The sequence below is a fragment of the Hirundo rustica genome, unplaced genomic scaffold (genome assembly GCF_015227805.2).
Source record: "Hirundo rustica isolate bHirRus1 unplaced genomic scaffold, bHirRus1.pri.v3 unplaced_BUSCO_341187at7742, whole genome shotgun sequence".
Taxonomy (NCBI): domain Eukaryota; kingdom Metazoa; phylum Chordata; class Aves; order Passeriformes; family Hirundinidae; genus Hirundo; species Hirundo rustica.
In genome coordinates, this window is record NW_026690725.1 from 1 (window position 1) to 69197 (window position 69197).

The 69197-nt window shown below is 58.9% G+C and overlaps 5 protein-coding genes and 1 pseudogene across 5 annotated transcripts; 4 read left to right on the plus strand and 2 right to left on the minus strand.

Annotated features, from left to right (window-relative positions):
* Positions 1 to 6: 6 nt before the first annotated feature.
* LOC120748284 (sphingosine 1-phosphate receptor 2-like) lies at positions 7 to 568 on the minus strand (the record flags this gene model as incomplete). Its single annotated transcript, XM_040054409.2, is given in 2 exon segments — positions 7 to 264; positions 266 to 568. Coding segments are annotated over 2 exon segments (435 nt in total), but the record flags the coding sequence as incomplete, so codon positions are not given.
* An 8965-nt stretch (positions 569 to 9533) lies between these two features.
* MRPL4 (mitochondrial ribosomal protein L4) lies at positions 9534 to 17795 on the plus strand. Its single transcript, XM_040054405.2, is given in 8 exon segments — positions 9534 to 9856; positions 9858 to 9886; positions 11408 to 11459; positions 13105 to 13222; positions 14553 to 14659; positions 15669 to 15778; positions 16810 to 16880; positions 16991 to 17795. Coding segments are annotated over 8 exon segments (897 nt in total). The 5' UTR covers positions 9534 to 9613; the 3' UTR covers positions 17158 to 17795.
* A 4207-nt stretch (positions 17796 to 22002) lies between these two features.
* LOC131378477 (proline-rich protein 36-like) lies at positions 22003 to 30905 on the plus strand. Its single transcript, XM_058419151.1, has 7 exons — positions 22003 to 22928; positions 24476 to 24690; positions 26046 to 26309; positions 26573 to 26657; positions 26898 to 27187; positions 28538 to 28787; positions 29755 to 30905. The coding sequence occupies exons 1-7, from the start codon at positions 22003 to 22005 to the stop codon at positions 29963 to 29965; spliced, it is 2241 nt and encodes a 746-aa protein (XP_058275134.1). The 3' UTR covers positions 29966 to 30905.
* LOC120748281 (intercellular adhesion molecule 5-like) lies at positions 30720 to 46885 on the plus strand. The gene is given in 12 exon segments (XM_058419152.1): positions 30720 to 30783; positions 34566 to 34961; positions 37127 to 37272; positions 37338 to 37518; positions 38216 to 38497; positions 39285 to 39563; positions 39660 to 39940; positions 41137 to 42022; positions 43361 to 43485; positions 43488 to 43617; positions 44958 to 45221; positions 45323 to 46885. Coding segments are annotated over 12 exon segments (3246 nt in total). The 3' UTR covers positions 45535 to 46885.
* Positions 46886 to 47902: 1017 nt separating this feature from the next.
* On the minus strand, positions 47903 to 51967 carry ZGLP1 (zinc finger GATA like protein 1). Its single transcript, XM_040054408.1, has 4 exons — positions 51843 to 51967; positions 50101 to 50159; positions 49893 to 49986; positions 47903 to 48017 (listed from the first exon to the last, which is right to left on the minus strand). The coding sequence occupies exons 1-4, from the start codon at positions 51908 to 51910 to the stop codon at positions 47903 to 47905; spliced, it is 336 nt and encodes a 111-aa protein (XP_039910342.1). The 5' UTR covers positions 51911 to 51967.
* Positions 51968 to 56219: 4252 nt separating this feature from the next.
* Positions 56220 to 69197, plus strand: part of LOC120748283 (transcription activator BRG1-like) — a 17511-nt pseudogene continuing 4533 nt past the window's right edge.

Sequence of the window (69197 nt, forward strand, 5' to 3'; positions counted from 1 at the left end):
CATCCGGCAGCCCTTGTCGCCGCCGTACACCTTCACCTTGGTGATGGCCACGTGGCGCTCGATGGCGATGGCCAGCAGGCTGAAGACCGAGGCGGCCAGCGTGGCGAAGGCCGTGCCCTCGCGGACGAACCACTGCACCGGCGTCAGGCTGAAGGTGGTGCTGCCCGACAGCAGCGTGTTGGCCATGAAGGCGGCGCCGGCCAGCAGGTCGGAGGCGGCCAGGTTGCCGATGAAGATGTACATGGCCAGGTGCAGGCGTTTGTTTGCGGCAGATGGACACCAGCACCAGCAGGTTCTCCAGGACGATGACGCAGCACAGCAGCACGATGAGCGCCGAGCCCACCCAGCGCGAGGCCGCCGGCGGCTCCGTGTCGCCCTTGGTGAAGTTGTAGTGCTCGCGGATCTTGTCGCGGTTGAAGTACTCCTTGTAGATGCTCCCCATGGCGGTGGCGGCGGGGAGGAGGAGGAGGAGGAGGAGGAGGAGAGGGGAGGAGGAAGCTCAGCGCCGCCGGGACAATGGCTCCTGGGGGTGGGAATGGCACGGCGGTGTCACCTCGGTGCCACCATGGTGACCCTGGGGTGACTGCCCACACTGCCAGGACATGGCTCCTGAGGGTGGGAATGGCACCTCAGTGTCACCTCAGTGCCACCATAGTGACCACAAGGTGACCGCTCACACCACCAGGACATGGCTCCTGGGGGTGGGAATGTCACAGCGGTGTCACCTCGGTGCCACCAGGGTGACCACAAGGTGACCGCTCACACCACCAGGACGTGGCTCCTGGGGGTGGGAATGGCACCTCAGTGTCACCTCAGTGCCACCATGGTGACCCTGAGGTGACTGCCCATGCTGCCAGGACATGGCTCCTGAGGTGGCAGTGTCACCCTGTTGTCACCTCGGTGCCACCAGGGTGACCCGAGCCTCAGTGCCACCAGGACATGGCTCCTGGGCACAACAATGGCACCTCAGTGCCACCTCGGTGCCACCAGGGTGACCACAAGGTGACCACCCACACCACCAAGACATGGCTCCTGGGGACAGCAATGTCACAGCAGTGTCACCTCAGTGCCACCACGGTGACCCGAGGCTCAGTGCCACCAGGACCTGGCTCCTGAGGGTGGCAGTGTCACCTCGTTGTCACACCTCGGTGCCACCAGGGACACCCCGGGCTGTCACCTGTCCCCTCAGGCTGTGCTGACACCCAGCCCCGGAGCGCGGTACCGGTACCAGAGCTGCCCCGGTGCCATCCCAGAGTGGTACCGGAACCGTCCCAGAACCATCCCGGTACCAGAGCTCCCCCGAGCAGTCCCAGAGCGGTCCCAGAGTGGTCCCAGAGGGGTCCCAGAGCGGTCCCAGGGCGGTTCCGGAGCCGTTCCGGTACCAGAGCTCCCCCGGGTTTGTCCCGGATTTGTCCCGGTGCCCCCGGTACCAGAACTCTCCCCTGGATTTGTCCCAGAGCCATTCCGGTACCAGAACTCTCCTGGATTTGTCCCGGAGCAGTCCCGGAGCCATTCCGGTACCAGAGCTCCCCTGGATTTGTCCCGGAGCCATTCCGGTACCAGAACTCTCCCGGATTTGTCCCCGGAGCCATTCCGGTACCAGAACTCCCCCGGATTTGTCCCGGAGCCATTCCAGTACCAGAACTCTCCCGGATTTGTCCCGGAGCCATTCCGGTACCAGAACTCCCCCGGATTTGTCCCGGTACCGTCCCGGTGCCCCCGGTACCGTCCCGCCGCCGCCCGCTGCCTCGCGCAGCCGCGCCCGGTGCCGAGACCCCGCCCCGGTTCCCTCCGCCCCGGGACCCCCCCCGGTCAGGACCCCTTCGGAACCCCCCGGAGCCTCGTACCGGTGCCGGTGGGAGCCGCCGGTACGGGTCGGAACCGGCACCGAGCATCGGCCGCTTCCCCTTCCCCTTCCCCGCCCGCTCCCGGCTCGGGGCTGCCCCGGGCGGAGCCAGCGCGGGGGAACGGGCGGGGCCGGGGGCGGCGGGACCCCCGGGACGGCACCGGAACGGCCCCGGGATCCCGAACCGGGATCTGAAACCGGGATCCTGAACCGGGATCTGAAACCGGGATCTGAAACTGGGATCTGAAACCGGGATCCTGAACCGGGAATGGTCCCGGGATCCTGAACCGGGATTTGAAACCGTGATCCTGAACCGGGAATGGCCCCAGGATCCCAGACCGGGATCTGAAACCGGGATCCCGAACCGGGATCCTGAACCGGGATTTGAAACTGGGATCCTGAACCGGGATCCTGAACCGGGATTTGAAACCGGGATCCTGAACCGGGAATGGTCCCGGGATCCCGAACCAGGATCCCGAACCGGATCCTGAACCGCGATTTGAAACCAGGATCCTGAACCGGGAATGGCCCCAGGATCCCAGACCGGGATCTGAAACCGGGATCCTGAACCAGGATCCTGAACCAGGAACGGCACTGGGATCCCAAACAGGGAACAGCCCCGGGATTCCAGACCGGGATCCAAAACCGGGATCCAAAACCAGGAAGGGCCCCGGAATGCCTCGGGATCCCAAACCAGGATCCCAGCCCGGGATTTGAAACTGGGAACGGTCCCAGGATCCCAGACCGGGATCCAAAACCAGGATCCTAAACCAGGAACATCCCCGGGATCCTAAACCGGGATCCCAAACCGGGATCCCAAACCGGCATCCCAAACCAGGATCCAAAACCAGGATCCAAAACCAGGAACAACCCCAGGATCCTAAACCGGGATCCCAAACCGGGATCCTGCACTGGGAACTGCAGGAACTGGGATCCCAAACTGGGAATTGCCCCTGGATCCTGAACTGGGAATTTCCCCGGGATCCCAAACTGGGAATTGCCCCTGGATCCTGAACTGGGAATTCCCCCGGGATCCTGAACTGGGAATTTCCCTGGGATCCAGATCCGGGACCTGGACTGGGATCCCACCCCAGGGAATCCCACCGGGATCCCAAACCGGGGGTCCCGCACCAGGACCCCACACCTGGATCAATCCCCGGGATCCCACCCAGGATCCCGTCCCGATTTCGGGGTGGTCCCGAGGACCCCCAAACCCAGGATCCCCCCAGGATCCCGTCCCGATTTCGGGGTGATCCCGAGGATCCCCAAACCCAGGATCCCCCAGGATCCCTTCCTGATTTCAGGGTGATCCCGAGGACCCCCAAACCCAGGATCCCTTCCCGATTTTGGGGTGATCCCAAGGACGCCCAAATCCTGGATCCCCCCAGGATCCCGTCCCGATTTCGGGGTGATCCCAAGGACCCCCAAACCCAGGATCCCTTCCCGATTTTTGGGTGATCCCGAGGATCCCCCAAACCCAGGATCCCTTCCCGATTTTGGGGTGATCCCGAGGACCCCCAAACCCTGGATCCCCCCAGGATCCCGTCCCGATTTCGGGGTAATCCCAAGGACCCCCAAACCCTGAATCCCATCCCGATTTTGGGTGATCCCGAGGATCCCCCAAACCCCGGAATAAAGCGGGGAAAGGACCACGGGGGGGTCACCGGGGGCGCTCGGATCCCGAAATATCCCGGAGCAAATTGGATCAGGGCGGAGGAAGCCGAGCTTAGCTCCGGCTTTAACCGCGGGGGCGGCGCCCAGACCCCCCCCCCCCTCCTCCCCGAGAGACCCCCAAACATGGTGGGGGGACACCCCTGGGAGATTTTGGGGACCCTCCAGGATTTAGGGAAAGTTCCAGAAGTGCCCCCCCCCTCACTCAAAGACAGGACCCCCCCCCCCTCCCCGCTTCTCTCCGCCAGCTGCCAGCCAGATGTTGGCGTGGCCCAAACAGCTGGGCCGGCACCGGGATAATGAGAGGGGGGGTTTACGCTTGAAAAAAACCCCCTCCTCAAATTTTTGGGGACACCCCAAAACGTCCGTCCCCCCCCCCAACACTTTTGGGGACACCCCCGAGCTCTTCCTCGCTGTGCTCTCTCCCCCCCCCCCTCCGCCTTTCCCTCCCTCCTCCGCCACATTTTGGGGTCCCGTGAGGGGACAGAGGGATTTGGGGGGGTTAAAAAGGGGTGAAGACCCCCGGGGGGGTGGGAAATGGGGGGGTTTTGGGGGTTTTTTTTTTGGGGGGGGGGTCTTACCGGTCCCGGCAGCGCTGAGCGCCCGTCCCGAGCGGGGGTGGGAGGCGTGTCCGGGTTCGGGACACGCCCCTCGGTGGGCGTGGTCAGGCGGGACACGCCTCCTTCTCCGGAGCTGGGACACGCCTCCCTCCCGAAATGGGGAGGGGGGCAATGAAACCCCCCCCTCGATGCCCCCTCCAAAAATTTGGGGGGGTTTTCAGCGATTTTGGGGGTTTTTTTTTCACTGATTTTTTGGGGTTTTTTTAACCGATTGGGGTGGGGGGGGTCTGCGATTTTTTGGGGATTTTTTTGACCAACTTTTGGGATTTTTTTCTGCGATTTTGAGGATTTTTTCACTGATTTTTGGGGTTTTCTTACCGATTTTTAGGGATTTTTTTTCCCCTGTTTTTGCGGATCTTTTCACTGATTTTTAGGGATTTTTTTTTCACCAATTTTTGCGGATTTTTTCCACCGATTTTTGGGGATTTTCCACCAATTTTTGCGGATTTTTTTTCACCGATTTTTAGGGATTTTTTTCACCAATTTTGGGGTTTTTTCCCCCGATTTTGGGGGGATTTTTTCCCCCACATTTTGAGAATTTTTTCACCCCTATTTTGGGATTTCTTTTCCCCCCAGTTTTGGGGATTTCCCCCCCCCTTGATTTGGGGGGATTTTTTTCCCTATTTGGGGAATTTCCCCCTGTTTTTAGGATTTTTTTTCAGGATTTTTGTGGGGAGTTTCGCCTTATTTTTAGGAAAACTTTCCCCCTATTTTTGGGATTTTTTCCCCCTACTTTTGGGATTTCTCTCCCTATTTTTAGGAATTTTTTCCCCCCTTATTTTCAGGATTTCTTTCCCCAAAACTTTTCTGGAGTTTTTTCCCAATTCTGGGGATTTTTTTAAAATCGCTTTCGGAGGAGGATTTTTCACCGCTGCCAAAAAAACTTCCCGGACTTTCCACGTCTCATCCCAGGAGGAATTCGGGGGTGGGGAGGAGGAGGAGGAGGATGCGGTGAAGAATTTGGGGAGGGGGCTGTCGGGGATTGGGAAGAGCCTCCCCCTTCCACAAAAAAAACCCAAAAATTCCCCAAATTTTGCCCTCTGGGAGGGGGCTGGGGGTCCGAGGGGCCGGAGAAGGGATTTAATTAGGATTTAATTGGGATTTAATTGGAAGCAGGCGCAGGATCGGGGCGGAATTCCCGGATTCTCATCCCGGGATGAGGCGGGGCTTGGGAAAAATGAATGGAGACGGGGGGAAAAAAAAAAAAATCCGATAAAAACACCCCAAAAAAATGGGTAAAAAAGAGGAAAATTCCCAAATTCTCCGGCCCCACAAAATTCCGGCCCCTGGGAATTGGGAATTTGGGGGGAGAAACCCAGGATTGACCCCCCCAAACTGGGAAATGGGGATGGGAATGGGAAATGGGAATGGGAAAATGGGAATGGGGAAATGGGAAATGGGGATAGGAATGGGAAATGGGGATGGGGATGGGAATGGGGATGGGAATGGGAAATGGGGATGGGAATGGACACTGGGAATGGACAGAGATACTGGGAACAGACTCTGGGAATGGGAATGGACACTGGGAATAGGAATGGGAAATGGGGATGGGAATGGACACTGGGAATGGACAGAGATACTGGGAACGGACACTGGGAATGGGGATGGACACTGGGAATGGACAGGATACTGGGAATGGACACTGGGAATGGACACTGGGAATGGACAGAGATACTGGGAACGGACACTGGGAATGGGGATGGACACTGGGAATGGACAGGGATACTGGGAATGGACACTGGGAACTGGACACTGGGAATGGACAGGGATACTGGGAACGGACACTGGGAATGGGGATGGACACTGGGAATGGACAGGGATACTGGGAATGGACACTGGGAACTGGACACTGGGAATGGACAGGGATACTGGGAACGGACACTGGGAATGGGGATGGACACTGGGAATGGACAGGGATACTGGGAATGGACACTGGGAACTGGACACTGGGAATGGACAGGGATACTGGGAATGGACACTGGGAATGGGGATGGACACTGGGAATGGACAGGGATACTGGGAATGGACACTGGGAATGGGGATGGACACTGGGAATGGACAGGGATACTGGGAATGGACACTGGGAATGGGAATGGACACTGGGAATGGACACTGGGAATGGACACGGATACTGGGAATGGACACTGGGAATGGGAATGGACACTGGGAATGGACACTGGGAATGGACAGGGATACTGGGAATGGACACTGGGAATGGGGATGGACACTGGGAATGGACAGGGATACTGGGAACGGACACTGGGAATGGGGATGGACACTGGGAATGGACAGGGATACTGGGAACGGACACTGGGAATGGGGATGGACACTGGGAATGGACAGAGATACTGGGAATGGACACTGGGAATGGGGATGGACACTGGGAATGGACACTGGGAATGGACAGGGATACTGGGAACGGACACTGGGAATGGACACTGGGAATGGGAATGGACCCTGGGAACTGGACACTGGGAATGGACAAAGATACTGTGAATGGACAGGGACACTGGAATTGGACACTGGGAATGGACACTGGGAACGGATAGGGACACTGGGAATGGACACCGGGAATGGACAGGGATACTGGGAATGGACAGGGATACTGGGAATGGACAGGGACACTGGGAATGGACACCGGGAATGGACGCTAGGAACAGGGATACTGGGAAGGGATACTGGGAATGGACAGGGGGAAGGAGCAGGGACAACGGGGAATGGACGCTAGGAACGGACAGGGATACTGGGAACGGACAGGGATACTGGGAACGGACAGGGATACTGGGAAGGGGAACTGGAAAGGACAATTGGATATGGGGGGGTCACTGAGGGGGGTATTGGGGTAAGGGACGCAAAGGAGGGGGTCCCTGCCTTCCCCTCCCTTCTCTTCCTCCACCTCCTCTTCCTCCTCTTTTCCCGCCGTTCCGCCCCGCCGGAAGTGACGCCGTGCGCGGTGACGTCAGCGCGCCCCGCCCCGCCCCCTCGCGCTTTCCCGCCATGATCCGCGTGGGGGCGGCCGCGCTGAGGGCCTGGGGCCGGGGCTGGGCCGCGGTGAGAGCCCGGCTCGGAACCGGGATCGGAACCGGGATCGGAACCGGGATTGGAACCGGGATCGGAACCGGGATGGGCTGAGGGGAGAGCGGGACCGGGACCGAGCTGGGCTGAGGGGAGAGCGGGACCGGGACCGAGCTGGGCTGAGGGGAGAACAGAACCGAGATCGGAACCGGACTGGGCCGAGCGGGGATCGGCACCGGGACCCCCGAACCCCCCCGGCCCAAAAATCCCAAAGATCGGGGGGAAAAAAAACCCCAAAATCCCAACAAAAAAACCGGCACCGGAGGGAACCGGGACGAGGGGCGCGGCCAGGACCGTGAGGGCGAGAGGGGGCGTGGCCATCGAGGAGGACGGGGATTGGTTGGGCGGAACCAAGCTTGGGATGGGCCGGGGGGGGTTCGGGGGTCCCGGACGGGTCCAGGAGCGGGGCCGGGGGGGGTTCGGGGGTCGTGTCCCCCCTCTCCTCAGCCCGTGGTTGATCCTTTCTCCCCCCCCCCCCCATTCATTATTCCAGTTCTCGACGACGCCCCCGGCCCCGCCCGCGCCCGCGCCCCCGAGCCCCGCAGGGGTGAGTGCGGGGGGACAGCGCGGGGACACCGCGGGGACAGCGCGGGGACACCTTGGGGACACCTTGGGGACACCTTGGGGACACCTTGGGGACGGTGTGAGGGGCTGGGGACACGTTGGGGACAGTGTGGGGACGCCTTGGGGACAGTGTGGGGACGCCTTGGGGACAGCGCGGGGACACTTTGGGGACACCTTGGGTGGCTGGAGACATCTAAGGGACACCTTGGGGACAGTGCGAGGGGTTGAGGACACCTTAGGGACAGTGTGGGGACACCTTGGGGACACTGTGAGGGGCTGGGGACAGTATGGGGACAGTGTGGGGACAGCGCGGGGACACTTTGGGGACACCTTGGGTAGCTGGGGACATCTAGGGGACACCTTGGGGACAGTGTGAGGGGTTGAGGACACCTTAGGGACATCTTGGGGACACCCTGGGGACAGTGCAAGGGGCTGGGGACACCTTAGGGACAGTGTGGGGACACCTTGGGGACATCAGGAACCACCCCAGGAGACTCTGGGGACATCAGGGACACCTTGGGGACAGTGTGGGGACACCTTGGGGACACTGTGAGGGGCTGGGGACACGTTGGGGACAGTGTGGGGACAGCGCGGGGACACTTTGGGGACACCTTGGGTGGCTGGAGACATCTAGGGGACACCTTGGGGACAGTGTGAGGGGTTGGGGACACCTTAGGGACACCTTGGGGACAGTGTGAGGGGTTGAGGACACCTTAGGGACACCCTGGGGGACACACTGGGGACAGTGCGAGGGGCTGAGGACACCTTAGGGACACCTTGGGGACACCTTGGGGACATCAGGAACCACCCCAGGAGACTCTGGGGACATCAGGGACACCTTGGGACATCAGCCCCGCCTGTCCCCGCTTTGAGCGATGCGCCATCTCATCCCCATTCCCAGTGTCCCCAACGCTTCCCAGTGTCCCCAACGTGTCCCCCACACATCCCCAGTGTCCCCAACGCTTCCCCGTGTCCCTAGATCAACCCCTGCCACCGTCCCCATGTCCCCAACATGTCCCCAGAGTGTCCCCAACGTGTCCTGATGTCCCTAGATCCGTCCCCTCCGCTGTCCCTGTGTCCCCGACGTGTCCCCAACCCATCCCGATGTCCCCAGAGCCGCCCCCGGCACTGTCCCCAGTGTCCCAAACATGTCCCCAGCGTGTCCCCAGATCCACCCCTGCCACCAGCCCCGTGTCCCCAACGCGTCCCCAACGTGTCCCAGTGTCCCCAACATATCCCCATGTCCCCAATTCATCCCCCTGGTGTCCCCAGCGTGTGCCCAGATCTGTCCCCAACGTGTCCCCAACGTGTCCCCAGATGCATCCCCGTGTCCCCAACGTGTCCCCAATGTGTCCCCAGTGTGTCCCCAGATCCACTCCTGCCACCGTCCCCGTGTCCCCAACGTGTCCCTGGTGTCCTCAGAGCCGTCCCCGTGTCCCCAACGTGTCCCCAACGTGTCCCCATGTCCCCATCGTGTCCCGGTGTCCCCAGACCCGTCCCCATGTCCCCAACGTGTCCCCATTGTGTCCCCATCGTGTCCCCATCGTGTCCCCATCGTGTCCCTGTGTCCCCATCGTGTCCCCAGACCCATCCCCGTGTCCCCAACGTGTCCCCATTGTGTCCCCATGTCCCCATCGTGTCCCTGTGTCCCCAGAGCCGTCCCCGTGTCCCCATCGTGTCCCCATCGATGTCCCCATTGTGTCCCCAACGTGTCCCCATCGATGTCCCCAACGTGTCCCCATGTCCCCATGGTGTCCCTGTGTCCCCAGACCCGTCCCCATGTCCCCATGGTGTCCCTGTGTCCCCAGAGCCGTCCCCATGTCCCCAATGTGTCCCGATGTCCCCAGACCCATCCCTGTGTCCCCATCGTGTCCCCAATGTGTCCCCAACGTGTCCCTGTGTCCCCAACATGTCCCCATCGTGTCCCCATGGTGTCCCTGTGTCCCCAGAGCCGTCCCCGTCCCCGTCCCCGGTGCTGCGGCGCTGCTCGGTGCCGGTGCCGCCGCCGCAGCGCCCCCTGCAGGCGTGGGTCGGGTCCCTGCGGCACCCCGGGGACGCGCTGCGGGGCCTGGCCGAGCTGCCACCCCGACGTCTTCGGCGTCACGCCCAGGTGAGCGCCCCGGGGGACGCCTGGGACACACCCACGGGTGCCGTGGGGACACACACGGGTGATGTGGGGACACCCATGGGTGCCGTGGGGACACACACGGGTGCTGTGGGGACACCTCTGGGTGCCCTGGGGACACCCCTGGGTGCTGTGGGGACACCTGGGGACACCTCTGGGCACTGTGGGGACAGTGGGGACACCCCTGGGTGCTTTGGGGACACCCCTGGGTGCTGTGGGGACACCCCTGGGTGCTTTGGGGACACCCCTGGGTGCTGTGGGGACACTCCTGGGTGATGTGGGGACACCCCTGGGTGCTTTGGGGACACCTCTGGGTGCCATGGGGACACCCCTGGGTGCTGTGGGGACACCCCTGGGTGCCATGGGGACACCCCTGGGTGCTTTGGGGACACCCCTGGGTGATGTGGGGACACCCGCAGGTAATGTGGGGACACCTCTGGGTGCCATGGGGACACCTCTGGGTGCTTTGGGGACACCCCTGGGTGCTGTGGGGACACCTCTGGGTGCTCTGGTGACACCTCTGGGTGCTCTGGGGACACCTCTGGGTGCTTTGGGGACACACATGGGTGATGGGGGGACACCCCTGGGTGATGTGGGGAGACACACGGGTGATGTGGGGACACCTCTGGGTGCCATGGGGACACACACGGGTGATGTGGGGACACCTGGGGACACCTCTGGGTGCTGTGGGGACACCTGGGGACACCTCTGGGTGCCATGGGGACACACACGGGTGATGTGGGGACACCCCTGAGGACACCCGCGGGTGATGTGGGGACACCTGGGGACACCCCTGGGTGCTCTGGGGACACCTGGGGACACCTGGGGACACCCCTGGGTGCTCTGGGGACACCTGGGGACACCCTGGGTGCCATGGGACACACACGGGTGATGTGGGGTCACCCATGGGTGATGTGGGGACGCCTGGGGACACCTGTGGGTGCTCTGGGGACGCCTGGGGACACCGCTGGGTGCTTTGGGCACACCCCTGGGTGATGTGGGGACACCCCTGGGTGCTTTGGGGACACCTCTGGGTGCTGTGGGGACACCCCTGGGTGATGTGGGGACACCCCTGGGTGCTCTGGGGACACCTCTGGGTGCTCTGGTGACACCCCCTGGGCACTGTGGGGACAGTGGGGACACCCCTGGGTGCCATGGGGACACCCCTGGGTGCTGTGGGGACACCCTGGGTGTTTTGGGGACACCCCTGGGTGCTGTGGGGACACCCCTGGGTGTTTTGGGGACACCCCTGGGTGCTCTGGGGACACTCCTGGGTGATGTGGGGACACCTCTGGGTGCTCTGGGGACACCTGGGGACACCTCTGGGCACTGTGGGGACAGTGGGGACACCCCTGGGTGCCTTGGTGACACCCCTGGGTGCTTTGGGGACACCTCTGGGTCCTGTGGGGACACCTCTGGGTGCTGTGGGGACACCCCTGGGTGCTCTGGGGACACCCCCCGGTGCCGGTGTCACCCTCCCGGTGTCACCCCGCGTCCCCACCCCAGGCTGGACGTGCTGCACGCGGTGGAGACGTGGCAGAGGAACTACAAGAGGATCGTGAGGGATTTTTGGGGGGAAAAAAGAGAATTTTGGGGAAAAAAGGGGGAGCCGGGGGCAAAAAAAAAAGATTTTTTGGGGGGGAAAAAAAAGGGGATTTTGGGGGGCAAAAAAGGGGGGGATTTGGGGTACAAAAGGGGGATTTGGGGGTAAAAAGGGAGAATTTTTTGGGAAAGGAGGTGAATTTGAGGGGAAAAATTTGGGGGTTTTTGGGGGGGGGCCAAAGGGGGATTTTTTGGGGGCAAAAAGGGTTTTGGGGGGCAAAGGGAGATTTTTTTGGGGGAAAAAGATTTGGGGTGAAAAAGGGGTTTTGGGGTAAGAAAAAGGGGTTTTGGGGTAAGAAAAAGGGGTTTTGGGGTAAAAAAAGGGGGATTTGGGGTTAAAAAAAGGATTTGGGGGGGGTAAAAAGGGGGATTTGAGGGGGAAAATGGGGAATTGAGGGAAAACTTTGGGGTTTTTTTGGGGGGGCAAAGTGGGATTTTTAGGAGTAAAAAGGGTTTTTAGGGAGGGGGAAAAAAGAGGGGATTTTTGGGGGTTCCCCGGGGGATTTGGGGGGTTTAAAAGGGGGCTTTGGGGTCCCACCGGGGGATTTGGGGTAAAAAAAAAGGGAGATTTGGGGTAAAAAAAGGGATTTTGGGGGGAAAAAGACGGGATTTGAGGGTCCCTGTGTTCCCTCTGTCCCCCGTGTGCTTTGTGTCCCTCGTGTCCCTTGTGTCTCCCTTTGTCCCCGATGTCCCCGATGTCCCCCCAATGTCCGTGATGTCCCCAATGTCCCTTTGTCCCCATGTCCCCATTGTCCATGATGTCCCTAATGTCCCCCCGATGTCACTGTGTCCCCAATGTCCCAGTGTCCCCACTGTCCCCAATGTCCCCCAATGTCCGTGATGTCCCCAATGTCCCCCTGATGTCCCAAATGCCCCTGTGTCCCCAATGTCCCTTTGTCCCCATGTCCCTTTGTCCCCATATCCCCAATGTCCCCAATGTCCCTTTGTCCCCATGTCCCAATGTCCCCAATGTCCCTTTGTCCCCATGTCCCCAATGTCCCCAATGTCCCCAATGTCCCTGATGTCCCCATTGTCCCCAATGTCCCCCCTGATGTCCCCGTGTCCCCAATGTCCCCAGTGTCCCCCCAATGGCCCCAATGTCCCCAATGTCCCCTATATCCCCAGTGTCCCCCCGATGTCCCCAATGTCCCCCCGATGTCCCCCGATGTCCCAGTGTCCCTGATGTCCCCTATATCCCCAATGTCCCAATGTCCCCAATGTCCCCAGTGTCCCCAATGACCCTTTGTCCCCATGTCCCCAATGTCCCCAATGTCCCAAATGCCCCTGTGTCCCCAATGTCCCTTTGTCCCCATGTCCCCAGTGTCCCCAATGTCCCCAAATGCCCCTGTGTCCCCAATGTCCCTTTGTCCCCATGTCCCCAATGTCCCCAATGTCCCAAATGCCCCTGTGTCCCCAATGTCCCTTTGTCCCCATGTCCCCAGTGTCCCCCCAATGTCCCCAATGTCCCTGATGTCCCCTATATCCCCAATGTCCCTGATGTCCCCAGTGTCCCTGATGTCCCCTATATCCCCAACGTCCCTGATGTCCCCGTGTCCCCAATGTCCCCTCGATGTCCCCAACGTCCCCCTCGATGTCCCCAGAGCCACGCCCGTGTGCTCACCCGCGCCGAGGTCCGTGGCGGCGGCCGCAAGCCCTGGCGCCAGAAGGGATCGGGACGCGCCCGGCACGGCTCCATCCGCTCGCCGCTGTGGCGTGGGGGTGAGTGACCCCAAAAAAAAACCTCGGGGACACCCTGGGGACACCCTGGGGACACCTCAAACACCTGGGGACACCCCGGGGACACCCCAGACACCCGGGGACAGGGTTTGGGGACACCTCGGGACGCGCCCGGCACGGCTCCATCCGCTCGCCGCTGTGGCGTGGGGGTGAGTGACCCCAAAAACACCCCGGGGACACCCTGGGGACACCCTGGGGACAGGGTTTGGGGACACCTCGGGACGCGCCCGGCACGGCTCCATCCGCTCGCCGCTGTGGCGTGGGGGTGAGTGACCCCAAAAACACCCTGGGGACACCCTGGGGACACCCCAGGCACCTGGGGACAGCCTGGGGACACCCCAGACACCCGGGGACAACCTGGGGACACCCCAGACACCCGGGGACACCCCAGACACCCGGGGACAGGGTTTGGGGACACCCTGGGGTGTTCCTGGCACGGCTCCATCCGCTCGCCGCTGTGGCGTGGGGGTGAGTGACCCCAAAAGCACCCCAAAAAACACCCTGGGGACACCCTGGGGACACCTCAAACACCTGGGGGGACACCCCGGGGACACCCCAGACACCCTGGGGACAGGGTTTGGGGACACCTCGGGACGCACCAGGCACGGCTCCATCCGCTCGCCGCTGTGGCGTGGGGGTGAGTGACCCCAAAACCACCCCGGGGACACCCTGGGGACAGCCTGGGGACACCAAGGATCACCTTGGGGACACCCTGGGGCACTTTGGGGACATCCTGAGGATATCAGGAACCACCCTGGGGACATGAAGAACCACCGTAGGGACACCTTGGGGACATCAGGGACCAACCTGGGACACCTCAAACACCTGGGGACAGCCTGGGGACATCAGGGACCATCCTGGGACGCCTTGGGGACATCAGGAACCACCTTGAGGCACTTTGGGGACATCAAGAACCATCCTGGGGACATCAGACACCACCCCGGGGACATCCTGGGACACCCTGGGGACATCAGGGACCAACCTGGGGTCACCCTGGGGACACCAGGCCTGGCTCTGAGTGCTGTGTGGGGTTCTGTGGGGCTCTGGGGTGCTCTGTGGGGTCACCCTGGGGACATCAGACACCACCCCGGGGACATCCTGGACCACCCTGGGACACCCTGGGGACATCAAGAACCACTGTAGGGACACCCTGGGGACATCAGGGACCAACCTGGGGTCACCCTGGGGACAGCAGGCCTGGCTCTGGGGTGCTCTGTGGGGTCTCTGGGTGCTCTGTGGGGTCTCTGTGGGTCTGGGGGGGCTCTGTGGGGCCGTGTCCCCCCCGGGGATGTCACCCCGGCCCCGGTGGCAGGTGGCATCGCGCACGGCCCGCGGGGTCCCACCAGCTACTTCTACATGGTGCCCATGAGGCTGCGCGTGCTGGGGCTGAAGGTGGCACTCAGCGTGAAGCTGATGCAGGTACGGGGTGGCACCGGGGACACGGAGGGGACACGGAGGGGACACTGGGACAGAGGGGACACGGAGGGGACATCAGGGACATGGGACATTGGGGACACAGAGGGGACACTGGGACATCGGGGACACGGACGGGACACAGAGGGGACATCGGGGACACAGAGGGGACATCAGGGACACAGAGGGGACACTGGGACATTGGGGACACAGAGGGGACATCAGGGACATGGGGCATTGGGGACAGAGGGGACATTGGGGACACAGAGGGGACACAGAGGGGACATCAGGGACACGGGGCATTGGGGACAGGGGACACAGAGGGGACACTGGGACATTGGGGATATCAGGGACATTGGGGACGTTGAGGACATTGGGGATATCGTGGACACTGGGACATTGGGGACATCGAGGACACAGAGGGGACACTGGGGACATTGGGGACACCGAGGACACTGGGGACATTGGGGACACAGAGGGGACACAGAGGGGACATTGGGGACACTGAGGACACTGGGGCTTGGGACACAGAGGGGACATTGGGGACACTGAGGACACCGGGGGCTTGGGGACACCGCGGATACAGGGGACACCGGGGACATTGGGGACACGGAGGGGACATTGGGGACACTGAGGACACCGGGGGCTTGGGGACACCGGGGATACAGGGGACACCAGGGACATTGGGGACACGGAGGGGACATTGGGGACACTGAGGACACCGGGGACATTGGGGACACAGGTTATTTGGGATACTGGGTACACTGGGACATTGGGGACACAGAGGGGACATCGGGGACATCAGGGATACAGGGACACTGGGGACACCGGGGGCTTGGGGGCACTGGGACAACATCACTCACGGCTCTCTGTGTGTCCCCCCGTGTCCCCTCTCTGTCCCCCCTCCCCCCGTGTCCCCCCCGTGTCCCCCCCGTGTCCCCCGTGTCCCCCTGTGTCCCCCCCGTGTCCCCCCCGTGTCCCCCCCATGTCCCCCCGTGTCCCCCCGTGTCCCCAGGACGAGCTGCACGTCGTGGACAACCTGGAGGTGCCCAGCAGTGACCCCCGGTACCTGCAGGACCTGGCCCGGTTCCGGCACTGGGGCAGCTCCGTGCTGCTGGTGGACGTGTGAGAGAGGGGACTCTGGGGACATTGGGGGACACGGGGGGGACAATGGGGACATTGGGGACACAGGGACAGCACTGGGGACAGCGGTGACCCCCGGTACCTGCAGGACCTGGCCCGGTTTCCGGCGCTGGGGCAGCTCCGTGCTGCTGGTGGACGTGTGAGAGAGGGGACACTGGGGACACTGGGGACATGGGGGGGGACAATGGGGACACTGGGGGGACAATAGGGACACTGGGGACACTGGGGGGGACAATGGGGACACTGGGGACACTGGGGGACACTGGGGACAGCGGTGACCCCCGGTACCTGCAGGACCTGGCCCGGTTCCGGCGCTGGGGCAGCTCCGTGCTGCTGGTGGACGTGTGAGAGAGGGGGCTCTGGGGACATTGGGGGGGACACTGGGGACATTGGGGACAGGGCTTTGGACAGTTTGGGGACACTGGGGACAGGGCTGGGGACACTGGGGACAGCACTGGGGACATTGGGGACACTGGGGACAGGGCTTTGGACAGTTTGGGGACACAGGGACAGCACTGGGGACACAGGGGACAGCACTGGGGACAGGGCTGGGGACACAGGGACAGCACTGGGGACAGCACTGGGGACATTGGGGGGACTCTGGGGACACTGGGGACGGGGCTTTGGACAGTTTGGGGACACTGGGGACAGGGCTAGGGACACTGGGGACACAGGGACAGCACTGGGGACATTGGGGGGACACTGGGGACAGGGCTTTGGACAGTTTGGGGACACTGGGGACAGGGCTGGGGACATTGGGGGGACTCTGGGGACACCGGGGACACTGGGGACAGGGCTTTGGACAGTTTGGGGACACTGGGGACACCCTGGGGACATCACAAACAGATCCCCACCAACCTGAGGACATCAGGGCTGGCTCTCCCTGCTTCGGGGACACCTTGGGGACATTTTGGGGACACTTTAGGGACACCTTGGGGACATTTTGGGGACACTTTTGGGGACATTTCGGGGACACCCCAACCCCTTTTTTTCCTTTCCCTTCTCCCCCACAGCGACGAGTTCCCGGAGGACATCAGCGCCGCCGCCGAGGAGCTCAAATCCGTCACGCTGCTCCCGGCCCTGGGTGAGCCTGGCCCTCCCTGCAGACCCCAAAAAGCGTCCCCAAGGTGTCCCCAGGGTGTCCCCAAGGTGTCCCAAGGTGTCCCCAACGTGTCCCCGGCGTGTCCCCGGCAGGGCTCAACGTGCACAGCCTGCTGAAGCACCAGACCCTGGTGCTGACGCTGGGCGCCGTCACCTTCCTGGAGCGGCGGCTGCTGTGGCACGACCGGCGTTACTCGGCGCTGTACCCCTTCTGCCTGCCCTACCGGGACCTGCCCTGGGAACCCCGCGACGGGATCTGATCCCTGAAACTGGGATCTGATCCCCCCAGGCTGGGATTGGATCTCTCAAAGTGGGATCTGATCCCAATCCTGATCCCAGTCCCGTCAGGAAAGGATTTGGGGACACGGTGATGTTTTGTCCCTTCTGCCTGCCCTACCGGGACCTGCCCCGGGACCCCCGGGACGGGATCGGATCCCTCAAACTGGGATCTGATCCCCCAGACTGGGATTGGATCCCTCAGGCTGGGATTGGATCCCTCAAACTGGGATCTGACCCCCCAAACTGGGATCTGACCCCCCCAAACTGGGATATGACCCCCCAAACTGGGATCTGACCCCTCAAACTGGGATCTGATCCCCCCAAACTGGGATCTGACCCCTCCAAACTGGGATCTGACCCCTCCAAACTGGGATCTGACCCCTCCAAACTGGGATCTGATCCCTCAAAGTGGGATCTGACCCCCCCAAACTGGGATCTGACCCCTCCAAACTGGGATCTGACCCCCCAAACTGGGATCTGACCCCCCCAAACTGGGATCTGACCCCTCCAAACTGGGATCTGACCCCCCCAAACTGGGATCCGGCCCCGATCCCGTTGGGATTTCGGGGCTGCCGGGCGCTGCTGTGGCCATTAAAGGGATTTTCGGTTTTTTTTTCCACGGATGTTTGGGTTTGTTTCCCTCTGGGATTCCCCCCAAAATTCCCAAATCCCCCACTTACCCCAGCCCCTGCGGAATTCCAGACTGGAAAAAGAGTTTGGGATTAAGGGGAAGGGCTGGGAAAAGGACTGGAATTAAAAGGAGCTGGAAAAGGGTCTGGAATTCTGGGGGAGCTCCAAAAGGGTTTAGGATTAAAGGGGGGATGGAAAAGGGTTTGGAATTCTGGGGAGGGGGCTGGAAAAGGGTCTGGGATTAAGGGGAGGGGGCTGGGAAAAGGACTGGAATTAAAAGGAGCTGGAAAAGGGTCTGGAATTCTGGGGGGCTCCAAAAGGGTTTAGGATTAAAGGGGGGATGGAAAAGGGTTTGGAATTCTGGGGAGGGAGCTGGAAAAGGGTCTGGGATTAAGGGGGGGGGCTGGGAAAAGGACTGGAATTAAAGCTGGAAAAGGGTCTGGGATTAAACAGGAGCTGGAAAAGGGTTTGGAATTCTGGGGGGGCTCCAAAGGGTTTAGGATTAAAGGGGGGATGGAAAAGGGTTTGGAATTCTGGGGATGGGGCTGGAAAAGGGTCTGGGATTAAACAGGAGCTGGAAAAAGGTTGGAATTCTGGGATGGGGCTGGAAAAGGGTTTGGGATTAAAGGGGGGCTGGAAAAGGTTTGGAATTCTGGGGAAGGGGCTGGAAAAGGGACTGGAATATTGGGGACACTGGCAGGAGGTGACAGTGACACCAGGGGACATTGGCAGGAGGTGACACCGGCACCAGGGCCGTGTCCTGCGGAGGGGGTGGCACAGAGGGGTGACACGGAGGGGTGGCACGGAAGGGTGACACAGAGGGGGTGACACAGAGGGGTGACACAGAGGGGTGACACAGAGGGGTGACACAGAGGGGTGGTGGCACCTCCTGTGTCCTGTTGACCCCGAGCTGGCGCCGCCCTCCTGTCCCCAGTGTCCCCTCCCTTCCTGTTGTCCCTGTCCCCTCCGTCCCCATCCCGGAGCGCCGTGGCCTCCAAACCCCGAGCGAGGCCGGAGGAGGCTCCGACATTCCAGGGACAAGGACAAAACCACGGCAGGGACAAGGAGAATCCACCAGGGGACACCTTGGGGACATCCTGGGGACAAGGACAATCCACCAGACCATGGCTTGGGGACATCCTGGGGACATTCCCAGGTCCCAAACCATGGCAGGGACAAGGACAATCCACTGGGACACGGCTTGGGGACATCCTGGGGACAAGGACAATCCACCAGACCATGGCTTGGGGACATCCTGGGGACATTGCCATGTCCCAAAGCACCCCAGGGACAAGGACAATCCACCAGGAGACACCTTGGGGACACCATGGGGACAAGGCCAATCCAGCAAGGGACACCTTGGGGACATCTTGGGGACATTCCCGTGTCTCAAACCACCACGGGGACAGGGACAATCCACCTGGGGACACCTTGGGGACACCACGGGGACAGGGACAATCCACCAGGACACGCTCTGGGGACCGTCACCTCCACCACGGGGCTGTGACACCCCCGGGGGCAGAAGTGAAACCCGCGGCTGTGACAATTCTCTGTCACCGATGTCCCTGCTCTGGTGGCCCGGAGGTGACAGCTGGGGGGGGGTGACAGGGCTGGGTGGGAAAGGGAAAGGATGGGACGGTGGGGACAGCTCGGGGACATTGGGGACAGCTTGGGGACATTGGAGAGAGCTTGGGGACAGCTTGGGAACAACTTGGGGACAGCTTGGGGACATTGGGGACAGCTTGGGGACATTGGAGAGAGCTTGGGGACAGCTGGGAACAACTTGGGGACAGCTTGGGGACATTGGGGACAGCTTGGGGACAGCTTGGGGACAGCTTGGGGACATTGGGGACAGCTTGGGGACAGCTTGGGGACAGTGGGGACAGCTTGGGAACAGCTTGGGGACAGCTTGGGGACAGCTTGGGGACAGTGGGGAGAGCTTGGGGACAGCTTGGGGACAGCTTGGGGACAGCTTGGGGACAGTGGGGAGAGCTTGGGGACAGCTTGGGGACATTTGGGGACAGCTTGGGGACAGCGGGGACAGCTTGGGGACAGCTTGGGGACAGCTTGGGGACAGCTTGGGGACAGCTCGGGGACATTGGGGACAGCTTGGGGAGAGCTTGGGGACATTGGGGACAGCTCGGGGACACTGGGGACAGCTTGGGGACAGTGGGGACAGCTTGGGGACATTGGGGACAGCTTGGGGACAGCTTGGGGACAGCTTGGGGACATTGGGGACAGCTTGGGGACAGCTTGGGGACAGTGGGGACAGCTTGGGAACAGCTTGGGGACAGCTTGGGGACAGTGGGGACAGCTTGGGGACAGCTTGGGGACATTGGGGAGAGCTTGGGGACAGCTTGGGGACATTGGGGACAGCTTGGGGACATTGGGGAGAGCTTGGGGACATTGGGGAGAGCTTGGGGACAGTGGGGACAGCTTGGGGACAGCTTGGGGACATCAGGAATGGGAGGGCCTGGGGTGGAACCATCAGGGGACACCATGGGGACATCTTGGGGACATCAGAGACCACCCTGGGGACATCAGAGACCGCCTTGGACATCCTGGTGACACCCTGGGGACACCTTGGGGACATCAGGGACCACCTTGGGGACACCCTGGAAACATCAGGGACCACCCTGGTGACACCCTGGACCCCCCGGTGACACCCTGGTGACACCCTGGACCCCCCTGGTGACACCCTGGTGACACCCGGGACATTCCACGGTTCCAAAAAAATCAAAATTCCCCCGAAACGTCAAAAAGCAACAAAAATTAGAGGAAGCGACACCGGCACCCGACGAGGGCGTCCGGTGCCACCCCCGGGCGGGTGACAGGGGGGTGACAGGGCGGTGTCACCTCCTGGGGGTGGCACCCGGGTGGGTGACAGGGGGGTGACAGGGCGGTGTCACCTCCTGGGGGTGGCACCGCCGGCTGGGGGGGCTCAAAATGCCCCGGGGTGGGGCAGGAATTTGGGGAAGAGGGGCAGGAATTTATCCCTGGGATGAGAAGAGGGGCAGGAATTTTGGGAGAGGGGCAGGAATTTATCCCTGGGATGAGAAAAGGGGCAGGAATTTATCCCTGGGATGGGGCAGGAGGGCAAAGATTTGTCCCAGGAATGGATGAGGGGCAGGAAATTGGGAAGAGAAGCGGGAATTCACCCAGGGATGGGGAAGAGGGGCAGGAATTCGGGAAGAGGGGCAGGGATTCACCCAGGGATGGGGACGAGGGGCAGGGATTCGGGAAGAGGGGCAGGGATTCACCCAGGGATGGGGACGAGGGGCAGGAAAATTGTCCAAGGATGGGGAAGAGGGGCAGGAATTCCTCCCGGGATGGGGAACAGGGGCAGGAATTTGGGAAGAGGGGCAGAAATTCGGGAAGAGGAGCGGGAATTCCCCTGGGATGGGGAAGAGGGGCAGGAATTCGGGAAGAGGAGCGGGAATTCGGGAAGAGGGGCAGGAATTTGGGAACAGGGGCAGGAATTTGGGAAGAGGAGCAGGAATTCGGGAAGAGGAGCGGGAATTCCCCCTGGGATGGGGAAGAGGGGCAGGAATTCGGGAAGAGGAGCGGGAATTCGGGAAGAGGGGCAGGAATTGGGGAAGAGGAGCAGGAATTCGGAAAGAGGGGCAGGAATTGGGGAAGAGGAGCGGGAATTCCCCCCGGGATGGGGAAGAGGGGCAGGAATTTGGGAGAGGAGCAGGAATGGGGAAGAGGAGCGGGAATTCCCCCCGGGATGGGGAACAGGGGCAGGAATTTGGGAAGAGGGGCAGAAATTCGGGAAGAGGAGCGGGAATTCGGGAAGAGGGGCAGGAATTGGGGAAGAGGAGCAGGAATTCGGAAAGAGGGGCAGGAATTGGGGAAGAGGAGCGGGAATTCCCCCCGGGATGGGGAAGAGGGGCAGGAATTCGGGAAGAGGAGCAGGAATTCGGGAAGAGGGGCAGGAATTTGGGAAACAGGGGCAGGAATTTGGGAAGAGGGGCAGGAATTCCCCCCGGGATGGGGAAGAGGGGCAGGAATTTGGGAAGAGGAGCGGGAATTGGGGAAGAGGAGCGGGAATTCCCCCCGGGATGGGGAACAGGGGCAGGAATTCGGGAAGAGGAGCGGGAATTCGGGAAGAGGGGCAGGAATTTGGGAAGAGGGGCAGGAATTTGGGAACAGGGGCAGAAAATTCGGGAAGAGGAGCGGGAATTCCCCCCGGGATGGGGCGGGAGAGGCCCCCGCAGCCCCCCCCCAGCCCCGGCAGGTCCCGGCCCGGAGGCCCCGGAAATCCCGGGGGCGGGACGGGCTCGGGGTTACAAAAACATCGCCCGGAGCCGGAGCGGGGAACGGACACGAGGAGGGACGGACAGAGGGACACGGGGACAGGGGGACAGACGGACGGACAGACGGACAGGGGGGGTTCGGCGTCCTCAGCCCACCCCGACGGCCCCGCACTGACAGACCCGGAAGAGCCCCAGGGGATCCGAACCGGGAGAAACCGAACCGGAGAGACCGAACCGATCCGAACCGGAGAATTTGAACCGATCCGAACGGGAGGAGAAAGCGAACCGGAAAATCTGGAACCGATCCCGATCGGAGAAACCGAACCGATCCGAACCGGAGAATTTGAACTGATCCAAACGGGAGAAAACCGAAGTGGAGAGACCGAACCGATCCGAGCGGGAGAGAAACCGAACCGATCCAACGGGAGAAACCGGACCGATCCCAACCGGAGAGACCGAACCGATTCAAAGCGGAGAAAACGGAACCGACTCATCCCGGAGAGCCGGAACCGATCCAAATCGGACAAAGGGAACCGAACAAAACCGGAGAAACCGAACCGACTTTTCCCGGCGCTCCCGAACCGACTTTTCCCGGCGCTCCCCATCCCAAATCCCGCAGATCCCCAGCGGGTTTTTCCCGGGAACTCCGAGCGGATTATTCCCCGGCGTTTCCCGAACCGACCTTTCCCGAGCTCCAAAACCCCGGGGCGGGGGAGGACACCGCGGACCCCGAATTTAAAACCCCGAGCCCACCGGACCCTCCCCGCTGTCGCCGCTGTCGCCGCTGTCGCCGCTGTCGCCCCCCCCGATGGAGCCCCCCGCGCTGCTGGCGCTGGCCCTGGGCACCCTGGGTGTCATCGCAGGTGAGGAGGGGAGGGAGGGGGTGACACCTCGGGTGACACCGGGGAGGGGGTGGCAGTGACCCCTCGGTGACCCCCCCCCCCCCCCGAGCACGCGCTGTCCCCTCCTGTCGCCATCCCCGGAGCTGTCACGTTGTAGGGGGGGTCAGGATGCGGCCGAACCTCCCCAAAATCGGGGGAAAAATTTTGCGTTTTTTGTCGTTTTCTCCTTGCGAAATCCCTAAAAAAAAAAAACCCCAAATCTGAACCCAGCGGGATTATTTTTTTTTTTTTTTCCCCCCACTCCCTCCCCTCCTCTCTCTCCCCCCCTTCCTGGCTCGGGCATTCCGGGAAAAGGGGGGGACGGTTCCGTTGGAGGAGGATCGGAAACCGCGGCCCTGCCGGGGAATCCCCCCGGCCTCGGGAGGGGGCTCAGCCCGGGGGGGCTTCCGAGGGGGCTTCCTCAAAGCTCCGGGAGTTTTTCTTCTCCTCCTCCCGAGGGTTTTCCTCGAGTTTTGGGGCGCTTCCCGCTCAGCTCCGGGAGGTTCCGAGGTTCCTCTGCTGGTTTTTCCCCCCGATTTTCCCGGTTTTTTTCCCGCTCGTTTTTCTGCCCCGTTTTCCCACTTCTTTTCCCAATTTTCCCGCTGTTCCCCCCGTTTCCTGCTGGTTCGCCTCTTTATCCCCATTTCTCCCCCCCATTTTCCTCCATTATCCCCCCATTTCCCCCATTTTTTCCCCATTTTCTCTCCATTATTTTTCCCCATTTTCCCAATTTTACCCCGTTTACCCGTTTTCCCCCATTTTTGTGCTGTTTTCCCCAGTTTCCCCCATTATTTACTAATTTTTTCCCCATTTTCCCCATTATTTTCCCCATTTCCCCCTTTTTCCCCCTTTTTTTTCCCCCCCATTTCTTCCCCATTTTTTTTCCTCATTTTTCCCCATTTCCCCCCCATTTTTCCCCATTCCTTTTCCTCCCGCATTATTTCCCCATTTCCTCCCCCTTTTTTTATTTTTTTACCCTTTTTTCCCCCATTTTTCCCCATTATTCCCCCATTTTTCCCCCTTTTCTTCCCCAATTTTTCCCCCATTTTTCCCCCATTTCCCCCCCATTTTCCCCCCCATTTTCCCCCCATTTTCCCCCAATTTCATCCCCATTATTCCCCATTTTTCCCCCCATTTTCCCCCCATTTCCCCAATTATTCCCCATTATTTCCCCCATTTTTCCCCATTCCCCCCCCCATTATTTTCCCCATTTTTCCTCAATTATTCCCATTATTTCCCCATTTTTCCCCAACTTTCCCCATTTTTTCCCCCATTTTTTTCCCATTTTCCCCCATTATTTCCCCCAATTTTTCCCCCATTATTTCCCCATTATTCCCCCCATTTTTTCCGCATTCCCCCCATTATTTTTTCCCCATTTTTCCCCAATTTTTCCCCCATTATTTCCCCATTTTTCCCCAATTATTCCCATTATTTTCCCCATTATTCCCTCATTATTTCCCCATTTTTCCCCCATATTCCCCATTTTCTTCCCCCATTTCCCCCCACTCACCTCATTTCTCCCCTTCCAGCTCTCCCGCCCGCTCCGTCCCCGTCCCCGTTCCCGCCCCCGTCCCTGTCCTGGTTCTCCCACCCGGAGCTGGGGACGCCGTTCAACGTCACCTGCATCTCCGGCGTCCGCGCCCGACGCCTTCTCCCTCCGCGCCGACGGCGCCGCGCTGGCGCCGAGCCTCAGCCGGGACGGGCGCCGCGCCGCCGCCACGCTCACCGTCAACCGGACGGCGCCGTGCGGCTGAGCTGCGCCGTGCGCGCCCGCGGCGCCGAGGCCTCGGTCAGCAGGACGGCCCACGTCTACTGTGAGTCAACGGCGCGGGCGCGGCGCGGCGGCGGCACCGAAGGGTGGTGGCACCGAAGGGTTGTGGCACCAAAGGGTGGTGGCACCAAAGGGTGGTGGCGTCAAATGGTGGTGGCACCGAAGGGTGGTGGCACCAAATGGTGGTGGCACCAAAGGGTGTTGTCAAAGTGTGGTGGTACCAAGGGGTGGTGGCGTCAAATGGTGGCACCAAACTGAGTCATCAAATTGTGGTGGCGTCAAATGATGGCACCAAATTGTGTTGTCAAAGTGTGGTGGCACCGAAGGGTGGTGGCGTCAAAGTGTGGTGGCGTCAAACGCCGGTGTCACCAAATTGTGGTGGCGTCAAACGCCGGTGTCACCAAATTGTGGTGGCAGCAAATGGTGGCACCAAATTGAGTCATCAAATTGTGGCGGCACCAAAGGGTGGTGGCGTCAAACGCTGGTGGCGTCAAATTGAGTCATCAAATTGTGGTGGCGTCAAATGGTGGCACCAAATTGTGGTGGCAGCAAATTGTGGTAGCACCAAGGGTGGTGGCGTCAAATGGTGGTGTCACCAAATTCTGTCATCAAATTGTGGTGTGGCTGAATTGTGGTGGCGCCAAATTGTGGCGCCAGATTGTGGTGGCACCAAAGTGTGGTGTCACCAAACCCCAGTGTCACCAAATTGAGCAATCAAATTGTGGTGGTGTCAAATTGCGGTGGCACCAAACCCCGGTGCCACCAAACCTCGTCACCAACCCTGTCACCACACTCCTGGGTGCCGCCAAACCCCAATGTCACCAAACCTTTCCACCAAACTCTTCTGCCACCAAATCCTCTGTCACCAAACCCCACAGCCACCAAACCCCAATGACACCAAGCCCCAGTGCCACCAAGCCTCATCACCAAACCCCGGTGCCACCAAACCCCAGTGCCACCAAACCTCAGTGCCACCAAACCTCAGTACCACCAAACTTTGTCACCAAACCCCAATGTCACCAAACCCCAATGTCACCAAACCCCAATGTCACCAAACCTCATCACCAAACCTTCTCACAAAACCCCAATATCACCAAACCTTGTCACCAAACCTCATCACCAAAACCCCAGTGACACCAAACCTCAGAGCCACCAAACTTTGTCACCAAACCTCATCACCAAACCCCTCGGCCACCAAACTTTGTCACCAAACCCCAATACCACCAAACCCCAACGTCGCCAAACCCCGGTGTCACCAAACCCCAGTGTCACCAACCCTCATCACCAAACCCCAGCGTCGCCGACCCTCCCCTCTTGTCCCCCCGCAGACGTCCCCGAGCCCGTGCTGAACGTCACCGGCGCGGCGCCGGCGGCGGGCGCGGAGCTCCGCGGTCTCTGCTGGCTGCCGCCCGGCGCCACCAAGGACGCGCAGGTGCGCGTGGTGTCCGGGCGCGCCGTGGTGCACGAGTGGGCGCGGCCGCCGCTGCGCTTCGCGCTGCCGCTGCCGGAGGAGCAGGAGGAGCTGGAGCTCGGCTGCCAGGCCGAGCTGGGCCCGCTCACACGCAGCAGCTCGCTGCGCATCCCGCTGCTGGGTGAGGATTCCCGGGAATCACGGGGCCTGGGGCGGGGTTTTCCTCATCCTTGTCCTGGATTTTCCCTGTCCCTGTCCCGTATTTTCCTGGTTCGTTGTGGATTTTCCTCATCCTTGTCACAGATTTTCCTTGTCCTTGTCATGGGTTTTCCTTGTCGCAGCTTTTCCTCTTCCTTATCCCACCTTTTCCTTGTCCCTGTCATGGATTTCCTTGTCCCTGTCACCGATTTTCCTTGTCCTTGTTGTGGATTTCCCTTGTCCCAGCTTCTTCTCTTCCTTATCCCACCTTGTCCTTTTTCCTTGTCATGGCTTTTCCTCATCTTGTCGCGGATTTCCCTGTCCCTGCTGGGTGAGGATTCCCGGGAATTACGGGACCTGGAGCGGGTTTTTGTCGTCTCTGTCACGGATTTTCCTGTCTCTGTCACGGATTTTCCTCGTCCTTGTCCTGGCTCCTTCCTGTCCCTGTCATGGATTTTCCTGTTCCTGTCACCAATTTTCCTGTCATCGTCACCAACTTTCCTTTCCCTTGTCGTGGATTTTCCTCGTCCTTGTCACCGATTTTCCCTGTCCCGGATTTTCCTTGTCCCAGCTTTTCCTCTTCCTTATCCCGGCTTTTCCTCGTCCTTGTCCTGGCTTCTTCCCGTCCCTGTCACCAATTTTCCTTGTCCCTGTCATGGATTTCCCTTGTCCCAGCTTTTTCTCTTCCTTATCCCACCTTTCCCTCATCCCCATCCTGGCTTTTTCCTCGTCCTTGTCCCAGCTTTTCCCTGTCCCTGTCACGGATTTTCCTGCCGGAGGAGCAGGAGGAGCTGGAGCTCGGCTGCCAGGCCGAGCTGGGCCCGCTCACACGCAGCAGCTCGCTGCGCATCCCGCTGCTGGGTGAGGCTTCCCGGGAATTACGGGGCCTGGGGCGGGTTTTCCTCATCCTTGTCCTGAATTTTGCTGTCCCTGTCCCGTATTTTCCTGGTTCGTTGTGGATTTTCCTCATCCTTGTCCTGGATTTTCCTGTCCCTGTCCCGTATTTCCTGGTTTGTTGTGGATTTTCCTCATCCTTGTCCGGAATTTTCCTGTCCCTGTCCCGTATTTTCCTGGTTCGTCGTGGATTTTCCTCATCCTTGTCACAGATTTTCCTTCTCCTTGTCATGAATTTCCTGTCTTTGTCACGGATTTTCCCTGTCCTTGTTGTGGATTTCCCTTGTCCCAGCTTTTCCTCTTCCTTATCCCACCTTTTCCTTGTCCCTGTCATGGATTTCCTTGTCCCTGTCATGGATTTCCCTTGTCCCAGCTTTTTCTCTTCCTTATCCCACCTTTCCCCTCATCCCTATCCTGGCTTTTCCTCGTCCTTGTCCCAGCTTTTCCCTGTCCCTGTCGCGGATTTTCCTTGTCCCAGGTTTTCCTCTTCCTTATCCCGACTTTCCCTTGTCCTTGTCATGGATTTCCCTGTGTCCCAGATTTTCTTCTTCCTTATCCCCTTTCCCCCCCTCCTCCTTATCCCAAATTCCCCCCTCCTTATCCTGAATTTCCCCCTCCTCACCCCAAATTCCCCACCCTTAATCCCAAATTTCCCACCCTTATCCCAATTTTTCCCCTCTCCTTATCCCAAATTTTCTCCCTCCTCACCCCATTTCCCACCCTTATCCAAAATTTCCCGACCCTCATCCCAAATTTTCCCCCTCCCCATCCTGAATTTCCCCCTCCCCATCCCGAATTTCCCCCTCCTCACCCCAAATTCCCCACCCTCATCCCGAATTTCCCCTCCCCACCCCAAATTTCCCCCCTCCTTATCCCGAATTTCCCCCTCCTCACCCCAAATTCTCCCCTCTTTACCACAAATTTCCCCCCTCCCCATCCGAATTTCCCCACCCTTATCCCAAATTCCCCTCCTTATCCCAAATTGCCCCCTCCCCATCCCGAATTTCCCCCTCCCCATCCCAAATTTCCCCCTCCTCACCCCAAATTCCCCCTTCTTTACCCCAAATTCCCCCCCTCCTCACCCCAAATTCCCCCTTCTTTACCCCAAATTCCCCACCCTTATCCCAAATTCCCTCCCTCCCCGTCCCGATTTTCCCCCTCCCCACCCCAAATTTCCCCCTCCTTATCCCGAATTTCCCTCTCCTCACCTCAAAACTCCCCACCCTTATCCCAAATTCCCCACCCCTTATCCCAAATTCCCCCCTCCCCACCCCGAATTTCCCCCTCCCCATCCCGAATTTCCCGAATTCCCCTCAGCCAAACCGCGCCTGGACGCCTCGGCTGTCCCGGGGAGCAGAACTGGACCGAGGGCGTCTCGGAGACGCTGCGGTGCCGCGCGCGGGGCAGGGCCCCAGCCCGAGGTGGGCTGCTCCAAGGACGGGAATTCGCTCCCCGTCGGGATCGCGCTCCCGGCGCGCCGGCACCACGCCGGGACCTACCGCTGGCCGCCGCGCCGCCAACGCGCTGGGCGCGGCCGAGAGGAACGTCACCGTCTGGGTGACGCGCGGTGAGGCCGGCGGGACCGGGGATCCGGGAGGGGTCTTTGGATTTTGGGGTTCTTTGGGATTTTGGGGGTTCTTGGAGGTCTTTGGGATTCTTGGGTTCATGAGGTGCTTTGGGTTTCTTGGAGGTCTTGGTGGTTCTTTGGGATTTTTGGGATTCTTGGAGGTCTTTGGGGTTCTTGGAGGTCTTGGTGGTTCTTTGGGATATTTGGGGTTCTCGGTGGTTCTTTGGGATTCTTGGTGTCATGAGGTTCTTTGGGATTTTTGGGGTTCTTGGAGGTTCTTTGGGATCTTGGGCTCATGAGGTTCTTTGGGATTCTTGGAGGTCTTGGTGGTTCTTTGGGATTCTTGGGATCATGAGGTTCTTTGGGATATTTGGTGTTCTGGAGGTTCTTTGGGATTTTTGGGGTTCTTGGAGGTCTTTGGGATTCTTGGGGTCATGAGGTTCTTTGGGATTCTTGGAGGTCTTGGTGGTTCTTTGGGATTCTTGGAGGTCTTGGTGGTTCTTTGGGATATTTGGGGTCATGAGGTTCTTTGGGATTTTGGGGGTTCTTAGAGGTCTTTGGGATTCTTGGAGGTCTTGGTGGTTCTTTGGGATTCTTGGAGGTCTTGGTGGTTCTTTGGGATTCTTGGGCTCATGAGGTTCTTTGGGATATTGGGGTTCTTGGAGGTCTTTGGGATTCTTGGAGGTCTTGGAGGTTCTTTGGGATTCTCGGGTTCATGAGGTTCTTTGGGATTCTTGGAGGTCTTGGTGGTTCTTTGAGATTCTTGGAGGTTCTTTGGGATATTTGGTGCTCTTGGAGGGTTCTTTGGGATTCTTGGAGGTCTTGGTGGTTCTTTGGGATATTTGGGTTCTTGGGGATTCTTCGGGATTTTCCCCTCTCCCCCAGACCCAAAACCCTTTTACATTTCCATTTCCCCTCTCCCCCAGACCCAAACCCCTTTTTACATTTAATTTCCGCTCTCCCCCAGCCCACGACTCCGTCCCGCTGCTCCCCGTTCTCCTGGGACGCTTTTCCCGACGCTGGCCCTGCTCACCCTGGGGATCCTTTACCTCCTCCACCGCCGCCGCTCCAGGATCCGCGGGGTACTGGCTCTGGAAGCGCCAGGCGCCGCCGGGACCCAGAGCGCCGGGAGCCGCCGGCGCCTCCGGGCCGCTCCCAACGGATCGGCGGCGCCGTGAGCGCCGGGATAGCGCCGGGAGAGCGCCGGGAGAGCGCCCGGAGAGCCCGGCCCGGCGCGGCCCGGAGCTCCGTGCTTCCCCAGGAGGGGCGACGACGGCGCTGGGATGGACTGGGATGGAACTGGGATGGACTGGGAAGGAACTGGGATGGAATTGGACGGAATTGGTGTGGAATTGGATGGAATTGGGATGGAATTGGATGGACTGGGATAGAACTGGATGGAACTGGATGGAATTGGATGTTATCAGGTGGAACTGGATGGACTGGGATGGAACTGGATGGAATCGGGTGGAATTGGGATGGAATTGGGATGGAATTGGGATGGAATTGGGATGGAATTGGATGGAACTGGATGGAATTGGGATGGACTTGGATGGAATTGGATGGAATTGGGATGGACTGGGATGGAATTGGATGGAACTGGGATGGAATTGGGATGGAACTGGATGGAATTGGGATGGAACTGGGATGGAATTGGATGGACTGGGATGGAATGGGATGGAATTGGATGGAATCAGATGGACTGGGATGGAATCAGATGGACTGGGATGGAATTGGATGGAACTGGATGGAATTGGATGGAATTGGATGGAATTGGATGGAATTGGATGGAATTGGATGGAATTGGATGGAACTGGGATGGAATCGGGTGGAATTGGGTGGAACTGGATGGAATTGGGATGGAATTGGGTGGAACTGGATGGAATTGGGATGGAACTGGATGGAAGTGGGATGGAACCGGATGGAATCAGGATGGGACTTGGATGGAACCGGGATGCCGAGATCCGGATCTGGTTTCGCGTCCCCGCCCCGAGCGGTTTTGTGGGGGTTTTTTTGGGGGTGGATTTCGTGGTTTTTGTGGGATTTTGGCGCCGGAAGAAGACGGACGGACGGACGGACGCCGGGAGCGAGCGGCACCAATAAAACGCTGCGGGCGACTCCGGGCCGGAATTCCGGGGGGATTTCCCAGGGTTCGGGGCTGGGGGTGGCACTGGGAGGGGACGGGGGTGTCCCCAAAGTGTCCTCATCGGGTTTGGGGACATTCCCGGTGTCCCCAAAGTGTCCTCTTCGGGTTTGGGGACATTCCCGGTGTCCCCAAAGTGTCCTCATCGGGTTTGGGGACAATCACGGTGTCCCCCAAAGTGTCCTGTTGGGGACATTCCCAGTGTCCCCAAATTGTCCTGATTGGGATTGGGGATATTCCTGGTGTCCCCAAAGTGTCCTCATCGGGTCTGGGGACATTCCCGGTGTCCCCAAAGTGTCCTCATCGGGTCTGGGGACAATCCCGGTGTCCCCAAAGTGTCCTCATCGGGTTTGGGGACATTCCCAGTGTCCCCAGAGTGTCCTCATCGGGTTTGGGGACATTCCCGGTGTCCCCAGAGTGTCCTCATTGGGTTTGGGGACAATCCCGGTGTCCCCAAAGTGTCCTCATCGGGTTTGGGGACATTCCCAGTGTCCCCAGAGTGTCCTCATCGGGTTTGGGGACATTCCCAGTGTCCCCAAAGTGTCCTCATCGGGTTTGGGGACATTCCCGGTGTCCCCAAATTGTCCTGTTGGGGACATTCCCAGTGTCCCCTCCCCGTGTCCCCGTCCGTCGCTGTCGTTTCTCCCGGAGCCGCCCACGGGGGTCGGGGAGGGATTTGGGAGGATTTTTTAGGATTTATTTTTTAGGGATAATTTTTTGGGGATGATTTTTTGGGAGGATTTTTTAGGATAATTTTTTGGGAGGATTTTTTGGGAGGATTTTTTGGGAGGGTTTATTCGGGAGGATTTTAGGGAAGGGGTTTTTTTAGGGGGGATTTTTCAGGGAGGATTTTTGGGGATGATTTTTTTGGGATGATTTTTTGGGGATGATTTTTTGGGAGGATTTTTTGGGGAGGATTTTTGGGCAGGGTTTATTCGGGAGGATTTTAGGGAAGGGTTTTTTAGGGGGGATTTTTTAGGGGGGATTTTTCAGGGAGGATTTTTTCGGGATGATTTTTTGGGGATGATTTTTTTTGGGGAGGGTTTATTTTGGGATGATTTTTGGGATAATTTTCGGGGATGATTTTTTGGGGATGATTTTTTTGGGGAGGGTTTTTTTGGGAGGATTTTAGGGAAGTTTTTTTTTAGGGGGGGATGATTTTTTGGGGAGGATTTTTCAGGGATGATTTTTTAGGGATGATTTTTAGGGGGTTTTATTTTGGGATGATTTTTTGGGATAATTTTCTGGGAGGATTTTTCAGGGATGATTTTTTAGGGATGATTTTTTTGGGGATGATTTTTTAGGGAGGATTTTTTAGGGAGGATTTTTGGGAGGATTTTTTTAGCGAGGGTTTATTGGGAGGATTTTAGGGAAGGGTTTTTTTTTAGGGGGATGATTTTTGGGGGAGGATTTTTCAGGGATGATTTTTTTTGGGAGGATTTTGGGGATGATTTTTTTGGGAGGATTATTTTGGGGCAGGAGGGTTATTCGGGAGGGATTTTAGGGAAGGGGGGGGGGGGGGTTTTTTGGGGGGGGGAGGGTCTGCGTGGGCGGGGGGAGGAGCCGCCCCGCGGGAGCTGCGGCGGCGCCGCGCGGAGGAGCCGCCCTTCGGCCTCAGCCGCCTCTTCCTCCTCTTCCTCCTTCCCCAGCCTCCTCCGCTTCATCCCCCTCCTCATCCTCATCCTCTTCTTCCTCCCCCGCTTCATCCCCATCCTCCCCCGCCTCCCGCCGCGCCGCCCGCATCCTCCTCTTCCTCCCGCTCCTCCTCCTCCTCCCCTTCCTTCCCCCCTCCGTCCCCTTCCTCATCCTCCTCTTCCTCTCCATCCTGCTCCTCCTCCTTTCCCCGTCCTCCCCCCGCTTCATCCCCCTCCTCTTCATCCTCTTCCTCCTCTTCATCCCCATCCTCATCCTCTTCTTCCTCCCTGCCTACCTCCGCGCGCCCCGCCTCCTCCTTCATCCTCCTCATTCCTCCTCTTCCTCCTTCGCCGTCCTCCCCCGCTTCATCCCCATCCCCATCTTCCTCCCCCCTCCCTCATCCTCCTCCTCCTCCTCCCCCGCTTCATCCCCCTCCTCTCATCACCTCTTCCCCTCTTCATCCCCATCCGCATCCTCTTCTTCCTCCCCCGCCTCCCTCCGCGCCGCCCGCCCCATCCTCATCCTCCTCTGCTCCTCCTCGCCCCCCGCATCCCCAAGCCTCCTCCGCTTCATCATCATCTCTATTCTTCCTCCCTCCTCCTCATCCTCCTCTTCCCTTCCCCATCTTCCTCCGCTTCCTAAGAATCCTCCTCATACTCGCCGAAGTCTCCATCCTCCTCTTCCTCCCCCTTCCTTCCCATCCTCCCCTTCCTCCTCCTCATCCATCCTCCTCCTCTTCCTCCCCATGGCCCCCCCCGGTTCAGCCTCCAGCCTTTTGCCCCCCCCCTCGTTCTGGCGCTCGCAGGTAAAGCCGGGGGGGATTTGGGGTTTTTTTTTTGGGGGGGATTTGGGGTTTTTGGGTTTTTTGGGGGGGATTTTGGGTTTTTTTGAGGGGGTTCATGTTTTTTTGGGAGGCTCGAGGGGGCTTTGGGTTTTTTTGGGGGGAGGCTCAGGGGATTTGGGGTTTTTTTTTGAGGGGATTTCGGGGTTTTTTGAGGGGGTTTGAAGGGATTTTGGGGGGGCTCAGGGGGGAATTTGGTTTTTTTGGGGGGGGGATTTGGTTTTTTTTTGGTGGGGCCGAAGGGTTTTTGGGGGGGCTCGAGGGGATTTTGGTTTTTTGGGGGGGTCTCGAGGGTTTTGTTTTTTTTTTTTCAGGGGGACTCGAGGGGATTTGGGGGGGACTCGAGGTGGTTTTTTGTTTTTTGGGGGGGCTCAAGGGGCTTTGGGTCTATTTGAGGTGGCTCGAGGAGGTTTTGGGTTTTTTGTGGGGTCACGCTACACTGGGGACCCTCAGAGACACCCCCCAAAAAAAAACCCACCAGAGGTCTTTTAGGGTCGGGGGGGGGAATCACAGGGACCCCAAACCCAATTTGGGGACCCAAAAAATTGGGGGGGGGAACCCCAAAATCTGAGTGACCATTAGGATTGAGGGGTTCTGGGGTCATTGAGAGACCCCAAAATCAAAGTGACCATTAGGATTGGGGACACAGGGGTCATTTAGGGACCCCAAAACCAGACTGACCTTGAGGATTGGGGAGTTTGGGGTCACCCGGGGACCCCCCAGGACCCCAAAATCTGAGTGACATTTAGGATTTTGGTAGCTGGGGACACACAGGGACCCCCCCGGACCCCAAAATCAAAGTGACCTTTAGGATTGGAGCTTGGTGACCCCAAAATCAGAGCGACTTTTGGGATTGAGGACACATGGGACCCCCAGGACCCCAAAATCTGAGTGACCTTTAGGATTGGGGAGTTTGGGGACACACAGGGACCCCCAACCAGGACCCCAAAACCAGACTCACCTTTAGGATTTCAGTGGTTGGTGACACTCGGGGGTGTCCCCAGGACCCCAAAATCAGAGCGACCTTTGGGATTTCAGTGGCTGGGGACACTCGGGGACCCCCCAGGACCCCAAAATCTGACTGACCTTTAGGATTTCGGTGGTTGGTGACCCCAAAATCAGACTGACCTTTAGGATTTCGGTCGTCGGTGACACACAGGGACCCCCCAGGACCCCAAAATCAGAGCCACCTTTAGGATTTGGGTGGCTGGGGACACTCGGGGGTGTCCCCAGGACCTCGGGGGTCCCCCCGGGGTGACGCCGGCCGCCCTCGCAGGGGTGGCCCGCGCCACCTTCACGGTGTCGGCCTGGCCTCGGGTGGCCGTGGTGGCCTTCGGCGGCTCGGCGTCGGTGAACTGCAGCCGCGGCGCCTGCCCTGGGGACAACGCCACCCTGGCCTTGGTGACACCGCTGGACGTCACCGCCGGGCCCGGGGGGCGGCGCTGGCAGAGCTTCAGCCTCCGGAACGTGTCCCAGTGGAGGCCCGGGGACGTCACCTGCACCGGGCGCTGCGGTGACAGCGAGGCCACGGCCAGCGTCGGGGTGCTGGTGTACAGTGAGTGAGGGACAGAGGGGACAGAGGGGACAGAGGGGACATCCAGGGGACAGCGGGGACAGGGACAGCGTCGGGGTGCTGGTGTACAGTGAGTGAGGGACAGAGGGGACAATGGGGACAATGGGGACACGGCCAGCGTCGGGGTGCTGGTGTACAGTGAGTGAGGGACAGAGGGGACAATGGGGACAATGGGGACACGGCCAGCGTCGGGGTGCTGGTGTACAGTGAGTGAGGGACAATGGGACAGAGGGGACAATGGGGATAATGGGGACATCCAGGGGACAATGGGGACATGGCCAGTGTCGGGGTGCTGGTGTACAGTGAGTGAGGGGCAGAGGGGACAGTGGGGACAGTGGGGACATCCAGGGGACGGTGGGGACATCCAGGGGACAGTGGGGACAGGGACAGTGTCAGGGTGCTGGTGTACAGTGAGTGAGGGACAGTGGGACAATGGGGACAATGGGGACAATGGGGACAGGGAGGTGACAGCAAGGCCACGGCCAGCGTCGGGGTGCTGGTGTACAGTGAGTGAGGGACACAGGGGACAATGGGGACAGAGGGGACAATGGGGACAGGGAGGGTGACAGCGAGGCCACGGCCAGCGTCGGGGTGCTGGTGTACAGTGAGTGAGGGACAGAGGGGACAGCCAGGGGACAATGGGGGACAGGGAGAGGGACAAGGATGGGGACAGGAATGTCACAGGGACGTCCCAGGGCTGTCACAGTGCTGAAAACAGAAACGTCCCCACAACGCCGCCGCGACTGTGACAATCTCCCATCACATCACGCCACCAGAACACCGGTGGCGGGTGGTGACCGGTGCCACCGCCCTGTCCCACCCCAGTGCCACCAGTGCCACCTCCCTGTCCCCTCCTGAGCTCCCTGACCTCATGGCGCTGGACACGGTGCCACCACCCTGTCCCACCCGGGTGACACCGCCCCGTCCCACCCCAGTGCCACTCCCTGTCCCCACCCAAAGCTCCCCGACCTTGTGGCGCTGGACCCGGTGCCACTGCCCTGTCCCACCCCAGTGACACCAGTGCCACCACCTGTCCCACCCCGGTGCCACCGGTGCCACCACCCTGTCCCACCCCAGTGCCACCTCCCTGTCCCACCCCGGTGCCACTGGTGCCACTCCCTGCCCCACCCCAGTGCCACTCCCTGTCCCCACCCAGAGCTCCCCGACCTCGTGGCGCTGGACCCGGTGCCACCACCCTGTCCCACCCTGGTGACACCGGTGCCACTCCCTGTCCCACCCCAGTTGACACTCCCTGTCGCACCCCAGTGCCACCTCCCTGTCCCCACCCAGAGCTCCCCGACCTGGTGGCGCTGGACATGGTGCCACCACCCTGTCCCACCCCGGTGCCACTCCCTGTCCCACCCCGGTGCCACCACCCCGTCCCACCCCAGTGCCACTCCCTGTCCCACCCCAGTGCCACTCCCTGTCCCACCCCAGTGCCACCTCCCTGCCCCACCCAGAGCTCCCCGACCTGGTGGCGCTGGACCCGGTGCCACCACCCTGTCCCACCCTGGTGACACCGGTGCCACCACCCTGTCCCCACCCGGTGCCATGGGTGCCACCACCCCGTCCCACCCCGGTGCCACTCAATGTCCCACCCCGGTGCCACCGCCCTGTCCCCCTCCAGAGCTCCATGACCTCGTGGCTCTGGACCCGGTGCCACCGCCCTGTCCCACCCCGGTTGCCACTCCCTGCCCCACCCCAGTGCCATGGGTGCCACCACCCTGTCCCACCCCGGTGCCACCACCACCCTGTCCCCACCCAGAGCTCCCCGACCTCGTGGCACTGGACCTGATGCCACCACCCTGTCCCACCCCAGTGACACTCCTTGTCCCGCTCTGGTGCCACCTCCCTATCCCACCCCGGTGCCATGGGTGCCACCACCCTGTCCCACCCTGGTGCCACCACCCTGTCCCACCCCGGTGCCACTGCCCTGTCCCACCCGGGTGACACCAGTGCCACCACCCAATCCACCCCGGTGCCACTGGTGCCACCACCCTGTCCCACCCTGGTGACACCAGTGCCACTCCCTGTCCCACCCCAGTGACACTCCCTGTCCCACCCCAGTGACACCAGTGCCACCACCCAATCCACCCCGGTGCCACCACCCTGTCCCACCCCAGTGCCACTCCCTGTCCCCCCTCCAGAGCTCCCCGACCTGGTGGCTCTGGACCCGGTGCCACCGCCCTGTCCCACCCCAGTGCCACTCCCTGTCCCCACCCAGAGCTCCCCGACCTGGTGGCTCTGGACCCGGTGCCCCCGGCCGCCGTCGGCGACGGACCCGCACCCTGACGTGCCGCGTGCTGGCGGGTGGCCCCGCTGCGCAACCTGACGGTGACGCTGCGGCGCGGCGCCGAGACGCTGCGGACGGCGGGCTTCGGCGAGGCCGAGGGCAGCGCCAGCGTGGCCGTGGGCCACCCGCTGACCCTGGGCCGCGCCGACCACGGCCAGCGCGTCACCTGCCACGCCGAGCTGTCCCTGCGCCCCCACGGGCCGCTCTTCGCCCGCGCCGCCGCGCCCCTCACGCTCTCCGTCTTCGGTGAGTGGGCGGCAGCAGTTGTCACCGCGTTGTCACCGGGCCTGGCGGTGCCGTGTCCCCTCCCGGTGACCCCCGTCCGTGACGCCGTGTCACCGCCCAGGGTCGGTTGTCACCCTTTGCGCGTCCCCGTCGTGTCCCTGATGGGTGATGCAGCGTCCCCATCCGTGACCCCGTGTCCCCGTCCGTGACCCCGTGTCCCCGTCCGTGACCCCGTGTCCCCTCCCTGACCCCGTGTCCCCATCCATGACCCCGTGTCCCCATCCGTGACCCCGTGTCCCCGTCCGTGACCCCGTGTCCCCATCCGTGACCCCGTGTCCCCGTCCGTGACCCCGTGACCCCTCCTGTCCCCAGTGTCCCCTCCCTGACCCCATGTCCCCTCCTGGTGACCCCTCCCATGACCCCATTACCCCTCCCTGACCCCATGACCCCTCCATGACCCCATGACCCCTCCCTGACCCCATGTCCCCTCCTTCCTGGTGACCCCTCCCTGACCCCATGACCCCTCCCTGTCCCCATGTCCCCTCCTGTCCCCAGTGTCCCCTCCTTCCTGGTGACCCCTCCCTGACCCCATGTCCCCTCCTGGTGACCCCTCCCTGACCCCATGACCCCTCCCTGTCCCCATGACCCCTCCTGGTGACCCTTCCCTGACCCCATGTCCCCTCCCTGACCCATGTCCCCTCCCTGACCCCCTCCCCAGCTCTCCCGGAGCCCCCCGATCTCCAGGCCCCGGCCACGCTGGAGGTGGGCACGGTCGCCAACGTCACCTGCCGCGTCACCGGCGCCTTCCCGGCGGGGGACACGCGCCTCAGCGCCGCGCTGGACCGGCGGCCGCTGGCCCTGGCGGCCCCGGCGGTGGCCGGGGACACGGTGACGGCCAGCGGCCGGCTGTCGGCGCCCGGCCCCGGCCGCAGGGAGCTGAGCTGCACGGCCGCCGTGGGCGCGGCGACGCGGACGGCGAGGAGGGAGATCCACGCCTACCGTGAGGAGGGGACGCGGGGACACGGAGGGGACACGGGGATGGGGACGTGGGGACAGGGAGGGGACACGGGGACGGGGACATGGGGACAGGGAGGGGACATGGGGATGGGGACATGGGGACAGGGAGGGGACATGGGGACATGGGGACAGGGATGGGGACATGGGGACACGGGGACATGGGGATGTGGAATTGGGACAGGGATGGGGACATGGGGACATGGAATTGGGACAGGGATGGGGACACGGGGACAAGGATGGGACATGGGGACAGGGATGGGGTTATAGGGACAGGGATGGGGACATGGGGACAAGGAGGGGACACGGGGACAGGGATGGGGACACGGGGACATGGAATTGGGACAGGGATGGGGAAATGGGGACAAGGAGGGGACATGGGGACAGGGAGGGGACATGGGGACATGGATGGGGACATGGGGACATGGATGGGGACATGGGGACATGGAGGGGACACGGGGACAGGGATGGGACAGGGATGGGGACACGGGGATGTGGGAGGGACACGGATGGAGGGGACAATTGGTCATGGAGGGGACACAGGGACACGGAGGGGACATGGGTCGAGGGGACAACGGGTCATGGAGGGGACAACTGGTCACGGCGGGGACACAGGGACACAAAGGGGACACAAGGCCACCACGAGGGGAACAAATACTCACGAGACGGCGCCACTGGGGCTCACGGAGGGGACGCCGGGAGGGGACACTCGTGCCGCCGGCGCGGGGACACCAAACCCCCTCCGTCCCCGTCCCCGCGGAACGTTCCGGCAGGTTTCCCGCCGCCCACCCTGGAGCTCAGCCCGTCCACGGCCCGCGCCGGCGGCCAGGTGACGGTGACGTGCCGCGCCGGCTCCTCCGACCCTCCGGCGTCCCGGCTGCAGCTGCTGGACTCGGCCGGCGCCGTCCTGGCCCAGGGCCCCCGGCCCCGGCTGCGGCTGCGGCTGGCGGCGCGGCGGCACCACGACGGGCGCCGGTTCCGCTGCCGCGCCAGCCTGCGGCTCGGCGACGCCGCCGTCGCCAAGGAGGCCTCGGCGCGGCTGGCGGTGCTCTGTGAGCCTCGACCCCCGACCTCCGCCTCCGCCGTTTTTCCTTGGAGGAGCCGAGCCAAAATTCCCATCTTTTTTTTTTTTTCTTTTTCCCGCCCAGACCTCCCGGAGATTCCGGCGGGAGGCTGCCCCGGCCGCCGCACGTGGCTGCGCGGGGCGAGGGAAGCGCTGTGGTGCCGCGCCACCGGGAACCCGGCGCCCACGGTGGTGTGCGGGCGCAGCGGCGGCGGCGGCGGCGCCGAGGTCCCCGCGGAGCCGCGGCCCGTGACCAGGGCCCGCGCCGGAGCCTACGTGTGCAACGCCACCAACGCGCTGGGGACGCGCAGCCGGAGGGTCATCGTGCGCGTGGAGTGTGAGAGGGGACGGCGAGGGGACGGTGGGGTCAGGAGAGGGGTCAGGGGTCATGGGAGGGGACATTGGGGTCATGGGAGGGGACAGGGGGGGTCATGGGAGGGGACGGCGAGGGGATGGCGAGGGGACGGCGGGGGGACGGAGAGGGGTCGGGGGTCACTGAGAGGGGACAGAGGGGTCATGGGAGGGGACATTGGGGACAGCGAGGGGACAGCGAGGGGACAGAGGGGTCAGGAGAGGGGACAGGGGGTCATGGGAGGGGACAGCGAGGACAGGGAGGGGACAGCGGGGTCATGAGAGGGGTCAGGGGTCATGGGAGGGGACGGCAAGGGGACAGCGGGGTCAGGAGAGGGGTCAGGGGGTCATGGGAGGGGACATTGGGGTCATGGGAGGGGACATTGGGGTCAGGAGAGGGGTCAGGGGTCATGGGAGGGGACAGCGGGGACAGGGAGGGGACAGAGGGGTCAGGAGAGGGGTCAGGGGTCATGGGAGGGGACATTGGGGTCATGGGAGGGGAGAACGGCAGAGGTCAGGGGGGTCGCTGAGAGGGGACAATGGGTCAGGGAGGGGACAATGGGGACAGGGAAGGGACAGCGGGGGGACGGCGGGGTCAGGAGAGGGGTCAGGGGGTCATGGGAGGGGACATTGGGGACAGGGAGGGGATGACGGGGACAGGGGTCATGGGAGGGGACAGAGGGGTCAGGGGGTCATGGGAGGGGACAATGTGGTCATGGGGACACTGGGAGGGGACATGGAGTCAGGGAGGGGACAGCAGGGACAGGGGTCATGGGAGGGGACAAGGGGTCAGGGAGGGGACAGCAGGAGGGGTCAGGGGGTCACTGAGAGGGGACATTGGGGTCATAGGGACACTGGGAAGGGTCATGGGGACACTGAGAGGGGACACGGGGCCAGCAGAGGGGACATGGGGTCATGGGAGGGGTCATTGGGGTCACGGCAGGGGACATTGGGGTCACGGCAGGGGTCACGGGGTCGGGGTCAGCAGGTCACGGCCGCGTCCCCCGAGGTGACCGCGTGTCCCCTGTCCCCAAAGACGAGCCCACGCTGGCCGAGGCGGGGTGCCCGGCGCGCCGCGTCTGGGTGGAGGGAGAGCGGCGGGAGCTGGAGTGTCACGCGGACGGGGACCCGCCGCCCAGCACGCGCTGCGCCCGCCACGGGGACATCCATGGGAGTGACACCCATGAGAGTGACATCCGCCACGGGGACAGCCGCGAGGGGGACACCCACGGGGGGACACCCACGAGGGGGACACCCACGGGAGTGACATCCGCCACGGGGACACCCACGGGAGTGACATCCATGAGAGTGACATCCATGAGAGTGACATCCGCCACGGGGACACCCACGGGAGTGACACCCATGATGGGGACACCCACGACAGTGACATCCATGAGAGTGACACCCGAGATGGGGACACCCACGGGAGTGACATCCACGGGAGTGACATCCGCCACGGGGACATCCGAGATGGGGACACCCATGAGAGTGACATCCATGAGAGTGCCACCCACCACGGGGACATCCACAGGAGTGACACCCACCACAGGGACACCCACGGGAGTGACACCCATGATGGGGACACCCACGACAGTGACATCCATGAGAGTGACATCCGCCACGGGGACACCCATGAGGGGGACACCCACGGGAGTGACATCCACAGGAGTGACACCCACCACAGGGACACCCACGGGAGTGACACCCACCATGGGGACACCCACGACAGTGACATCCACTACGGGGACACCCATGACAGGGACACCCAGCACGAGGACACCCGCCATAGTGACACCCGTGACAGTGACACCCGTGGCGGTGACACCCACCACGGTGACAGTCACGATGGTGACACCCACCATGGTGGCACCTACGACAGTGACACCCAGCACGGTGACAGTCACCACAATGACACCCAGCACGGTGACACCCACGGTGGTGGCACTCACGACGGTGACACCCACCACAATGACACCCGCCGCGGAGGGGACACCGGTGGTGGCCGCGTTGTCACCCGGGCCGACGGCGGCCGCTACGTGTGCAGGGCCACCAACAAGCACGGGGTGGCCGTGAGGAGCGTCCTTGTCACCGTGGAGTGTGAGTGTGACGGCAGGGGACACCGGGGGTGGCAGGGACGGGGGGGACAGGGAGGGGACAGGGGTGGGGACAGAGATGGGGACAGGAAAGGGACAGGGAGGGGACAGGAAAGGGACAAGAAAGGGACAGGAGAGGGACAGGAAGGGGGACAAAAAAGGGACAGGGATGGGGACAGGAAGGGGACAGAGGTGTCACAGGGATGGGGACAGGAAGGGGACAGAGGTGTCACAGGGATGGGGACAGGAAGAGGACCAGGATGGGGACCAGGAGCTCTTGGGGACGAGGATGAGGACAGGAATGGGACAGAGGTGGGACAAGGAATGTCACCGGGATGGGATGGGGACAGGGAGGGGACAAGGGTGGGACAGGGATGGGGACAGGAATGTCACCGGGATGATCCCAACCGCACCCAGAGCGCTCCCCGGTTGATCCCGGCAGGGCCGGTGTCACCTCCCATTGTCCCCGTCACCTCCTGGTATCTGTCACCTCCTGGTGTCTGTCACGTCCCGTATCTCTGTCACCTCCCGATGTCCCCATCACTTCCTGGCCTCTGTCACCTCCCCATGTCTCTGTCACCTCCTGGTGTCCCCATCACCTCCCGATGTCCCCGTCACCTCCCGAGTCCCCGTCACCTCCCGGTGTCTCTGTCACCTCCTGGTATCTGTCACCTCCCAGTGTCCCCGTCACCTCCCCGTGTCTCTGTCACCTCCTGGTGTTTGTCACCTCCCAGTGTCCCCGTCACCTCCCGTTGTCCCCGTCACCTCCCGGTGTCTGTCACCTCCCGTATCTCTGTCACCTCCCGATGTCCCCATCACTTCCTGGCCTCTGTCACCTCCCGGTGTCCCCGTCACCTCCTGATGTCCCCATCACCTCCCGGTGTCTGTCACTTCCCTGGTGTTTGTCACCTCTGGGTGTCTCTGTCACCTCCCGGCCTCTGTCACCTCCTGATGTCCCCGTCACCTCCTGGTGTCTGTCACCTCCCGTATCTCTGTCACCTCCTGATGTCCCCATCACTTCCTGGTATCTGTCACCTCCCGGTGTCTCTGTCACCTCCCGGTGTCCCCGTCACCTCCTGATGTCCCCATCATCTCCCGGTGTCTGTCACCTCCCCATGTCTCTGTCACCTCCTGATGTCCCCGTCACCTCCCCATATCTCTGTCACCTCCCGGTGTCCCCATCACCTCCCGTTGTCCCCGTCACCTCCCCGTATCTCTGTCACCTCCCGGTGTCCCCATCACCTCCCCGTATCTCTGTCACCTCTCGGTGTCCCCGTCACCTCCCGGTGTCCCCGTGTCACCTCCCGGTGTCCCCGTGTCACCTCCTCCTCCTCCTCCCCAGACCAGCCCCGCATCGCCGAGCGCGGCTGCCCCGCGCGGCGCCTGTGGCTGGAGGGCTCCGAGGCCGAGCTGAGCTGCGCCGCCAGCGGGAACCCGCGGCCCCGCGTCACCTGCCGCAAGCTGGGCCACCAGGGCCACCCCGGGACGTGCCCGGGCCGCGCGGGGCCACCGTCACCCGGGGACACGCGGGCACCTACCAGTGCCGGGCCACCAACGCGCACGGCACGGCCACGCGCAACGTCAGCGTGGCCGTGGAGTGTGAGAGCGGGGAGACGGGGAGGGAAAATGGGGGGGTTTGGGGGGAATAAATGGGATTTTGGGGTGGGAAATGGGGGTTTGGGGGGAATAAATGGGATTTTGGGGTGGGAAATGGGGGTTTGGGGGGAATAATAAATGGGATTTTGGGGTGGGAAATGGGGGCTTTGGGGGAATAAATGGGGTTATGGGGGAAATAAACGGGATTTTCAGGGTGGGAAATGGGGATTTGGGGTGGGAAATGGGGTTATGGGGGGAATAAATGGGATTTTGGGGGGAATAAATGGGATTTTCAGGGTGGGAAATGGGGGTTTGGGGGAATAAATGGGGTAATGGGGGGAATAAATGGGATTTTGGGGTGAGAAATGGGGGTTTGGGGGATATAAATGGGATTTTCAGGGTGGGAAATGGGGTTATGGGAGGGGGAAATGGGGCTTTGGGGGGAATAAATGGGATTTTCAGGGTGGGAAATGGGGTTATGGGGTGGGAAATGGGGGTTTGGGGGGAATAAATGGGATTTTGGGAGGTAGGAATGGGGTTATGGGGGGAATAAATGGGATTTTGGGGTGGGAAATGGGGGTTTGGGGGGAATAAACGGGATTTTCAGGGTGGGAAATGGGGTTATGGGGTGGGAAATGGGGTTATGGGGGGAATAAATGGGGTTATGGGGGGAATAAATGGGATTTTCAGGGTGGGAAATGGGGTTATGGGGGGAAAAAATTGGGATTTTGGGAGGTAGGAATGGGGTTATGGGGGGAATAAATGGGATTTTGGGGGTGGGAATGGGGTTTGGGGGGGGTGGAAATGGGGTTATGGGGGAATAAATGGGAGTTTGGGGTGGAAAATGGGGGTTTGGGTGGAAAACCCGGGGTTTTGGGGAGAATAAAAGGGGGTTTGGATGGAAAACCGGTGGTTTTAGGGAGAAAAAAACGGGGCTTTGGGTGGAAAACCCGGGGTTTTGGGGAGAAAAAACAGGGGTTTGGGTGGGGAGAAAAAATGGGGCTTTGGGTGGAAAACCAATGGTTTAGGGGAGGAAAAATGGAGGTTTGGGTGGAAAACCTGGGGTTTTGGAGGGAAAAAACAGGGGTTTGGGTGGGGAGAAAAAACGGGGCTTTGGGTGGAAATCAGTGGTTTTGGAGAGAAAAAATGGGGGTTTGGGTGAAAATCAGTGGTTTTGGAGGGAAAAAATGGGGGTTTGGGTGGAAAACCAAGGGTTTAGGGGAGGAAAATGGAGGTTTGGGTGGAAAACCCGGGTTTTGGGGAGAATAAAAGGGGTTTTGGGTGGAAAACCCGGGGTTTTTGGGGAGAAAAGAGAGGAATTCCGCGCCCATCTCCGTCGCCAGACGGCCCCGGCGGCGTCGCCCTGCGCGTCCTCCCGTCGGCGGCGGTGCCCCGCGGCGGCGCCTTCACCGTGTCCTGCGGCGCCGAGGGGCTCCCGGCGCCCGCCTTCAGCTGGGCGCTGCCGCCGGCGCCCAACCTGCGCCTGGCTGCCGACAACCGCTCGGTGACCGTCACCGGCGCCACGGCGGCCAACGGCGGCCTCTACACCTGCACGGCCAGCAACCGGCACGGCCGGCGAGCCGGGAGCGTGGCGGTCAGCGTGGACGGTGAGAGGAGGAGGATGATGATGGTGATGATGGTGATGATGATGTGAAGGGATGGCCGGAGGTGTCACCGCGGCGTTTTTTTGTCCCCCCCACCCCGGCAGAGAGCCGTCCGGCGGCGTTGGCGGCGGCGTTGGCGGCCTTGGGCGGCGCGGCGGCGTTGGCCTTGGCGGCGGCCGGCGGCTACTACCTGAAGAGCACGGCGTGCAAGAAGGGCGAGTACAACGTGCGCGACGCCGAGGGCTCCTCCGAGGCCGCCCGGCTGCACCGGAACCGCCGCGAGGAGGTTTTCGGCATCCAGCTCACGCAGCCGTGACCGGGGACGCGCCGAAACCTCGGGTGTGGTCGATTTTGGGGTGTTTTTTTGATGTTTTGGGTGTTTTTTGGGGGTCGGAATCGCCATAATGTCAAGGACTCCTCCAAAGTTGCCCGTTGGCACCGGCACAACCGGGGTGAGGTTTTCGGCATTCAGCTCACGCAGCTGTGACCAGAACACGTTGAGGACACCCCAAAACCTTGGGTCTGGCCAGGTTTGGGTGATTTTGGGTGGTTTTGGGTGGGTTTTTTGGGGTTGGAATCTCAAGGACTCCTCCAAAGTTGCCCGTTGGCACCGGCACAACTGGGAGGAGGTTTTCGGCATCCAGCTCATGCAGCCGTGACCGGGGACGCGCCAAAACCTCGGGTGTGGCCGGTTTTTGGGTGGTTTTTGGATGTTTTGGGGTGTTTTTTTTGGGGTCGGAATTGCCATAATGTCAAGGACTCCTCCAAAGTTGGCCGTTGGCACTGGCACAACCCGGGACGAGGGTTTTTGGCATCCAGCTCACACAGCCGTGACCAAGACACGTTGAGGACACCCCAAAACCTTGGGTCTGGCCGGTTTTGGGTGATTTTTGGGTGATTTTGGGTGGGTTTTTTGGGGTTTGGAATCTCAAGGATTCATCTAAATCGCCCATTGGCACCGGAACCGCCGCGAGGAGGTTTTCGGCATCCAGCTCACGCAGCCGTGACCGGGGACACCCCAAAACCTCGGGTGTGGTCGATTTTGGGTGGTTTTGGGGTGTTTTTTTTTGGGGGTCGGAATTGCCATAATGTCAAGGACTCCTCCAAAGTTGCCCGTTGGCACCGGCGAGACTGGGACAAGGTTTTTGGCATCCAGCTCATCCAACCATGATCAGGACACGTTGAGGACACCCCAAAACCTCGGGTGTGGTCGGTTTTGGGGTGGCTTTGGGGTTGGAATTGCCATGAAGGATTTTTTTGGAGCACTTAAAGGATTTTGGGGAGGATTTGAAGGATTTTTTGGGGGAGGATTCGAAGGATTTCGGGGGGATTTGAAGGATTTTTTTGGAGCACTTAAGGGATTTTGGGGAGGGTTTGAAGGATTTTTTGGGGAGGGTTTGAAGGATTTTTTTTGGGGAGCATTTGAAGGATTTTGGGGAGCATTTGAAGGATTTTTTGGGGAGCGTTTGAAGGATTTTTGGGGAGGATTTGAAGGATTTGGGGGAGGGTTTGAAGGATTTTTTTGGGAGCATTTGAAGGATTTTGGGGCCGCGCCGAGCGCGGCACAGCCACAAACTCAGGGCTGGGTGCTCCGGGCTGGGGTCGCGCTGGCTCCTCCCGGGGGGATGAACCCAATAAACGATCCCGTTCCGACGGGGCAAATCCCATCCCCGCGTCCCCAAATCCATCCGTGAGTCCCCAAATCCATCCCTGAATCCCCAAAAATCCATCCCTGCGTCCCCAAATCCATCCCTGAGTCCCCAAAAATCCATCCCTGAGTCCCCAAATCCATCCGTGAGTCCCCAAAATCCATCCCTGAGTCCCCAAAATCCATCCCTGAGTCCCCAAATCCCATCCCTGAGTCCCCAAATCCATCCGTGAGTCCCCAAAATCCATCCCCGCGTCCCCAAATCCATCCCCGTGTCCCCAAATCCATCCCCGTGTCCCCAAAAATCATTTAATTACCCCCAAAAATCATTTAATTACCCCCCAAAGCCCCATTAATGACCCTCAAAGCCCCATTAATGACCCCAAAAATCATTTTAATTACCCCCAAAAGCTCCCTTAATGACCCCCAAGGCCCCGTTAATGACCCCAAATGACAATTAATGACCCCAAAAATCATTTTAATCACCCCCAAGGCCCCATTAATGACCCCAAATGACAACTAATGACCCCAAAAATCATCTTAATGACCCCCAAGGCCCCATTAATGACCCCAAAATCATTTTTAATGACCCCCAAGGCCCAATTAATGACCCCCAAATGACAACTAATGACCCCAAAAAATCATTTTTAATGACCCCCAAGGCCCCATTAATGACCCCAAATGACAACTAATGACCCCAAAAATCGTTTTAATCACCCCCAAGGCCCCATTAATGACCCCCAAGGCCCCATTAATGACCCCAAATGACAACTAATGACCCCAAAAATCATTTTAATGACCCCCAAGGCCCCATTAATGACCCCCAAGGCCCCATTAATGACCCCAAAAATCATTTTAATGACCCCCAAGGCCCCATTAATGATCCCCAAGGCCCCATTAATGACCCCCAAGGCCCCATTAATGACCCCCAAATGACAATTAATGACCCCAAAAATCGTTTTAATGACCCCCAAGGCCCCATTAATGACCCCAAAAATCGTTTTAATTACCCCAAATCCCCGTTGGGGACCCGCCGTCACCCCGCCGCCGTGGCGCCGCCGTCTCCCACGGGGCACCGGGGGCACCGGGCGCGGCCGCTGCGGCCCGGAACGTTCCAGCACCTCTGGCACCGCACCCGGTACTTCCGGTACCTGGGGGGAAAGAAAGGCAAAAAACAAAAATATCGGGGTGGGGAAATGGGGGGGGAAAAAAATCAAACTCAGGGTGGGGAAAATGGGGAAAAAAAACCCAAAATCGGGGTGGGGAAATGGGGAAAAAAACCAAAATTGGGGTGGGGAAATGGGGAAAAAAAACCCAAATCGGGGTGGGGAAATGGGGGAAAAAAACCAAAATTGGGGTGGGGAAATACCCCCAAAACCGGGGTGGGGGGGAAAAAAAAAAAATCAAACTCAGGGTGGGGAAAATGGGGAAAAAAAACCCAAAATCGGGGTGGGGAAATGGGGGGAAAAAATTTTGGGTATGGGAAAAATGGGAAAAAAATCCCCCAAACTTGGGATGTGAAAAATGGGGCAAAAAAAAGAAAAATGGGGGAAAAAAATCCAAATTGGGGTGGGGAAAATGGGGAAAAAAAAAAAAAAGAAAAATGGGGAAAAAGCACCAAACTCAGGGTGGGGAAAAAAAAAAAAATCAAACTCAGGGTGGGGAAAATGGGGAAAAAAACCTCAAAATCGGGGTGGGAAAATGGGAAACAAAAAGCTAAAAATGGGAAAAAAAACCCAAACTCGGGGTGGGAAAATGGGGGAAAAAAACCCTCGGGGTGTGAAAAATGAAAAAAAAAAAACCCGAAAAATGGGGATAAACCCCAAACTCGGGGCCTGAAAAATGGGGGAAAAAAACCAAACCAAAACCTCGGGGGTGTGATGCAAAAAAAAAAACTACATTTTAACTGCAAAAGAACACGTTCCTGCTACAAAAAACTACATTTTAACTGCAAAAAACCACATTCCAACCACAAAAAATCCTAAATTCCGACCACAAAAAAAAAACACATTTTAACCACAAAACTTAAATTCCAACCACTAAAAAAAAACCACATTCCAACCACCGAAAACCACATTCTGATTACAAAAAAACCTAAATTCCAACTACGAAAATCACATTTTAACCACAAAAAACCCACATTCCAACCACAAAAAAAAACTCCATATTCCAACTACAAAAATCACATTTTAACCACAAAAAAGCCACGTTCCAACCGCAAAACAAATCACATTTTAACCTCCAAAAAAATCACATTTTAACCACAAAAAAGCCACATTCCAACCGCAAAAAAATCACATTTTAACCCCCAAAAAATCACATTTTAACCCCCCCAAAAAATCACATTTTAACCCCCAAAAAATCACATTCCAACCCCCAAAAAATCACACTTTAACCCCCCAAAAATCACCCACCCACGAGGTGTCACCCATCCACCCCGAGGTGTCACCCATGGGGTGTCACACCCACCCCGGGCTGTCACCACCCACCCACCTCGGGGTGTCACCCACTTAGCGGTGTCACCCATGGGCTGTCACCACCCACCCAAGGCTGTCACCCACCCACCTACGGGGTGTCACCCCCGCCCCGGGGTGCCACCCATGGGCTGTCACACCCACCCACGAGGTGCCACCCATGGGGTGTCACACCCACTCAGCAGTGTCACCACCCACCCCGGGCTGTCCCCACCCACCCTGAAGTGTCACCCATCCACTCAGGGGTTGTCACCCACTTAGCGGTGTCACCCATGGGGTGTCACCCCCACCCCGGGGTGTCACCCATGGGCTGTCACACCCCACCCACGAGGTGTCACACACCCACCCCGGGCTGTCCCCACCCACCCTGAAGTGTCACCCACCTACGGGGTGTCACCCCCACCCATGGGTGCCACCCATGGGCTGTCACACCCACCCACGAGGTGTCACCCATGGGGTGTCACCCCCACTCAGCAGTGTCACCACCCACCCCGGGCTGTCACCCACCCACCCACGGGTGTCACCCCCACCCATGGGTGCCCCCCTCCTCACCGGATGCCGCAGGCGTTGCACAGCAGCGTCCCGCCCTCGGCCGTGCGCCACATCGGGGTCCGCGGGGTGCCGCAGGAGGCGCAGCGCCTGCGCCCTGCGCCAAAAACCGGAGAGATCCCCCAAAAATGGACAAAAAACGGGGTGGCGGTGAAGGGGAGGGGGGGACACCCAAGGGACACCCCCCGTGTGTCACCCACCCCGAGCTTACCCGTGGAGGGAGGGGGGTCGTCGTCGGAGCTGGCGGCGCCGCGGTTCCAGGCGGGAATGCTGGGGGGGGAAAATGGGGAGTGGGATTGGGGAAATGGGGAGTGGGATTGGGGGGATGGGGGAAAATGGGGAGTGGGATTGGGGAAATGGGGAGTGGGATTGGGGAAATGGGGGAAAATGGGGAGTGGGATTGGGGAAATGGGGAGTGGGATTGGGGGGAAATGGGGAGTGGGATTGGGGGAAATGGGGAGTGGGATTGGGGAAATGGGGGGGGAAATGGGGAGTGGGATTGGGGAAATGGGGAGTGGGATTGGGGAAATGGGGGGAAAATGGGGAGTGGGATTGGGGAAATGGGGAGTGGGATTGGGGAAATGGGGGAAAATGGGGAGTGGGATTGGGGAAATGGGGAGTGGGATTGGGGAAATGGGGAGTGGGATTGGGGGAAATGGGGAGTGGGATTGGGGAAATGGGGGGGGAAATGGGGGGTGGGATTGGGGAGTGGGATTGGGGAAATGGGGAGTGGGATTGGGGGAAATGGGGAGTGGGATTGGGGGAAATGGGGAGTGGGATTGGGGGGAAATGGGGAGTGGGATTGGGGGGGGGAAATGGGGGGGAAAATGGGGAGTGGGATTGGGGGGGGGAAAATGGGGGAAAATGGGGAGTGGGATTGGGGGAAAATGGGGAGTGGGATTGGGGGAAATGGGGAGTGGGATTGGGGAAATGGGGAGTGGGATTGGGGGAAAATGGGGAGTGGGATTGGGGGAAATGGGGGAAAATGGGGAGTGGGATTGGGGGGGGAAAATGGGGAGTGGGATTGGGGGAAAATGGGGAGTGGGATTGGGGGAAAATGGGGAGTGGGATTGGGGAAATGGGGAGTGGGATTGGGGGAAATGGGGAGTGGGATTGGGGGGGAAATGGGGAGTGGGATTGGGGAGTGGGATTGGGGGGGGGAATGGGGAGTGGGATTGGGGAAAATGGGGAGTGGGATTGGGGAAAATGGGGGGGAAAATGGGGAGTGGGATTGGGGGGGAAAATGGGGAGTGGGATGCCCTTTGGGGAAAATGGGGAGTGGGATTGGGGAAAATGGGGAGTGGGATTGGGGAAAATGGGGGGGGAAAATGGGGAGTGGGATTGGGGGGAAATGGGGAGTGGGATTGGGGGAAATGGGGAGTGGGATTGGGGGAAAATGGGGAGTGGGATGAGGGAGCCCCCCCGGGAGGGTAAGGGGGGGTCCCTGGGGTACAGCCAGGATGGGGAGTTTCCATCCTGGGATGGAGAATTGCCTCCAAAAATGGGGAATTTCCCCTCCTGGAATGGGCAATTCCCTCAAAAAATGGGGGAAATCCCAACCTTGAATGGGGAATCCTTCCCAGGAACGGGAAAATTCCCTCCCAGAAATGGGGAGTTCCCACCATGGGACGGGAGAAATCCCACCTGGAATGGGGAATCCCCTCACCCCAACAGTCCGGGGGTCCCCAAAAATGCACCTGGACAGACGGACCGAGCTCCCCCGGTGCCCCAGACAGACGGACCGAGCCCCTCCCGGTGCCCCGGACAGACGGACCGAGATCCTCCCGGTGCCCCGGACAGACGGACCGAGCCCCTCCCGGTGCCCCGGACAGACGGACCGAGCCCCTCCCGGTGCCCCGGACAGACGGACCGAGCCCCTCCCGGTGCCCCGGACAGACGGACCGAGCCCCGGCGCCCCGGACCGAGCTCCCCGCCGTGTCCCGGTGCCGGTACCTGTGGCCGCGGGCGGTGATGAGCAGGCGACAATCGCCGCTGTCACCTCCGGGCAGCTCCAGGAGCATCCGCAGCGTCACCCCCGGAAGGAGGGGTCCCGGGGCTCGGCCCCGCGCTGCGGCCGCGCCGCTTTGCGCCGCCGCTTCCTCCCGGGGCCGCTGCTTGTCCCGGTGTCACTCCCGGTGCTTGTCCCGGGGCTGCTCTCAGCGCTTATCCCGCTCCCGATCCCGGTATCGCTCCCGGTTCTTGTCCCTGTTCCGATCCCGGTGTCGCTGTTTGTCTCGGTGCCGCTCCCGGTTCTTATCCCGGTGTCGCTGTTTGTCCCTGTTCCGATCCCGGTGTCGTTCTCATTGCTTGTCCCGCTCCCGGTTCTAATCCCGGTTCTTGTCCCGGTTCCGCTCCCGGTGTCGCTGTTTTGTCCCGGTTCTTGTCCCGGTTCCGCTCCCAGTGCTCGCCCTGGTGTCGCTGCTTGTCCCTGTTCCGATCCCGGTGTCATTCCCATTGCTTGTCCCGCACCCGGTTCTTATCCCGGTGTCGCTGTTTGTCCCGGTTCTTGTCCCGGTTCCACTCTCAGTGCTTGCCCCGGTTCTGCTCCTGGTGTCGCTGCTTGTCCCTGTTCCGATCCCGGTGTCGTTCCCATTGCTTGTCCCATTCCCGGTTCCACTCCCAGTGTTTGTCCCGGTGTCATTCCCGGTTCCACTCCCGGTGTCACCGTTTGTCCCGGTTCTTGTCCTGGTGTCACTGTTTGTCCCAGTGCCATTCCCGGTTCCGCCGTTTGTCCCGGTGCCATTCCCGGTGTCACTCCCGGTTCCGCCGTTTGTCCCGGTGCCATTCCCGGTGCCATTCCCGGTTCCATTCCCGCTGCCATTCCCGGTTCCGCCGTTTGCCCCGGTGCCATTCCCGGTTCCGCCGTTTGTCCCGGTGCCATTCCCGGTGCCATTCCCGGTTCCGCCGTTTGTCCCAGTGCCATTCCCGCTGCCATTCTTGGTTCCGCCGATTGTCCCGGTGCCATTCCCGGTTCCGCTGTTTGCCCCGGTGCCATTCCCGGTTCCGCCGTTTGTCCCGGTGCCACTCCCGGTTCCGCTCCCGGTTCCGCCGCTTGCCCCGGTGCCGCTCCCGGTTCCGCCGGCCAGGAGCCGGCACTGCAGGTCGATGAGCCCCAGCACATCCAGGCTCTCTCCGGGCCCCGCGGGCGCTCCCGGGGGCTCCGGGACGGCGGCGGGCGGCGGCGGCGGCGGCTCCGGGGCGCTCAGCAGCAGCACGGCCTCCCGCAGGAGCCCGAGACTGTCCCGCGGGGGGCTCCGGGACAGCGGCGGCGGCTCCGCGGGCCCCGTCCTGACCGGGGGACACCGTTAGGGACCAGCCGGGGACACCCCCGGTACCGCCGGGACCAGCCCCGGAATCTCCCGGGAGCTCCCGCACAGAACTGGCTCCGGTAATTCCCGGTTATTCCCGGTATCTCCCGCATGGGACCGGCCCAGGTATCTCCCGGTAACTCCCGGTAACTCCAGCACGGGACCAGCCCGCTTCTCCCGGTAATTCCCGCACGGGACCGGCCCCGGCATCTCCCGGTAATTCCCAGGTACTCCCGCACGGAACTGGCTCCGGTATCTCCCGGTAATTCCCGGTTATTCCCGCACGGGACCGAGCCGCTTCTCCCGGGAATTCCCGCACGGGATCGGCCCCGGTATCTCCCGGTTATTCCCGGTAATTCCCGCACGGGACCGGCCCCGTAAACTCCCAGATTATTCCCGGTAATTCCCGGTTACTCCCTCATGGGACCAGCCCCGGGAACTCCCGGTTATTCCAGGTAATTCCTGGCATCTCCCGGTTATTCCCTCACGAGGCCGGCCCCGGGAACTCCCGGCAATTCCCAATTACTCCCGCACGGGACCAGCCCCGGTAAATTCCCAGTAATTCCCGGTAATTCCCAGTAACTCCCGCACGGGACCGGCCCGCTTCTCCCGGTAATTCCCGCACGGGACCGGCCCCGTGAACTCCCAGTTATTCCCGATAACTCCCACTCGGAACCAGCCCCGCTTCTCCCGGTAATTCCCAGTTACTGCCGGTAATTCCCGGTATCTCCCAGACGGAACCAGCTCCGGTTATTCCCGGTTATTCCCGCACGGAACCAGCCCCGCTTCTCCCGGTAATTCCCGGTATCTCCCAGACGGAACCAGCCCCGCTTCTCCCGGTAATTCCCGGTATCTCCCGCACGGAACCAGCCCCGCTTCTCCCGGTAATTCCCGGTATCGCACGGAACCAGCCCTGCTTCTCCCGGTAATTCCCAGTATCCCCCACACGGAACCAGCCCCGCTTCTCCCGGTAATTCCCGGTATCTCCCAGACGGAACCAGCCCCGCTTCTCCCGGTAATTCCCGGTATTTCCCGCACGGAACCAGCCCCGCTTCTCCCGGTAATTCCCGGTATTTCCCGCACGGAACCAGCCCCCGCTTCTCCCGGTAATTCCCGGTATCTCCCGCACGGAACCAGCCCCGCTTCTCCCGGTAATTCCCGGTTACTCCCCCTCAGAACCATCCCCGCCTCTCCCGCTGCTTTCCCCCGGTTCCCCCCGAACCGCAGCGCTCCCTCTTCTCCCCCCACAGGCAGAATTTGGGGTCCCGGGACCCCCGAATCCCCCCCCCCCGGCCCCTCCCGAGGTGGAACCACCGCCGCTTCCCCCGGGTCAGGTCCCGGTCCCGGTCCCGGTTCGCACCTGCGGGACGCGGCCGCGGCGGCTCCGCCGGTACCGGGGGGCGGCGGGAGGAAGCGGCAGGGATCGGGCTCGGGGTCCAGGCAGAGCAGGCGCTGGAGCAGCGAGAAATCGGGGGGCTCCTCCCGGAGGAACAGCGGCCGATCTCCCATCCCGAACCGAACCGGAACCGGCGCCGGGAGCGGCCTTTAACCGGAGCCAGCTGCGGGAGGGGCGGGGAGGGAGCGCAGGTGGGACCGGGGTCACTCCCGAAATTGGGGCTGGGGGGGAGTGGTGGGGCGGAGACCCCAAAAAATGAGGGAGGAGGGTTTGAGAATGGGGCAGGGAGACCCAAAAATGGGGGAGAAGGATTTGGGAATGGGGCAGGGAGCCTAAAAATGGGACAGGGAGCCTAAAAAATGGGGGAAAAGGATTTCGGAATGGGGCAGGGAGCCCCAAAAATGGGACAGGAGGATTTGAGAATGGGGCAGGGAGACCCAAAAATCAGACAGGACACCAAAAATGGGGCAGGGAGCCCCAAAAATGGGGGAGAAGGACCTGAGAATGGGGCAGGGACCCCAAAAATGGGGCAGGGAGACCCAAAAATGGGGGAGAAGGATTTGCGAATGGGGCAGGGAGCCTAAAAATGGGGCAGGGAACCTAAAAAATGGGACAGGGAGACCCTAAAAATGGGGGGAAAGGATTTGAGAATGGGGCAGGGAGACCCAAAAAATCGGACAGGGCACCAAAAATGGGCCGGGGGAGCCCCAAAAAATGGGGAGAAGAGCCCGAGAATAGGACAGGGAGCCCTAAAATGGGGCAGACCAAACCACCCCAAAATGGAACAGGGAGCCCTAAAAATGGGACAGGACCCCAAAAAAGGGGGAGAAGAGCCTGAGAGTGGGGCAGAACCACCCCAAAATGGAACAGGGAGCCCCAAAAATGGGACGGGGACCCCCCCCCCCAACCCCACCCCAAAATCAAAGCCCTGGAAAACACCGCGCCAAGGAAACCAATTTGTTAATTAACAAACCAAAGCTCGTTATCCCAAACCCCGAATCCTGGGAGTTAACTGGGGGGGGGCGTGTGTCAGCCTCCCGGGATTGGGGGGGTTCGGGGGGTGTCCCCAAATTTCCAGGTTATCTCAAATAAAGGGATTTTTTTTTTTTTTGAGGGGGGGTGTCCCCTTCCGTGGTGGGCTTGGGGTGGATTTGGTCCCCAAGGGGTTTGGTGTGGATTTGGGGTGGATTTGGGGGGTCCCTGAGGGGTTCGGGGGGATTTAGGGTGGATTTGGGGGGGTCCCCAAGGGGTTTGGGGTGGATTTGGGGGGTCCCTGAGGGGTTCGGGGGGATTTAGGGTGGATTTGAGGGGTCCCGGAGGGGTTTGGGGTGGATTTGGGGGGTCCCTGAGGGGTTCGGGGGGATTTAGGGTGGATTTGAGGGGTCCCCAAGGGGTTTGGGGTGAATTTGGGGGGTCCCCAAGGGGCTTGGGGTGGATTTGGGGGGGTCCCTGAGGGGTTCGGGGGGATTTAGGGTGGATTTGAGGGGTCCCGGAGGGGTTTGGGGGGATTGGGGGGGTCCCTGAAGGGTTTGGGGTGGATTTGGGGGGTCCTCGAGGGGTTTGGGGTGGATTTAGGGGGTCGACTTCATTTTCCACGGTAAAGTTTCTCCATTCGTGTCCACGTCCATGCGTCTGGGATTTGCGCGCGGCGTTAGCGGATCAGTTCTCCTAAACTCCCTTCTCCTCCTCTGCGGTTTAATTAATTCTCGTTTCTAACCTCCTCCGTTTATCCCGAAGCAGGGAATTAATCGAGGAATCTACGTCCGTTTATGGGGCGATTTTAATCATTCCGAGGGATTTTTTTCCCCACCACAAACGGCGCTGTCGGCAATGGAACCCCCTCAAATCCAATGGATTGGGGAGCCGGGGGCTGCCACGGACAGGGAGGAACCCCAAAATCCCGTGGATCCCCCAAATCCAGGGGATTTATCGGGATTGGGAGCCCCGAACCCCCCTCAGGCTCCATTTTGGGGCTCTCCCCTCAGGCTCAGGGACCGCAGTGCCGGCCGCTCTGCGCACGCGCGCCCCGCCCACCTCCCCTCCCCGCTCTTTTCCCCTCGCCTTCTCATTGGCCGCGGCGGGAGAACGGCCGCGCTGATTGGCCGAGAGGGAGAGTGATTGACAGGTCAAGCCAGGGAGGGGGCTGAGGAGGGGGGTTTAGAATCGGCGAGTAAGCCTTCCATTGGCTGCCGCCGCTTCCCCCTCCCTCTCCTGATTGGAGGGCAGCGCGCCGCGTTCCCATTGGCCGGTTTCTCCGTGGGGTGTTGGGGGGGGGGGGGTGCCGCGCGCGGGCGCTCTGCTCCTCTCGCTTCTCATTGGGGGAGCTGGCGCCGGCGCGCCGCGCCATTGGCTGAGCCCGCGCGGTGGGCGGGGGTCGCGGCGCGGGGCCGGGCGCGCAGGCGCGGGCCCGGCGCTCCCCCTCAGGCGGCGGCGGCGGCTCCTTTGTTCCCCCGCCGGGACCGGGGTCGGGATCGCGTCGGGATCGGGCCGGGATGAGCCCCGGGAAGGGCTCCGGGAAGGGCTCCGGTTCCGGTAAGGCCGAGCGGAGGTTGCGCGGGGAAGGTACGGCGGCCCCAGAGGGTCACGGGCCCTTTGTTCGGAACCGGCGGCGACCTCAGCCCCGGCTGCTCGGCCTCGGGGATTCCGCGCCCCCTCACCAAGATGAGCCCCCACAGGATCGATCTCCCCCTCAGCATCCTACATCCCCTATTTTTTCCCCGTTTTTCCGCCCCTATATCCCCTATTTTTTCCCTCCACACCCGCTTTTTCCACATCTCCTCTTTCCCGCCCCCCCCTTTTCCCATTATCCCCCCTCACATCTCCCTTTCCCCCTCACGAATCCTCCGGATTTTTTCCGTCTTCCCGCGGACACCCAAACCCCTCCTGATCCCCTTCATCCTCCTTATCTTGAGGGGGGCTTTTCCCACCTCCCCTCACAGAGGCCTTTCCCAATTTTTTTCTCGTCACTCCCCCTCCTCACCGCGCTGCTTTTGGAAATCCCGTGGGGTTTTTTTTCTTTCTTTTTTTTTTTTTTCTCTTTTTTTTTCCCCCATCCCCTTTTTTCCCCATCTTTCCCCTCAAATTACCCGATTTCCCCCTCCTTTTGTGAGGGGGAAGGTCACGCCATCCTCTCGGGTGAGCTCCCTAATTTATTTCCCGTTGGGAATTTGGTCTTTTCCTGGAGAAATCTGGGAGCAAGGAGCCCCGATTTTTGGGAAAGGGGAGGGAATCGATCCCCCACCCATTTATCCTCCTTTTCAACCCCGCCTCCTTTTCACCTCTGCGAATTCCCCGCTGCTGGAATTACCCGTTTTCCTCCTCCGGAGGTTGGAAGAAAAGATGGGAAGAGCAGGATAAGCGAGGGATTTAATTAAAATAAAAAGAGCTGCACCCTCAATCCCCTTCCCGATTTCTTTTCCAGCCCCTAAAATCCCTCAAAATTTTCTTCCGCTCTGAAAATCGGCTGAAAAAACCTCAGGAATAAGAAAGAAAAAAAAAAAAAAAACCCATCCCTCACCAATCGATTCATTAATCCGGGTTTTGTTGTTGTTGTTGTTGGATTTCAGGATTTAACGACCATTTCTCACCTGTAATCCATTTTTTAAAAAAATTTTATTTTTTTAAATAGACCGATCCAAGGGGAAATTAAAAAAAATCAAAACCGTTCCGTGGGAAATGATTTTCGTGGCCGGAGCAGGTGGAATCCGCTGCCTCCGGGAATTTTGAGGAACAATTTTTTTATTTTCTTTTTTAAATAAAAAAACCCCCAGATTTCCCAGTGTTTCCCCTCTCTTGGAGACGTCGGCAAATTCCCCGAATTTTGGGCTCGTTCCTGAGGGAAATCACTTTTTTTTTTTTTTTTGGAGGGGTTTTGTGCTCCGTTGGCGCTGCCGGATGATGATTTTTCCCCGTCTTAATTCCCGATTAATTCCCGATTTTTCCCCCTCTAGCCCGGTGTTAGGAGCTCATCCCCGCAGAGAGGATTGCCATGCCCCTAGGTAGGTGCTGGAATTTCGGGAACCGCCTCTCCCCATCCCTCTGGGAATCTGGGAAGCGACGTCCCACGGGAATATTTTCCTCGGAAATTCCGGCTTTCCTTGGAATTAGGCGGAAAAAATTCCCCCGGGGTGGGGAGAAAACGGCGGGACCTGGGCTGGGAAGGAGCAGGGATGAATTAAATTGGATTAAAAAATGAATTCCCTGATATCCCTGGGATTTCGATTTTCCTGGGAAAGCCGGATCCAGCAGGAATTAATCCCTCCCTTCCCCAGAAAAAAAACACTTTTTCCCCAGAAAACACCCCCCACTTTTTCCTGACCCACAGATCCCGGAATTATTAAATCCACGGATTTTTTTTGCTGCTTTGGAGCATTCTCAGGGTTTGGCCTGGAAAAAAAACGAGCGTTTTTCTTGGAAAAGGTTTTATTTTTTTAGTTGATTTTTTTTTTTGTTGGTTTTTTTAAAATTTTTTCTTATGGAGAAGGAGGATTTTTCTAGGATAACCTCCTCTGGGTTTTGCCTGGAAAAAAGGAGGAATTTGCTTTGCCTGAGGAGGGATTTGCACGGAAAAACGAGGGGGGAACGCCCAGGAAAAGGGATTTTTTTTTTTTTCCCTGGAAACAGGAAAAAATCTGGGTTTTTGTTGGTTTTTTTCTTCCCTGGAAAGAGGAGGGATTTTCCTGGAAAAGGAGCATCCCCCATAAAAATTCCAGCCCTCTTTGGGACCGGAGGATGGATGCAGGGTCACGGATTTGGAAGCGGATTTCCCGTTCCAGCCGCCTCAGGGACGGATTTGGGAATGGAATTCCCGTTGTTTCCAGGGAACGGATTTGGGAATGGGATTCCCATTGATCCCAAGGGATGGGTTTGGGAATGGGATTCCCGTTGTTTCCAGGGGATGGATTTGGGAAGTGAATTCCCGTTCTTCCCATGGGTTGGGTTTGGGATTGGGATTCCCACTGATCCCAAGGGATGGGTTTGGGAATGGGATTCCCATTGTTCCCATGGGATGTGTTTGGGGATGGAATTCCCATTGTTCCCAGGGCATGAATTTGGGAAGTGAATTCCCATTGATCCCAAGGGATGGGTTTGGGAATGGGATTCCTGTTCTTCCCATGGGTTGGGTTTGGGATTGGAATTCCCATTGTTCCCAAGGGATGGGTTTGGGAAGTGAATTCCCATTCTTCCCAAGTGATGGGTTTGGGAATGGGATTCCCACTGATCCCAAGGGATGGATTTGGGAATGGAATTCCCGTTGCTCCCAGGGATGGGTTTGGGAATGGGATTCCCATTCTTCCCAAGGGATGGGTTTGGGAACGGAATTCCCGTTGTTCCCAAGTGATGGGTTTGGGATTCCCTCTCATTCCTGGAAGCAGATTTCCCATTCCAGCCGCCTCAGGGCCGGATTTGGGAACGGAATTCCCGGCGCCTCTCCCGCTCTCCCCCCCCTTCCCCACCCGCCGCTCCCTCGGCCCGTTCCCGAATTCCCTCCCCAATTCCAGGTGCGGCTCCAGGACGCCGTTCCCAGCCCCTGGCGTGAGATGGCGACTCCGGAGCCTCCCTTGGGAGGGACGCCGCGGCCCGGCCCCTCTCCCGGCCCCGGCCCTTCCCGGGATCCATGCTGGGCCCTTCTCCCGGCCCTTCTCCGGCTCCGGACACTCAGGACACGCGCTCCCGGCTCCGGGATACGCTCCGGACAGCATCCACCCCCTGCACAAGGTGAGGCCGTGGCGGAATTCCGGGATTTGGGAAACCCTCGGCTTTGGGATTTACCCCGTTTCCAGCGGAAGGATCCAGCGTGGGAATTGGGGGGGGGGGGGGTAATTAAGGGATTTAATTAAAACCCGTTAATTGCAGCCTCACTTCCTGTTCTTCTCTGCTTTCCCACTTTATTTGAACCCTTCCCAAATCCAAAAAACGCGCCGGAAAAAAACCTCAGGAACGGGGAAAAAAATCCTCCCCCCCCCTACTCCATCCTCATTAATTGACTCGTTAATTGAGAGGATTTCTTTTTTCTTTTTCCTTCCTGGATTTAGCAACAATAATCCAGAGGATTTTTTTTAATTTTAAATAAACCCGGGGAATTCTGCCGCTGGAACGATTTCCCGCGGCCCGGCGTCTCCGGGAGTAAACGAAGCGGGGCTCCGGCTCCAAACCTCGGGAATTCTCTCTGATTCCTCGGGATCTTTTCCTTCCCCGCAGCCCCTGGATCCGATGCACGAGAAGGGAATGTCGGAGGATCCGCGCTACGGGCAGATGAAGGGGATGGGAATGAGGCCGGGAGCCCACGCGGGAATGGGGCCTCCCCCCAGCCCCATGGATCAGCATTCCCAAGGTTGGGAGCACGGGGAAAAGGGAAAAGGAGGATTTTCCAAATCCTGGCTTTGGGGCGTTGGGCGTTCCGTGGTTAAATCCCGGATTTCCCGGCGGGAATCCCGGGCGGCGGCGGCGCTCCGGGGGGTTTCCAGCTTGGATTTGGGGGGAGGAGCGATGGAAATCTGCGGGGTTGGGGCTGGAAATCCTGAATTTTGAGGGTAAAAATCCCTGATTTTGAGCAAAAATCCCTACTTTTGAGGGTGCAAATCCCTAACTTTGAGGGTAAAAATCCCTAATTTGGGGGGTAAAAATCCCTAATATTGGGGGTGCAATTCCCTAATTTTTAGTGCAAAAATCCTTAATTTTGAGGGCAGGCATCCCTAATATTCAGCATGTAAATCCCTAATTTTGAGGGTGAAAATCCCTAATTTTGACTGCGAAAATCCCTAATTTTGAGAGCAGAATTCCCTACTATTCAGCATGTACATCCCTAATTTTGAGGGTGAAAATCCCTACTATTCAGCATGGAAATCCCTAATTTTGAGTGTGAAAATCCCTAATATTCAGCATGTACATCCCTAATTTTGAGGGCAGAATTCCCTAATATTCAGCATGTAAATCCCTAATTTTGAGGGCAGAAATCCCTACTATTCAGCATGGAAATCCCTAATTTTGAGGCTGCAAATCCTCACTTTTGAGGACGAAAATCCCCAACTTTGAGTGCAGAACCCCCTCACTCTGAGGCCTGTCATATCCCAGCCCTAAACCCTCTGTCTCTTTCCTCCCTCCATCACCCCTCTTTCCCCCTTTTTCCCCCATCCCCAGGTTACCCATCCCCTCTCGGCGGCTCCGAGCACTCCTCCAGCCCGGTGCCTTCCAACGGCCCCTCGGGCTCCGGCTCCGGCTCCGCTTCCGGCGCCTCCGGCTCGGCTCTGGACGGCTCCGCTTCCGATTCCCCGGCTCTGGGCCGCGGCCCTTCTCCCTTCAACGCCGCCCAGCTCCACCAGCTGCGCGCTCAGATCATGGCTTACAAGCTGCTGGCGCGCGGGCAGCCGCTCCCGGAGCACCTCCAGGTCGCGGTCCAAGGGAAGCGGCCGCTTCCCGGGATGCAAGCCGCAGATTCCTCGCTCTACCTCCTCCCGCCGGCGCCGCGCAGGGACCGGGGACAAGCGCCCGGAGCGGGGCCGGCGCCTCCCGGCTATTCCAGACCTCACGGTGAGTTGAGGCCGGGGGGAAAAGAACGCTCGGCGTCGTCGGGATACGCGGAGCGCTCGCGCGAGAGACGAGAGGTTTTTCGCCACCTCGAGCTGGGTCAGGGCGGAGAGAGCGAGCCTCTTTGTGTATTTCTTACTTTTTATACATTTGTGGGTCTGGCTGTGGATCGGCTTCTGGAGTTTTCACCCCTCAGCCCAACGGCCAGACCAACTGGTCTGTTAAAATTGTTTTCGAGTTAGAAATGTGCAAACAAAGGACAGAGAATGAAAAAACAAAGGAGATTTTCTCCGGGCCACCTCGAGTTGAATCAGGGCAAAGAGAGCGAGCCTCTTTGTGTATTTCTTACTTTTCTACATTTGTGGGTCTGGCTGTGGATTGGCTTCTGGAGTTTTCACCCCTCAGCCTCAGTGGCCAGAGCAGCTGTCAGTTACAATTGTTTTCAGGTTAGAAATGTGCAAAGGACAGAGAATGAAAAACAAAGGAGATTTTCTCCGGTCCACCTCGAGCTGGGTCAGGGTGGAGAGAGCGAGCCTCCTTGTTTATTTCTTACTTTTTATCCATTTGTGGGTCTGGCTGTGGATTGGCTTCTGGAGTTTTCACCCCTCAGCCCAACGGCCAGAGCAGCTGTCAGTTACAATTGTTTTCAGGTTAGAAATATGCAAACAAAAGACAGAGAATGAAAAACAAAGGAGATTTTTCTCCGATCCACCTCGAGTTGAATCAGGGCGGAGAGAGCGAGCCTCTTTGTGTATTTCTTACTTTTTATACATTTGTGGGTCTGGCTGTGGATTGGCTTCTGGAGTTTTCACCCCTCAGCCTCAGTGGCCAGACCAACTGTCAGTCACAATTGTTTTCAGGTTAGAAATACGCAAACAAAGGACAGAGAATGAAAAACAAAGGATTTGTTTATGTTACATGTGTGGGAAAAAGGTAGAAACTGCTCCTAATATTGTACAGTAGCTAAAAGTCTGACTCCATTTATGAAAATCCAAAAGGCTTTAAAAAACTCAGAAAAACTCAGGGTGACGCGCTGGGGTTGGGTTTGTCCGGTCGGGAGCTGGATCCCGCTCCGGGATGTGCGGGGGGCTGGCGGCGTTCCGAGCTGGGGTCGGTGGGGTCGGGTTGTCCTGAGAAATCCGGGGCGGGTCGTGTCAGGGATTGAGTCCTGGAGAATCCACGGGGAAACGAAGTGGTGATTCCGTCCTGGAGAATCCACGGGGAAACGAAGTGGTGATTCCATCCTGGGTAATCCATGGGGAAACGAAGTGGTGATTCCGTCCTGGAGAATCCATGGGGAAACGGTGATTCCATCCTGGAGAATCCATGGGGAAACGGTGATTCCATCCTGGGTAATCCATGGGGAAACGAAGTGGTGATTCCATCCTGGAGAATCCGTGGGAAACGGTGATTCCATCCTGGATAATCCGTGGAGAAGCGCTGGTTCCATCCTGGATTATCCATGGAGAAGCGCTGCTTCCATCCTGGACAATCCATGGAGGAGTGGTGATTCCCATCCTGGATAATCCACGAGGAAGCGCTGATTCCATCCTGGATAATGCCACAGGGAAGTGCAGTGGTTGATTCCATCCTGGATAATCCACGAGGAAGCGCTGATTCCATCCTGGATAATCCGTGGAGAAGCGCTGATTCCATCCTGGATTATCCATGGAGAAAACGCTGATTCCATCCTGGATAATCCATGGAGAAGCGCTGATTCCATCCTGGATAATCCATGAGGAAGCACTGATTCCATCCTGGATAATCCACGAGGAAGCGCTGATTCCATCCTGGATAATCCATGAGGAAGCGCTGATTCCATCCTGGATTATCCTGGAGAAACGCTGATTCCATCCTGGATAATCCATGGAGAAGCGCTGATTCCATCCTGGATAATCCACGAGGAAGCGCTGATTCCATCCTGGATAATCCATGGAGAAGCGCTGATTCCATCCTGGATTATCTTCGGGAAGCGTTTGGTTTCCCAGTTTGTCCCAGTGTCTCCCAGTTTGATTTTCCCGCTGGGCGTTCCGGAGGATCCATCCGGATTCCCGCCGCTCTCCCGGGAACGGGGGCTGAAATTCCTCATCTTCACCAGGGCAGCCCAAACTTCCTGCTGGAATTCTGGAATTCTTCCTCAGGAATCTCAGCATCTTCATGGGATTTTCCTCCTTTTTTTTTTTTTCTTTTTTTTTTTTTCTTTTCTCCCTGATTTTGGGTGAATTTTCCAGGAATCGGAGGGCCCAACATGCCCCTCCCGGACCCTCAGGAGTTCCCCCTGGAATGCCGGGACAGCCCCCGGGGGCCCCCCAAAACCCTGGCCAGAAGGTAAGACAAAAATTCCCGTGGATTCAGCTCCCACTTCTGAGCCAGGGATGCTCCGGAGGGATGGGAACGGGGGGAAATTCCGGGTAAAAAAACCTGGAATTAAAGCTGGAATTCTGTGAGGGCTGAGGGAAATTCTGGGTAAAAACCTGGAATTAAAGCTGGAATTCTGTGAGTGGCTGAGGGAAATTCTGGGTAAAAAAACCTGGAATTAAAGTTGGAATTCTGTGAGGGGCTGGGGGAAATTCTGGGTTAAAAAAACTGGAATTAAGCTGGAATTCTGTGAGGGGCTGGGGGAAATTCTGGGTAAAAACCTGGAATTAAAGCTGGAATTCTGTGAGGGGCTGAGGGAAATTCTGGGTAAAAACCTGGAATTAAGCTGGAATTCTGTGAGGGGCTGGGGGAAATTCTGGGTAAAAAACCTGGAATATCTGGAACTAACTTAATTTCTACCCAACAATTTAGTTTTTGGGTCAAAATCGGGATAAATCCAAGCCAAATATTCCAATTTTGGGGGGGGGAACTGACTTAATTTACCGTTTTTGGGGCAAAATTGGGATAAATCCAAGCCGGATATTCCAAATTTTTGGGGAACCGACTTAATTTACATTATTTTGGGGGCCAAAATCCGAATAAACCCAAGCCGGATATTCCATTTTTGGGGGGGGAACTAACTTAATTTCTGGAACTAACTTAATTTCTGGAACTAACTTAATTTCTACCCAAACAATTTCATTTTTTGGGTCAAAATCGGGATAAATCCAAGCCAAATATTCCGATTTTGGGGGGGAACCGACTTAATTTACATTATTTTTGGGGGCCAAAATCTGAATAAACCCAAGACGGATATTCACATTTTTTGGGGAACTAACTTAATTTCTGGAACTAACTTAATTTCTGGAACTAACTTAATTTCTACCCAAATAATTTCATTTTTGGGGCAAAATCGGGATAAATCCAAGCCAAATATTCCAATTTTGGGGGGGGGAACCGACTTAATTTACATTATTTTGGGGGCCAAAATCCGAATAAACCCAAGCCCGATATTCCCATTTTTTTGCGGAACCGCCTTCCTCCCTGCCCCAAACCACGCCCGTTTCCCCCCCCCCCCCCCCCCACCCCGACGCCCCGCGTCCCTCTCCGGCATTCCCGGATTTTTTTCCCCTCTCCCTCCCACCGCAGGGCCGCTGTCGGCGGCGGCTCCGGCGGGGCCCCCCAAAAGCTGCTGCCCCCGCCCCCCGCGGGCCGCCCCTCTCCGGTGCCTCCCGCCGTGCCCCCGGCTTCTCCCGGCCCGCCTCCGCCCTCGCCGGGGCCAGCCGGCGGCCGCCGGCGCTGCCGCTGCACGCCAAGCAGAACCGGATCACGCCCATCCAAAACCCCGCGGCCTGGACCCCGTGGAGATCCTGCAGGAGCGCGAGTACAGGTGCGGGGGGCGGGCTTCCGGGGGTCCTTCTTCCTGAGATTCCCGGTGGATAAACGGGGTTTTCCTTGGAGTCCCCAAATTACAGGATTTTCCTTGGAATCCCCAAATTACAGGATTTTTCCTTGGAATTTCCAAGTTTTTTTCCCTGCTTCCTGCATCCCCGTGTTCCTTCTCCCTGAGAGTCCCCCACTCTGGGTCTCCGCGTTCCTTCTTCCTGAGCCCCTTTGGATAAGCAAGGTTTTCCTTGGAGTCCCCAAATTGCAGGATTTTTCCTTGGAATTCCCAAGTTTTCTCCCACTCCTGGCTGCCTGTGTCCCGGTGTTCCTTCTCCCTGAGAGTCCCCCACTCTGGATCCCCACGTTCCTTCTTCCTGATCCCTGTGGATAAACAGGATTTTCCTTGGAATTCCCAAATTACAGGATTTTCCTTGAATTCCCAAGTTTTTTCCCTGCTGCCTGCATCCCGCTGTTCCTTCTCCTGAGAGTCCCCCACTCTGGATCCCGGTGTTCCTTCTTCCTGAGCCCCTTTGGATAAGCAAGGTTTTCCTTGGAATTCCCAAATTCCAGGATTTTCCTTGGAATTTCCAAGTTTGCTCCCACTCCCGGCTGCCTGTGTCCCGGTGTTCCTTCTCCCTGAGATCCCTGTGGATAAACAGGATTTTCCTTGGAATCCCCAAATTACAAGATTTTCCTTGGAATTTCCAAATTAAGAGATTTTCCTTGAATTTCCCAATTTTTTTTCCCAGTCCCAGCTGCCTGCATCCCGGTGTTCCTTCTTTCCCGATCCCTGTGGATAAACAAGATTTTCCTTGGAATCCCCAAATTAAGAGATTTTCCTTGGAATTCCCAAATTAAGAGATTTTCCTTGGAATTCCCAAGTTTTTTCCCTGCTTCCTGCATCCCTGTTTTCCTTCTCCCTGAGATCCCCTGTGGATAAACAGGATTTTCCTTGGAATCCCCAAATTACAGGATTTTCCTTGGAATTCCCGAGGTTTTTCTCAGCTGCCTGCGTCCCCATGTTCCTTCTCCCTGAGATCCCCTGTGGTAAACAGGATTTCCTTGGAATTCCCAAATTGCAGGATTTTCCTTGGAATTTCCAAGTTTTTTCCCTGCTTCCTGCAATCCCGGTGTTCCTTCTTCCCGACCCCTGTGGATAAACAGGATTTTCCTTGGAATTCCCAAATTACAGGATTTTTCCTTGGAATTTCCAAAGTTCCTTCCAGTCCCGGCTGCTTGCGTCCCGCTGTTCCTTCTCTCTGAGATCCCTGTGGATAAACAGGATTTTCTTGGAATTTCCAAGTTTTCTTCCAGTCCCGGCTGCTTGCGTCCCGATGTTCCTGCTCCCTGAGATCCCCTCAGTCTGGATAAACAAGATTTTCCTTGGAATTCCCAAGTTTTTTCCCTGCTGCCTCCATCCCTGTGTTCCTTCTCCCTGAGATCCCCTGTGGATAAACAAGATTTTCCTTGGAGTCCCCAAATTACAGGATTTTCCTTGGAATCCCCAAATTACAGGATTTTCCTTGGAATCCCCAATTACGAGATTTTCCTTGGAATTCCCAAAGTTCCTTCCAGTCCCGGCTGCTTGCGTCCCGGTGTTCCTTCTCCCTGAGAGTCCCCCACTCTGGATCCCCGTGTTCCTTCTCCCTGAGATCCCCTGTGGATAAACAGGATTTCCTTGGAATCCCCAAATTACAAGATTTTCCTTGGAATCCCCAAATTAAGAGATTTTCCTTGGAATTCCCAATTTTTTTTCCCTGCTTCCTGCATCTCCTCTCCTGTCCCCGCTCAGGCTCCAAGCCCGCATCGCCCACCGCATCCAGGAGCTGGAAAATCTCCCCGGCTCCTTGGCCGGAGACCTGCGGACCAAAGCCACCATCGAGCTCAAAGCTCTGCGCCTGCTCAACTTCCAGCGCCAGGTGAGGAACCCCCAAATCCCAAAAAAAAAAATTATTTTAATGGAGGATTTTGTACAGGAAGCTGCGAATCCCAAAAAAAACCCAAACTGCCTCGAAATCCTGAAATTTTCGGCTCAAAAATCATAAATTTCCAGCCCCAAATCCCAAATTTCCAGCCCAAAATCCCAAATTTCCGGGTCAAAATCCCAAATTTCCGGCCCCAAATCCCAAATTTCCACCGCCAAATCACAGATTTTCAACTTCAAAAATATAAAAATGGAGAAATTTTTTTTTACTATGGGGAGGTGAAAACCCTCCCAGACTGCCTGGAAAATCTCAGAATTTCCAGCCCCAAATCCCAAATTTCCACTGCCAAATCGCAGATTTTCAATCTCAAAAATATAAAAATTGAGCATTTATTTTTTTTACTACGGGGAGGTGAAACCCCTCCCAGACTGCCTGGAAAATCCCAAATTTCCAGCCCCAAAATCCCAAATTTCCACCGCCAAATTGTGAATTTTCAACCTCAAAAATATAAAAATTGAGCATTTCTTTTTTTTACTACAGGGAGGTGAAAAACCCTCCCAGACTGCCTGGAAAATCCCAAAATTCCAGCCCAAAAATTGAATTATTTTATTTTTACCTTGTGCCTGCCGTGGGCGAAGCCCCCCCAGGATGGGGGTCTCGTGTTTGGGGGATAATTCGGGGTCCCAATTCCTGCCCAGGGAAATGGGGAAGGGATTAAAGAAAAGGGGGGGGATCCCCCGAATTTCCAGGAAAAATGGGAGGTTTGGGGTTTTCCTTCTTCCAATTTCTGTAAAATAAACGGAGGTTTGGGGTTTTTTTACCCTTAAATTCCCATTTAAAAAAGGAGATTTAGGATTTTCCCCCCTACAATTCCATTAAAAACGGAGATTGGGGTTTTTACCCTTAAATTCCCATTTAAAATGGAGGTTCAGGGTTTTTTACCCTTAAATTCCCATTAATAAAGCAGGTTTGGGGTTTTCTTTCTTCCAATTTCTGTAAAATAAACGGAGGTTTGGGGTTTTTACCCTTAAATTCCCATTTAAAAAAGGAGGTTTGGGAGTTTTTACCCTTAAATTCCCATTTAAAAAGGAGATTTGGGGTTTTTTCCCTTCCAATTCCCATTTAAAAAAGGAGATTTGGGTTTTTTTCCCCTCCAATTCCCATTTTAAAACGGAGCTTTGGGTGTTTTTACCTTTAAATTCCCATTTAAAAAAGGAGGTTTGGGAGTTTTTCCCCTCCAATTCCCATTAAAAAAAAGGAGATTTGGGGTTTTTTCCCCTCCAATTCCCATTTAAAAAGGAGATTTGGGTTTTTTTCCCCTCCAATTCCCATTTAAAAAAGGAGATTTGGGGTTTTTTCCCCTCCAATTCCCATTTTAAAAAGGAGATTTGGGTCCAATTCCCATTTA

Excerpts from the sequence above, each read along its gene's own strand:
- LOC131378477 (XM_058419151.1), top strand. The coding sequence starts at position 22,003 with ATGGGGCGGGAGAGGCCCCCGCAGCCCCCCCCCAGCCCCGGCAGGTCC. Across the intron at positions 24,691-26,045 it reads ACCGTCAACCGGACGGCGCC|ACGTCCCCGAGCCCGTGCTG; the intron begins GTGCGGCTGAGC and ends GTCCCCCCGCAG. Across the intron at positions 28,788-29,754 it reads CACCGTCTGGGTGACGCGCG|CCCACGACTCCGTCCCGCTG; the intron begins GTGAGGCCGGCG and ends GCTCTCCCCCAG.
- ZGLP1 (XM_040054408.1), bottom strand. The coding sequence starts at position 51,910 with ATGCTCCTGGAGCTGCCCGGAGGTGACAGCGGCGATTGTCGCCTGCTC. Across the intron at positions 50,160-51,842 it reads ATCACCGCCCGCGGCCACAG|CATTCCCGCCTGGAACCGCG; the intron begins GTACCGGCACCG and ends TTCCCCCCCCAG. Across the intron at positions 48,018-49,892 it reads TGCAACGCCTGCGGCATCCG|GTACCGGAAGTACCGGGTGC; the intron begins GTGAGGAGGGGG and ends CTTTCCCCCCAG.